This window comes from Misgurnus anguillicaudatus, chromosome 2 (assembly GCF_027580225.2).
Source record: "Misgurnus anguillicaudatus chromosome 2, ASM2758022v2, whole genome shotgun sequence".
Classification (NCBI taxonomy): domain Eukaryota; kingdom Metazoa; phylum Chordata; class Actinopteri; order Cypriniformes; family Cobitidae; genus Misgurnus; species Misgurnus anguillicaudatus.
Genome location: NC_073338.2, coordinates 25,890,352 through 25,948,452, shown reverse-complemented (window position 1 = coordinate 25,948,452; position 58,101 = coordinate 25,890,352). Strand labels below are relative to the sequence as shown.

Genomic DNA, 58,101 nt, shown 5'->3' with positions numbered 1-58,101 from the left:
GGACGCGGTTTCATTCATAATAGAAGTATTCGCATAGCCATCTACGTCGAGGTGCTACTACACAAAAAATTGTTTACATTTGTGCAGAGGTGCACTTCAGGATATACACAGCCTACAGCGTAGAAAGTACACTGGACCATAAATTGGGCTTTAATCCTAAGATGTTATTCCTCAGAGATCCATTGATCAAAACATCAGTATGTACAAAAGGCTCTAAACAAAATTAGCTTCTGGCATGATTGGGTATACAGCTTTATTGTTTGAATCTGTCAAAGTGCTCTCTCGAGATAATAAGCCTTTGGATTTGAGCAGTGCCTTCATAAATCTGTGGAAACCAAAACATAAGACAGTCAAATTTTAGCATTTTTACCAGTGAAACAAAAAAGGTATAAAATTTGGGAGTACGGTCCTGACCTGGTAAATCTTGGCATCTCTCATCAGCTTCTCCACAGGATATTCACTATTAAACCCGTTTCCACCGAAGATCTGGACGGCATCAGCAGCACACTGGTTTGCGATGTCTCCGGCAAAGGCCTTAGCAATGGAAGCATAGTACGTGTTCCTACGGCCCAGATCCACTTCCCAAGCTGATCTCTGATAGGCCATCCTTGCAAGCTCCACTTTCATGGCCATTTCAGCAAGAATGAATGACACTGCCTGATGCTCTGGGTCAATAGACAAAAACGTCCCATATATATACTTACTTTAGGTTGTCAAACATACATTCAAATACTGTACCTACCTCTGCAATGAGCTTGCCAAAAGTCTTTCTTTCCAAAGCATACTTTGTGGCCTCATCGAGTGCTCTCTGTGCAAGACCAGTGGCACCTGCAGCCACCTGAAAGTGTATAAAACATCAAGATGTAATGTAATATAATATAATAGTTGTTATTGATGAATATCCAAGACATACTAACTGGTGGTCTGGTCTTGTCAAATGCACCCATGGCAATCTTAAAGCCAGCTCCTTCTCCAATCAAAACATTCTCCTTTGGAACTACAACATCTTCAAACGTGATGCCCCTTGTATCCGAGCATCTTTGGCCCATGTTCATTTCCTGTTACCAAAGGACACATGCAATTCAATAAAACAATAAAAATAAAGTTGCCAGTATTATTAAAACACAATTTCAAGAATAGGACGCTATAAAAACTTACCTTTCTGCCAGGCTGGACTCCTGGGGTGTCAGCATCAACAATAAAGCCTGTGAAAGCCTTGCTAGCAGGGCATTTAGGATCAGAATTTGTACGGGCCAGCAGGAAATACCTAGATATCCAAAATGATACATTTTACAAAGAACAAACAGTAACACCAAAGAGGTGTGAATTATTTAGCCTAAATTGGTTTACATACCAGTTTGCTTTTCCACCATTGGTGATCCACATTTTCTGACCATTGATCACGTAGTCATCTCCCTTCTTAACAGCCTGGGTCTTTACTCCAGCCACGTCAGACCCTGCACCCGGCTCAGTCACACAGTATGCCTGTCAGCACACGCTTGGTTATCATCAACATACTGATTACTGCCTTGGAAAAGCTTTATTACTTATTATAAATACACAGACTTACACACATTAGTGGCTCCTCTGTCAATCTACCCAAATATTTCTTCTTCTGAGCATCATTACCAGCAATAATGACTGGCATTTGCTGATTTGCAAAAAAAAAAAAACACCAGAGAGCATTTGGCATTTTACACAGCAATTCCATGATACAGTTTTTAAAAAGCCTCACTGTAAAACTAAAATGAGTTCTCATTTGCATATTTTGTAGAAATTAGACTTTAAATAAAACATTTATTTAATCACACTCCAAAATGAAATCAAGACTTAACAAAACAGCAAAGACTTACTCCAAGAGAGTTTGCCTCAATAGCTGTCTGTACTCCTGTGCAGCCATAGGCCAGCTCCTCAGTGATGAGGCATGCTTCAAATATGCCAAGACCCATTCCACCTGTAATAGTGTTGGAAACATCACAAATCCATACAAATTAAAATCACTGATCCTTAAGATGCTCAATGAAGATCAAGTACCCACCACAATCCTCTGGAATATGTCCATTCATTAGACCCAACTCCCATGCTTTTTTAATCAGAGGAACTGGATACTGTCAAAAAGACACCAGAACTTTGACATTTCAAATCAGAAGGTATAAGGGATTTTATCCAAAAATTATAACTTGTTTTTTATTCACCCTCGTGTGGTTTTTTCCGTTGAACACAAAATTTATTTGGATAAATTATGGTAGCCACAGTTGATGGTAGCCATTGAAAGCAAATACTATAAAAGTCAATGGGTATGGTTAACTGTGCGCTTACCATCATTTATCAAAATATCTTCTGTGTTCAACAATAAAAAAAAACTCATACAGGTCGAGAACAACATGAGGGTGAGTAGATGACAGAATTTTCTTTTTTTGGTTGAACTCCCTTTAATACATGTAGCAATCATGGCTTAAACAACTCACTTCACCACTTTTATCATATCCTGGGGCAGCGGGGATAATCTCCTCCCGTGCAAACTTTCTTGCCAACACCTGAAACTCTTTCTGCTGGTCAGTTAACTCTGTTGAAGTATGAAATATTATTCATTTGTTTTTCGAGAACCCATTAGGCAGACATTATACTCAAGTCAAGACATACTTAATCTTCAGGCCCATTATAAACATAATTTAGTCTATTTTTAGGTTTCTAAAGATTGTATTAGACTTTTACATCCAGTCGTTCCCAATCATACTCAACACGGTTTTATTAAATGTGTTTAATATCGCGCCTGGTGATTTGATTAGTGATGTCACAACTGAATTGGACATGGTACAGAGACAATAAAAAGGAGAGAAATTAACAAAATGTTTGGTGAATACGCACATAACATGACTGAATATGTAAGGATCTGGGTGGATTAATAGTGTTACGTATATTAGGGCTGTGATGGAATTTCCCTTTAAGTTAATTTGTGTGGGTCAAAAACACATCATGAGTAAAACTGCCTTTATCCTGATTTTCATACGAAATAAAGTAGCTATATTGTTGTTGGGACATCATTATGTGCATGTATACTGTAGTTATAATTTAGTTTAAAATTGAGCCAATATTTGTGCAATTGCACCGTGCAATAAAAAGGACGCTGTATTTTAAGAAAGGGTATTTTTCAGTATACTAATTTCCTAAATATTTATATGTATATATATTTAAATGAAGTTTGCATTTTTTATGATTTACATTGTCACAATTTCAGAACAAGCTTATTAGGCTATATCCCCAACAAGCTTACATTATATCCATTATTTCTTAGTCAAATTTTTAACATTTAAGTACAGTACAATTTATATTTAACTTTTTCGGTACCTTAAAAGTTTCAAACTATGCAATTACAATGTTTAAAAAGGTTAAAATAATCAATATTCTTACTATGGTGGTGTAATGTGGCCTAATAGCTAGAGAACTGAACTTGTAACCTGAAGGTTGCAAGTTCAAATCTCACTGTCTGTGGGTTGTGACCTTTCCCCCAATTCTTCCCTGGGCTCTGATGAGATAGCTGCCCACTGCTCAGTGTGCGTGTTCACAACTTGCAGTGTGTGACAGTACGTGTTTACCATTCAATGGGATGGGTTAAATGCAGAGGTCACATTTTGAGTGAATAAATACTTGACAATCAATTCACTTTCACTTAGAGAGACAAATATTTTATAACATAGTTGACTCCGATGTTAGGTTTTTTACGGTCAAAGATTAAAACCTGTTTCAGTCGTAAGAGTGTTTCAAAGTGTCAGGTCTCGTTTTAGGTAGTCATCAAGCATGTCTCAGGCTAGAGAATATTAAGAAAAACAAACCAAAACAGAATCCTCCATGAGCTGATGTGGAGGTGGCAGCAGCAACTCTGACACCAGGTTGAGCACTAGTGCTCTGAAACCGTAGCCCAGCCTGAACACCTGCCCTCAAAACCTGTAAGACAATTATTACAGGTATATTTATATTATTCATAGTGTATATACTAAAGTCTCATAAATCTAAAAATAAGTTTAAGAGCATCAAAGTTTGATTTCACAAGAAGGAAACGTTTGTAGTAATATGTATATTCATATATAGATATTTTCGCACGTACGGAGGGTAACAAAGGCTAGAAAGTGAACCTACTACGTGCTCTACAAAAATTAAACAGATTAACCTCATTAGATAATAGATTAACACATTTTTGTATGATAATAATACATACAATAGCTTTCTCACTAACTGCGCAGTTAGGAATGTTCACTTCCATGGCTAAGTATCTCACGATCTTATCAGCTTTTATATTTACCATGCATTTACTAGAATAGCAACTGTTTGTAAAGAAACCAACAGAAATACGTCTTTACCTTATTCAAAAGCATGGCTTTTTCTTAACGAAAATGACACTTGAAAGTCGTGTAAGATCTTCACCCTCCTCCGAGCAAGAACGAAGTACACGCCAATGACCGTCACCTGTTTGATCACGTGCTTATGTACCTTTGCCCCAGTTAATTTGGCCAAATACATAATAAATACATAGATCGCGCACTGAGCGCTTTGGTCCGTAGCTGTGATTCGTCAACAGCGCCGCCATATTGGTCCTGGCAAAATAAACTAGTCAAACACAAGTGAACGTGGGGGCTTTGTCTGGGTAAAAATCACAATTACTCTACTGATTTGAATGATATCTACGTGTTGTATCTAGTTATTTAAAATATAGATAGCTAGACTTGGAAAATGTATCACAAAATTATCAGTAAATGGTAGCACTTTAAAGAAATTGTAAAAATTAATAATCCAAAGGTAACTTTGTACAGGAGCCCTCATGTTGTTGCATTCTTAAGAGCGTCTGAATTGTCTGGGAAGTAAAGTGCAAGTGTGAAATTGTCTGCTATATTTTTTAAATAAGTACAAAAGCATACAGAAACTACGAAACAGACATTTACAAAGATAAAAGAGCTTGTTATATGGCTGTATATCGTTCTTTTCATGAGTATTTTATTTTATGCATGTTACTATTTATTTTATGTTTTATGAACTTTAATTTTGGTGTGTTGATGGGAAGAGAAGAGGGGAAACCTTCATCAATCGTTCTTATTGGGAAGGATTAGCATTTATACCCCACGCCTTAGAGTATGCTACACAAATCAATGTATCTATGTATGTACATCTATGTGTGTAACAGACAGTAGGTGTGTTCGACTTCATGCGGCGCCGCAAGAACCGACAGCCGGATGGCGACGAAGTACCGCGAGAGCGAGACGAAATTAGACTTCGTATGATTTCTCTAATTGTTCTCGCGGTACTTTGACGTAATCCGGCTGTCGGTTCTTACGCCGCCGCATAAAGTCGAACAAGCCTAGTTTCTCCAGTAGGGAGAGTGATGCGAACACGCATGTGCGGAAGATGGCAAAGAGACTCATCATAGCTAGCTGCCTTGACATATGCCTGTTAGTCTGAAGAAATATCTGATGGCAGTGAAATGCCTACTTCTGTCTAGATTTCAAAAGATGTAAGATCTCGGTTAACGACTGCAAAAAAGGATAACATATGTAAATGTAATCGCTGACGGACAAACTACTACTTGTTGACACATCCTCAGTTAAGTTAGCTGTCCGGTTAGCGCACTAAAACTTGAGATATGTCTCCGGGCGACAACCCTCACACTCTCCTAGGGAGGATCCGATTTTTAAACAAATGCATTGAGTGCTTCCGAAAGAGTGAACAGCTACCGGAGTCTTTATGTTATGTGCCGAAAGAGGTTTGTTACAAAATTTGTAAAGATTCATCATCGAGCTCCACTTCCGCGTCGTCGTCAACAGCTGGTAACTCAGGTGGAAAGAGTCTGGTGCCGGTGTGGGAGAGCCCACATCAGGCCCCGCACAAAAAAACAAGCAAGTGTAACATTGAGCCGAAGAAAGGGACGTGCATACGAACAACAGGGGAGGAATACTGCAACAGCCATGGCCTGTGGGTCAAAATAAACAAGGTAATATACGCTAATAATCTGAAAATTGCAATATATTTGCTATTGCTGTCCATATGTCACTTTTAACATAAGGCATGACTTCAGGATCAGTGACGTCATGTCACTGCGTGTAATGTATGTTGATGTATCGCTGTCAGAATTGTCCACTCGGCAGTTCAGTGGCTGTTGTGGTGAATTAGGCATTCAAATGCCATTCATTTAGTCTGTTTTGTTTGTCAAACTCCCAGGAGCAGCTGGAGGAGTATCGTCCTGGTCTGGATATTGAGGAAGGCTGGATTCTGCTGTGTAAACATACAGAGGGTGGAGACAGGCTTGTGCCAGTGGAGTCTCCTGACACAATTAGTCGGCAACAGCAGCTGTTTGGCTATGACCACAAGCCTTGTAACAGGTGAACACGTGCTATTATCTTCTGTATTTACATGCAAACTTGAAAGCAAAACATATGAGGCATCTGTGTTTCTGTAGCTTGGTTGTCAGAGCTTTGCACTACCAGAGCAAAGTTCATGGGTTCGATTCACAGGGAGCATGTTTACAGATAGTATGTATTGCTTAAATGCATTGTAAGTTGCTTTGGATAGGAGTTTAAAAATCCAATGTGTAAATGTACAGTAATTAAATTAATATAATGTACGCAGATCGGATGTCTTCAGTTTAGGTACAACTCTTAATTCTGATGTTTTGCTGAATATAAAGTGCCATCATACGTGTGGATAAAAAAATCATTTTTGTAATGTTTGTGTTCTTGGTGTAGGTGGGAACAGGTGGTGGATGTGGAACACTCTTTACATTTGGGTGCCAAACCCAAAGTGGCAGAGGCAGATGAGGCTGCTGTTCAGAAGCTGAGGTGAGTGGCAGAGCAAAAATATACAATAGCCATCATCCAGATTCTGAAACCCACAAGCAAGAGGTTTTTAATAGGTTTAAGGCAGCCCTGTAAGTTACTATGCTTGCATTCTGTCTCCCAGGTATGTACCTCCAACATGGACATTTGAATGCGACGAGGACCTTGTTCACTACTTTTATGACCATATTGGGAAGGAAGATGAAAATCTTGGGAGCGTGAAGCAATGCGTGACCAGCATTGATGTTTCCTCAAGTTCGGTGTGTAAATGCTAAGAATCATGCTACTCTAGCAAATTCATCATGCGAGTACGCAAACACAGTTTTCAAAGCTTGGCCAATGCATTTGAAGTATGCAGTCGTGTTAAACATACTCACGGTGCAATATGTCGTTCTGGTAGCAACAAACCTCTTCAACTTTAAAAAAGTAGTTAAACACAAAAAAGAAAATTGAAAGTAGTAAAGCTGCCCACCACAACTTATGTATGTTGAAAAATGTACCTTGTGAAGCTTGACGTACCTTTTTTTATGTACTTGAGGATATGTACTACTTTTGTATACATGGGATATGTTTAAAACAATAAAGAGCAGAGAGATTTCAGTGTATCATATATTGTAAGTAAACTAGTGATTTTATATGGTTAAAGGAGGACCCCAGTGGTAGTGCAAGCTGCTTGACAGATGGAGACACTGAGACGTACTGGGAGAGTGATGGGATGCAGGGGCAGCACTGGATCCGTCTACATATGAAGAGAGGCACTGTGGTTAAGTAAGGGCAACTTGTCTGCTACTTTCTATTTCACTAAAAGGTGCAGTGTGTAAATTTTAGCGGCATCTAGTGGTAAGGTTGTGAATTGCAACCAATGGCTTACTCCACTGCTCACCCCTTGGTTTTGAAACACATAGAGAAGCTATGGTAGCTGCCACCGAACAAACATGTCATTGTCGGAGACAACAAAAAATTGTCCGTTAAGGGCTTCTGTAGAAAAATGGCGGCACAAAATGGCGACTTCCATGTAAGGGGACCCTCGGTGTATGTAGATAAAAAGGTCTCGTTCTAAGGTAATAAACATCATTATGAAAGGTCTTTGTACACCCTGATAATATAGTTTTGTATATTATTTTCCATTTCTGTCAAGAGATCCTTCTAAAAATTACACACTGCACCTTTAATGTATTATGTTTGTTTATATGCCACACACAAGGCTCTACCTCTGCACCTATTATACATTTTCTCTTAGCTATTTATTAATTTGCATTACTTTACTCGAGTCAAGAGAAGCTTTATATAGCAGTGCACAACATGAATGAGATGAGACAATGTTTCTCTACATACAGACACTGAGCTGCATAAAACAACATAGAGATAAAGACTATAAAAGTAGATTTTTAGCCTAGCCACATAAAGTGCTTTTGTGCAACCCACCAGTGAAATATGGCTCTGATTACAGAAGAGAGATTGTAAATATCACTACACATATTTTATCAGCAGTAGCCTAAGTATTAGATGAAGGGTAGTGTGCAAATGACAGCAATGAAATGTGATGCGCAAGGAAATGCATAAAAGCAGCACTTAAATGTACTTGACATAAAAACAATGTTGAGTGCAAGACTGTGTGTGCGGATGTGAATGTATTTCTGCATTCTAAAGACGATATTCTTCTTTCAATGTTTGTTTTCATCTCCTTTAACAAACTAATATTAACAGTGGACTCAACCGACGATAACTACATGCCTAAAAGAGTGACAGTGTATGGCGGAGAAGGAGATAACCTTAAGAAGTACAGCGATGTATCAATAGATGAGTAAGTCACATAATATGGAGACACGGTGATCCAGAAAAGTATTTTGACACTTGCACTTGAAAGTATGAATTTTATTGCATTAGAATAATCAACAAAATGATCTGCATACAAAAAGTATACATTTGCTAAACCTTTTATTTTTCAGAATTAACTATTACTGTTTTTTTAACAGCAATTTGATTGGAGAAGTCTGTGTTCTGGAAGATATGACATCACACTTGCCTGTTATAGAGATTAGGATTGAGGAATGCAGAGGTAGAATTTATTAAAAATAACAATCTCATCTAAAGAGAGAAAGGTAGACTTGTGTGTCTACATATAATCTTAATGTTTTAATGGTATTGTGCTTCTCTTTAGATGAGGGAATTGATGTACGGATCAGAGGATTAAAGATCAAATCGTCTTGTGAACGAGACCTGGGCCTGAATGCAGAAGTGTTCCAGTCTCCCAACTTAGTGCGTTACCCAAGACTCGAGGGCACGCCTCCTGATGTCCTCTATCGACGTGCATTGGTCATTCAGAGGTAAGGCACTTAATATGTTTGCTTTACAAACAAAGTATGTAAGATGCTGTAGATAGCAGATTGTCTATAATCATTAGTTTAGGTAGAAACTATGTGACCCTCTCTGTGAAATCCAGGCTAAGGTCTCATAACCTAACTCAGTTGATATTACAAATGTCAAAGTTATTTTTCACGTCATGGTCTTTTAATTCTGTAGGTTTATCACACTTCTGGACAATCTGTTGCCTCACATGGTTCCTGCATGGGACTACAGCCTTGGAACATTCAGCCAGATCAAAGTGAGTATTGTTGTTTAAGACAAGTTTGTCAAATGTCTTCATAATTCTTGTCATATTACTATAACCATTTCTGTATTTGGACACTTAAAGGGCACCTATTATGCCCTTTTTACAAAATGTTATATAAGTCTCAGGGGTGCCCAGAATGTGTCTGTAAAGTTTCAGCTTAAAATACCCCACAGATCATTTTATAGCATTTGAGTAAGAGCAAAAATGCACCTTTTTATGTCTGTACCTTTAAATGCAAATGAGTTACTGTTGCTCACTCCCTTATGTTACGTTTACAGGGGGCGTTAACGCTTCCCATTAACTTTTAATGGGTGACGTCAAGCGTTGCCAAACTAAATTGTGGATCCATCACGCCGCAAACATTTCTCAACTTTTCAAGCTGCAACGCATGCGTCAGCCAATCAGATCACCTTATGCAAATAACCTAAGCAGAGCCAGACAATTATGTTTATGGAAGACCGGAGCATGTGTTGCGGCCACTGTGATTGGCAGTTGGTCAAGCATTAACGCTTTCGCCCTGTGTGAATGTACCGTTACCAAGAGAGACAGTGAGCGCTTGAAGTTAAAATAGATCTGATTCCTGTAAAATACAGTCGGAGACAGTAGTATCTCACTATTGAGATATGGTGGACAGCGTACAACTCACTAAAGGCAGAAACTATGGTAATGCAGGACTGTTAGTCAGTGGCCATGGTGTGGTGTAATGTCACATTAACAAGAGAATCAAAACAGCATGTCTAATGAGACTGCTTTGGTTTAATGGGTCTAAAAAAAAGTGGGTGGATTGTAAAATGTCAGAAAACAGCATGTGCTAAGCTCTAAATGTGTTTTTCTTTCCTCAAACTCTACCCTGCCCTTTTAGAGCATAAAACAGTTCCTGTTATTGTCAAAGCGCCGCTCTGCCCTCATCACCCAGTGCCTGAAAGACTCGGAGAGCAGTAAGCCTAACTTCATGCCACGTCTTTACATAAACCGTCGCCTGGCTATGGAGCATCGTGACAACCCCACTTTAGAGCCCACATGTAAAAACGCTGTCTTCACTCAGGTACTCTCCACGACAAAACATGTAAAAAAAGTTTTACGCTTTTATTTCAGGTAATAAAATGCATAATACTTGTTTTTGATCATATTGTGTAGGTGTATGAGGGTTTGAAGCCATCTGACAAATACGAAAAAACTTTGGATTACAGGTAGTCACTCTCATTTAATTATTACTTTATTATATAATACAGACATTTATTGAAATCGTTACAATCTTTTTGAATCTTTTCTTGGATTCAGGTGGCCAGCACGATATGACCAGTGGTGGGAATGTAAATTTATTGCAGAAGGCATCATTGATCAAGGTTAAATAGCGATAGACTTCTCTTCCCCTATGTAATTCTAACACAGTATCCAGTCCTCACATGTTTTGTCCCTGTCCCATAGGGGGTGGATTTCGAGACAGCCTGGCAGACATGTCTGAAGAGCTGTGTCCCAGTTCATCAGAATGCCCCATGCCTCTTCCATTCTTCACTCGAACCTCTAACCAGGTAACGCTTATCATACTGTTCTGCTGGCTTCCTGTGTAGCCTAATATTCTGACTTGTAAATAGTTATGTAGTAGCTATGAATGTGTTTTGTATAATGATAACTGTTTTTTTATTGATGTATTGTTATTAGGGAGCTGGAGAAGCTAGAGACTTTTACGTGCCGAATCCTTCATGCAGAGAATTCAACAAGTTTGAGTGGATTGGGCAACTTATGGGAGCAGCCCTTCGCGGGAAAGACTTTCTGGTCAGTAGCATAATTGCAGTGGTGCTCTTAGATTAATTTAATGTTAATATTAAATTAAATTATCTTCATCCTTTAGGTTCTGGCTCTTCCAGGGCTTGTGTGGAAGCAGCTAATCGGAGAGGTTGTTAGCTGGAGTAAAGACTTTCCTGCTGTTGATTCCGTGTTGGTGAGAAACTTCAATATCTCAACATGCGTTCGTTTCTTTCCAGCTTTGCTCCATGTTCAGTGCTGACTGGTTTCTTATCCAACATGGAATTAATAGATCTCTCACAGCGTGTGATGTTTGATCTGATTCATTAGGTGAAGTTGTTGGAGGCTATGGAGCATATGGACAAGGAGACGTTTGACTTTAAGTTTGGTCAGGAACTTGTATACACCACACCCCTGAGTGATGGGCGACTGGCGGAGCTAATTCCAGGAGGCAGTGGAGTAGTGGTCCAATATGAAGATCGCATGGAGTTCATACGCCTTGTAAAGAAAGCAAGAATTGAAGAGAGCAGAGAACAGGTATTTGCTACATGGAGTCTTGCTAGGTCAGTTTTGTCATAAAAACACCTATTGTGTCGGGAATTTGCAGGACAACAGCGTGCTAATAGCAACACTTTTAAGATTAACTCTGTTAGTGTTTTTTTTTTCTAGTTTCTAATCAAGTTTGTGTTTCTGCATTGCAGATAGCAGCCATGCAGGCTGGACTAATGAAGGTGGTGCCACAGGCTGTGCTTGATCTCCTAACATGGCAGGAAGTAGAGAAGAAAGTGTGTGGAGACCCAGAGATCACAGTGGAGGCCCTTAAACGCCTCAGTGAGTGATACACCTGCTGACACAAACATTATAACTGATGATATCTTACCTCAGCATAAATCTTGTAGGCACTGCACTGAAAGCAGTGGAGCATGCAAATGTTTTTAGCTTTAAGACCTAGATTGTATTCATAAATTCCAAAAGTATTTATTGTAAAATAGGGATGCTCCGATCAATGCCGATCTCCACTAATAATACGTGGCCGATCACTATTCTGAATCGGGACAGCCGATCTTATTACAGCTATTTCATGTACTGCGGCTTTTGATTAGTAAGTCCTTATCGATCTAAAATCACTGTTAGTTTGAGTCGTTTATAACATGCATTTGAAAAAGCAACACTCGTCAAACATAATTATTAAACATATTCTTTATTATCATGAAAATACCTGAAAAGGTTTGAAGAACAGCAATATAAATATATCCTTCAGCCATTTCATGGAGCTGCGTGTGTTAGTGATGGTCGTTTTCGAAGCACTGCTTCATGAGGCTTCGAAACATTTACGAATCTTTTGTTTCGAATCAGTGGTTCGGAGCTTGTTGCAAACTGGCCCAAGTCACGTGATTTTAGCAAACGAGGCTTCATTACGTCACAACTGTTTTGAAACGTTTTGAAAATCCGATGGTTCACCGATTGATCACATGACCTGTGCCAAATATGTTTAGGTGAACTCGGGTCAGTTTTATTATGAAAGTTCATAAAACATTTATACTTCTGACTAATAACACTGCCATTTTGTCTACTTTTTGTTTATAGACAATTTTAATGACAAAAATGTGCATAATTAAAAGGGTAGTTCGTTTTAATTATTTGTTTGCCCTAAATAAAACTAAAAACACACAATATACTTTTAACTACGTCTTAACTAAGTTAAATAATTTTTTTTAACATATTTTAATACAAATCTTGCTATTATTTTGTTAAAAAAAGTGTAAAATGTTTGGACATATCTGCTTTTACACTATTTTGACCAGCAGGGGTCGCCAGCGTGTGTGGTATTTCGAACTGCTTCGAAAAACTGAATCAATTTTCGAAGCAATTGGTTCAATTGATTCGAAGCTTCGAAAATCTTAATTTCTCCCATCACTAGTGTATTGTTCTTCGTCTACAGCGCATTTTGAGTTTCTGCACGAGAGCGCCCCCTGGCTTTTGGATGTGGCGGCATTTCACCGTAATTCATTGAGAAACATAGCAAGCATTATCGGCCGATCGATCGGAGCATGCCTATTGTAAAACATTGAATTGTATTTACATTATCACGAACTCGCATGACATTATGAAATTGACGAATTTACATTACATTAATCTATAGTACTGTGATGACTTAAAATGTGTTTTCCTTCCTATCAGCACGTTTTGAGGACTTGGAACAAACAGATGTCAGAGTGCAATATTTATGGGAAGCCCTCATGAACTTCACTAATGGTTAGTCAGGTTTCTTGTTGTGCATGAAAACATTTTTATAGTAATTTTTACATTGGAAGTGTTTTTTGCTAATGTTGATATATTTTTATTGTTACCAGAGGATCGTAGCAGGTTTTTAAGATTTGTGACTGGCAGAAGTCGCCTTCCTGCCCCGATCTACATCTTTCCAGACAAACAAGGGTAAGTAAATAAAGTACCAATAGCAAATAATATATGAAAGTCTTTAAACGTGGCCACAATAAACAGTAAACAAATCCATGTATGTTTTTCTCTAGGTCTGAAATCACGGATGCACTTCCTCAATCTTCCACATGTTCTAGCACCCTTTATCTACCCAAATACCCAAGGTTTGTATTTGTAAGAAAATTGTACTTGAGTGGTATAGCCTCTGATTAAGATATCACATTGTTTGACTGTATTGTATATAATTCATCTCATTCCACAGTGCTAAAGTTTGTGAAGAGAAGCTTCGCTATGCTGCATATAACTGTGTGGCCATCGACACAGACATGAGTCCCTGGGAGGAGTAACTTGATATTGCCATGTTTACAAATTTTACTTTGGAATCTTTTGCATCAATTATCTGTAGCTTTCAGCAGCATCGTACACATAACCATGTCCACTCTATTGCCAACCTTGTATGTACAGAATAAATAAAAATGTTATAAATGAACAGTTTTTTTATTCTTGCAGTTTGAAATTGGAAGAGATAGGGAAGACATAAAGTGGATTTTAGGAGTCTGACAGTACTAAATGAATTTTTTTAAAGTTTTTTAAATGAATTGTTTTTTTATTACAAACTATAATTAAAAATTATCATGTGTGACACTGTCTGTATAATCCAGCCTACTAATTTAATTATGAGATTCGGAGCATCTAAATTTGATTTCACACTGATTTCAATATTTGGCATGACTTTATTCAATATTACAATTATCAAGGTTATATTTTTACTGGATGATCTTTACATTACGTCAGATGATTATATGTAGAAAAAAGTAAATCGCCGAAAATACTAGTTTTCACAGACTGGTGAAATTTTTAGAATTTAATACTATCCTAACCTTTTAGCTGTCAGACCAGAGATCCAACCATCACAATACACATTTATGGTTCAGTGATAAAGAGATGATAATGCCACAAAAAAATACACTAAAGTGTTGCCAAATAATTTATCACAGCAAGTATGTGATCAGATTTCATGATTGGGCGGAATATGTAGAGGAGATCCTGAGGAAGCTGTTTCCCAGCCAAATAACCCAACAGGGCTTTGTAATATTAGGTTAGATGTTTCTTAATGCTCAGTGAGACAGGTAATATTAAACTAGTCAATGAAAAGTGTGTTTTCAAAAATATAGAATATGAATAATAGTCTTCCTCACTCACACATGAATTTTTTGGCCCTTTTAATGTCTCTTTTTTTTAACAGCAGATTAGTGGGACTAAAATGTATTTTACAATGAATATCACTCAATTTCAAGGCCCCCATTGTCCACAACAATATTTAAAGGCCCTCACACTCACAATTTCTACATAATAAAGTAACTAAAAACTGATGTTTTAAAAAAGTCTAAAACTAAAAGGTTGTTTTATTACTTATTGTAATGCTAGTTTATTATATGTTAAATAATAAGATAAGATTACCAAACAACATGAGGCTGGTTTGATTTGTGCAATAAAGTACTAACACGTGGTGTCAGTCAAGAGTTTTTCCGCTCGGCCACCAACAGATGAATTTCAGTGAAGAACTTCTCTCGCAGTTTCTCGCGATAAGTTGTTGCTTAAAACCCGCTCACAAGCCCTCGCGATTCCTCTTTCTAGCCGGTGCATGAGAAGAATGGGTAAGTGTTTTCAATCACAATCCGACATTATCTTCAGTAAGTTATCTGATGATAACTTTAATTGAAGTTATTTATTGGTTTATCGCAAAAGTAGACTTCAAACGATAGAGTTGTAAATTAACGTTACTACAGCCATTGTGTTTTTAAATCACTTTTGGGTGAGGAGTTGCAAAATCACTGGAGATTGGCGCTCATTGGGTGCAGTGATCTCAAACAATGTTAAGTGTAAACATTGTACGTTAGTTCAGATGACCACATGACAAAACTGATGCGCTTTTACTGTTCGCAAAAGAAGTTGAAGTTTAAAAAAATGCCTTGGCGAGACATACTAAACGTGCAGGACGCATGTGTCAGCCACTAGTAACATTATACTGCTAGGTAATACCAGTTTCTTTTGGATTTGGTTAATTTAAGTTTAACAAAACACCATTTGTTCCGTAGCGTTATTTCTCTATAGGCGGCGTTTGCGTAAAAAGATTTATTAAGAAATGTGTTACTGGGTGCGTCTTTGAAGTCTACGAGCTAATGTTAGCATGTTGCCAAAGCACCTAATCTCCGCAAAACTAGTTTGAGCTACACAAACTGAACTTATTCTTGAGTGTATATGATGAATCAAAATAGCGGAATCCGATGTAAAAATGCGGATACACCTTGGAGAACTGAACACTCAAGTTTAATGGAAAGAATGCTTTGTGCCTTCTCATACCTGTTTCTAACACATGTTGATCTCAATCTCTGTAACTACTGCAGGTATGTCAATGGACAACTGGCACAAACGCCGTAAGACCGGTGGCAAGCTCGTCTACAAGAAAAGGAAATGTGAACTCTGGTCCTCCTGCAAACATCAAGGTACCAGTATGAGCACGTGGAGTTAGTTATTGGCGATGTGGATGATGTAAACACGTCCTTAGGCTGGTCATTTTTGGCCGTTTTGGTCAAAATTATTTGACCTTCCAATGTTAGGATTAGTCATAGTTACACTGACACGTGGTCAAAGGCACAGTTTATCTCAATGCATCTGTGTATGTGTTATGTAAGCGTTACATTTTGTGTCTCTTTGTAGTTTGGACCTCGTATCCACACATCTTAGGATCTGTGGTGCCCTGAGGCTTGATGTGGGCAACTTCTCATGGGAATCAGAATGTAAGTGTTTTGTGTATATGTGCATCTATATACATGTTAGTCTTTCAATGATGATAATATGTCCAGTTCTGCTACTGATTGTATTTGATGGATTAACTGTTCCAACGCTGAGAAAGGCATGTTAATGCTGAGTTTGTGCACTTTGTACACTTTTGGCTGCTATTACAAACATATTGTCAATTATTGTAGGCTGCACGTGCAAGACCAGGATCATTGATGTGGTCTACAATGCCTCTAACAATGAGCTGGTGAGAACCAAGACCTTGGTGAAGAACTGTGTGGTTCTTGTCCCACTTCGCCATCCCTCTTGGAAGGAAGAAGGATGCCATGTTGGTAAGTTTAGGGATTGAGTTCAGTTTGAGATGAGGTGCTTTTTATTTGTCTTTCTTTGATGATAACTTTGTCCAGTTCTGCTACTGAATAAAAGTGATGCAGTTTAAGACTCTGAGGGAGACTTACTTAAAAGTCAAGTTTACTTTAACAAACTATCCACACAAACATTTAGCATAACTGCAATTTTTTTATTTGTTAACCCAGACACCTGATGAAAAGGAGATTCTGAACCAAGAGGTCCAAAAGACATTTGATGTGTGCAGAAAGACCAGCAAGATCCGTACACTATTGGAGGAGCTTGGTAAGTCTTGTTTACAGGGTCTTAATGATATTATTGTGTAATGATGAAAATTTTAACCAGTTCTGCTACTGAGACCACAGTGCTGATTTATACCATTTCTGATACACACACAGATGTTACCAGCACCAACATTTGTTTCAATTTAAAATTAATTATTTCCTTTTTGTTTCTCCACAGCCTGCATTGCCTCCTGACTGGGATAGTGTGGTAGGGCTGATGGCTGTACCTGGGAGGAGTAACCTGATATTGCAATGTTAACGAATTTTAATTCGGAGTCTTTTGCATAAATTATCTGTAGATTTCTGCAGCATTGTGCACATAACCATGTCTATTCTATTTCCAACCATGTATGTACAAAATAAAAATGTTATAAATGAAGAGTTTATTCTTGCAGTTTGAAGTTGTGTGGAAGAGATGGGGAAGACATACAGTGGATATTAAGAGTCGGAGTACCTAATGAATGTGTTTTTTATACAGAAAAATTTATTACAAACTAATTGGCATATGTGACTGTCTGTGAAATCCAGACTAAAGTCTCCAAATCTAATTGATTTTACATTGATTTCGATCTTAGACATGACTTTTAGGTCAATATTAAAGTGGTCATTTCACAAGACTTCTATAAGATGTCCCCAGATTACGTATGTGAAGTATTTGCTCAAAATTATGATATTTTATGTTAAAATGCCAATTTGTAGGTGTGAGCAAAAAATGAGTAATTTTGGGTGTGTCCTGTTAAATGCAAATGAGCTGATCTCTGCACTTAATGGCAGTGTTGTGGTTGGATAGTGCAGATTAAGGGGTGGTATCCCCTTCTGACATCACAAAGGCAGCCAAATTTCAATTTGCTATTTTTTCACCAAAAGCTAAGTTACTGGGTTGTTTTCTTTCACATTATTTTAGGCAGATAGAACCACTGGGAGTCAGATTTTCATGATATGTTCCCTTTAAAGATTTCAAGTTTATATTTCTACTGAATGTTCTTTAAATTACGTCAGATGATTTTATAAGGAAAACAGTAAATCACAGAAAAATAAGTTTTTACAGACACACATTTTAGAATTGAATACTATCCAAACTTTTCAGCTATCAGACTACAGAGATCCATCCATCACAATACACATTTATGGTTCAGTGTAAAAATATGATAATGCCACAAACATTTTTATATTAAAGAGTTGCCAAATAATTATCACAGCAAGTATGTGATCAGTTTTTATAATTGAGTGGAATATGTGAAAAGAGATCCATTGTGGTATTACTGGGGGTCCCCCAAATATTATTTGAGTTCAATAAAAAAAATGAAATTAGACATTAATGAAAATACATTAATAAACTAATAACACAAATGATAAAAAAAAACTTGATTGAAATGAATGTTCCCATATATATAATATAATACTTTACTAAAATAAAGGTTCTAATATGTAGTTATTTAAAATGTAATTTTAAATGCAAATTTAAAAGTATGTTCACAGTATGTGTCTATGTATACAAAAAATAATTTTATATATTTGTAATGTAACCATCTTTAAAAAAAAAAAAAAATCCAGTTTTTATTTGATACATGTATAAGGGGTCCTTGGTCCTCCTCTTCATCCAATAAGGGGTCCTTGGACTGAAAAAGGTTGAAGACCTTTGGTCTAGTACAATGGATCTCACTTAACTTCAATCTCAACAATTTTGAAGGTCCTCCCACTCACAATTTCTACCTAATAAAGTTACTTTGTTGTTTAAAAAAGTCTGAAAAACTAAAACGTTGCCTTAACTTATTTTAATGCTTGTTTTTTTATGTTAAACAATTTTAGAACCGAAAACCACTGAGAAACAATAGTGTGGTGCTAGAGGTCTTCAAGGAGCGAGCAAGATTACCAAACAACATGAGGCTGGAATCAATTGTGCAATAAAGTACTAACACGTGGTGTCAGTCAAGAGTTTTTCCGTTCGACAACCAACAGATGAATTTCAGTGAAGAACTCTTCTCGCAAATTCTCGCGATATGTTGTTGCTTGAAACCCGCCCATGAGCCTTTGCGATTCCTCTTTCTAGCCGGCGCCTGAGAATGGGTACGTGTTTTCAGAATTCAATCGCTGGGACAATCCGTCATCATCTTCAGAATCTGATGATAGCTTTGATTAAACTCGTTTATATGTGTATCGCAAAGGTAGATTACAAACGATATAGTTGTAAATTACACAATCCAGTGTGTTTTTAAATCACTTTTGGGTGAGGAGTTGCAAAATTGCTGGAGACATGTCTCAAGATGGCGGCGCTCATTGGGTACAGTGTTCTCAAACAACGTTAAAGTGTAGATTTTTGTAGTTCAGATGACCACAGGACAAAACGAGTGCGCTTTTTGTATAGTTGTTAACAAATAGAGTGTCTGTTTGGAAAAGTTTAAAGAAATGCGTTAGCGAGACATGCTAAGCGTGCAGGACACGCATGTGTCAGCCACTAGTAGACTACGAGTTAATAACCGTTTCGTTTGGAATTGGTTAATTTCAAGTTAAACCAAACACCCGTTGTTTCGCATTTATCCACAGACAGCGTTTATGTAAAATAGCTTGTATTGAAATGTGTTGCTGGGTGCGTCTTTGCAGTCTGCGAGCTAATGTTAGCATGTTGCTAAAGCACCTTAACGGTTTAGATTCTGCAAAACTAGTTTGAAGCAACTTATTCTTGAGTGTATATGATGAATCCAAATTGCGGAATCCGATGTAAAAATGCGGATACACCTTGGAGAACTGAACACTCAAGTATAATGGACATGAATGCTTCGTGCCCTATCATACCTGTTTCTCACGCGTGTCTTTTTCAATCTCTACTACAGGTATCTCAAGGGACAACTGGCACAAACGCCGTAAGACCGGTGGCAAACGTAAGCCCGTTCACAAGAAAAGGAAATATGAACTCGGGCGTCCTCCTGCAAACACCAAGGTACCAGTATGAGCACGTGGAGCTAGTCACTTTTTGCCGATGTGGATGATGTAAACACGTCCTTAGGTTGGTCATTTTTGGCCGTTTTGGTCAAAATTCTTTGACCTTCCGATGTTAGGATTCGTCATAGTTACACTGACACATGACCATAGTCACAATTTATCTCAATGGGTCTGCGTATGTGTTACATTTTGTGTGTCTCTGTAGATTGGACCTCGTCGTATCCACACAATAAGGGTCCGTGGTGGCAACAAGAAATATCGTGCCCTGAGGCTTGATGTGGGCAACTTCTCATGGGGATCAGAATGTAAGTTTTTTGTGTATGTGCATCTATATACATGTTAGTCTTTCAATGATGATAATATGTCCAGTTCTGCTACTGATTGTATTTGATGGATTAACTGTTCCAACGCTGAGAAAGGCATGTTAATGCTGAGTTTGTTGAATGTGCGATTTTGGCTGCTTATACAGATGTTTTGTTAATTATTGTAGGCTGCACACGCAAGACCAGGATCATTGATGTGGTCTACAATGCCTCTAACAATGAGCTGGTGAGAACCAAGACCCTGGTGAAGAACTGTGTGGTCCTTGTAGACAGCACTCCTTTCAGACAGTGGTATGAGTCTCACTACGCCATCCCTCTTGGAAGGAAGAAGGGTGCCAAGCTGGTAAGTTTAGGGATTGAGTTAAAGGGATACTTCACCGCTTTAGCATTCAGCTTTGTATCTGTAGAAACCCGGCAGTATTACTGAATGACCATGTTTCCCTCCATCATTTCCCCCTGAGAGGAGAGATATCTGCATTTTGGTTCTGCAAAAAAGTCCTCCGATGATGTAATATGACGATTTTTGCATCATCGGAGGACTTTTTTGCAGAACCAAAATGCAGATATCTCTCCTCTCAGGGGGAAATGATGGAGGGAAACATGGTCATTCAGTAATACTGCCGGGTTTCTACAGATACAAAGCTGAATGCTAAATCGGTGAAGTATCCCTTTAAGTTTGAGACGAGGTGCTTTTATTTGTCTTTCTTTGATGATAACTTTGTCCAGTTCTGCTACTGAATAAAAGTGATGCAGTTTAAGACTCTGAGGGAGACTTGCTTTAAAGTAAAGTTTGCTTGCACAAATTATCCACACAAACATTTGGCATAATTGCAATTTGTTGTATTTGTTAACCCAGACCCCTGAGGAAGAGGAGATTCTGAACAAGAAGAGGTCCAAAAAGGTCCAAAAGAAATTTGATGTGCGCAGAAAGACCAGCAAGATCAGCACACTATTGGAGGAGCAGTTCCAGCAGGGAAAACTGCTTGGTAAGTCTTGTTACAAGGTCTTATTGATATTATTGTGTAATGATGAAAATCTTAACCAGTTCTGCTACTGAGACCACAGTGCTGATTTATACCATTTCTGATACACACAAAGATGTTACCAGCACCAACATTTGTTTCGAATTAAATGTTAAATCATTTCCCTTTTGTTTTTCCACAGCTTGCATTGCCTCCAGACCGGGACAGTGTGGTAGGGCTGATGGCTACGTCCTCGAGGGCAAAGAACTTGAGTTCTACTTGAGGAAAATTAAGGCCAAGAAAGGCAAATAAATGTACAGCTCTTTGATATGACCATTAAAGAAAACGACCCAATTTGGCATGTTACACTTGTCCTTATTTCATATGATGAAAGTCTTTTAAAAAAAACTTAGTTGACTAAAAAGTGGTATTCAGCATGTAAAATAGGGGGTGTTTTACTTCATGTTGTGCTAGACAATAGTTCAAAATAAATGGAGGACTGAGAAAGTTAAGCAGAATGTTTTAGTGCTGCATTAACTGGTTATAACCTCCTATAAAAAGTTACAGGTTTTGTGGTACATTGTGATTTCTTTATCAGTGTTACTGCAATACTTGCATACATTTACAAAATAATACCATTGAATTTATAGAAATATGTAATGCACAGGCTTCATGTGATCATAAATAAGCTTGAGCATACAAATACTGCAATTGTAAAATTTAATTCTGGTCATGAACAAGTCATGTTACCTTAAAATATTTTTAATGCAACTTAAAAATCAAAGATTTATGACTGGTTTAAAATCTTTAATTGGTACATTGAATCAGAGTTAAAACTGCAACTTAACAATTATGGGCTGATTTCCTAAATTAATCAAGGAATAGGCCTTACACAAAAACAATACTGGTGTGCATCTTTAAACAAAACTAAACAATGGCACTGATATATGTTAAGATACGTCGGTGTGCGATGTTTTTAAATTAAGGAAGCTCAAACGTGCATTTTAGTCTGGGACCAGGGGCCTATACCATGAAGCTGGTTTAGTTGGTTAGCCAGCTTTGTTTAGGATTAGTTTGTGCAAATCCTGGGTTTTGGGTACCATGAAAATAGCTTTTACCAACAAGGCCTGCACATTGGCTTGGTTTTGTCAACCTGAAACTAATCCTGTAACCCCGAGTTTGTTTAACCATTTTCATGGTACGGGCCCCAGGGTAAGCCCTGTTCTGGAAACTGCCCCTATGTGGATTAAAGTAAGGATAGTGAAAGTTAAACTGCAGTATACAATTTATTTAAGGGTCTTGGCTTGCTGTTTCTATATCTTCAAGAAAGGATTCATCATGATTGCCATGTTGCATTGACATGTCTTGTATTTGAGGTTGTGACAGCATGCTACTCTTTAAAGGAATTTCAAGTGCTCTCACAGAAGTCTTGTCTTTGCATTTTGCTTTGCAGCAAAGACACAGATTTTGTAGGCTTTTGCTCCGTTGTTTATTTACATGGTATGAAGTTGGCCACACGTTGACGGCAAACATTGCTGCTGTTTTGGAGATTGGTACAGATTCTTCATTTTCATCCTCTAGTATCCTAACAAACAGTCAAGAATGAAAAAGATTTAAAAGTGGATCTTATCAAAGTATAGATAATGCATGGATACAACACTAAGATGTTTGGCCTTTAAAGGGACACTCCACTTTTTTTTTTTTTGAAAATAGGCTCATTTTCCGGCTCCCCTGGAGGTGAACATTTGACTTTTGCAGTTTTGGAGTCCATTCGGCCAATCTCCGGTTTTGCCGGTGCCGCTTTTGGCATAGCTTAGTACGATCCATTGGATCTGATTGGACCATTATCATCTCTCTCAAAAATGACCAAAGAGTTTCAATATTTTCCTATTTTAAACTTAAACGCCCGAAAATAGTCCCCTTAGTAACTTTCAATAGCAGAGGACTATTTTCGGGCAATGCGTCTGCTGCAGCCATGTTACAGCAGCAAAGTCCTTGATTATTACGGCCATGTCGGCCTAGAAAATCTCAATTTTAAATTGTCCATCGGCCTTAGTACACAATGTAACTACATAAGTGTTAATTGTATATTGTAAATGTTGAAACTCTCTGTTTTTTTTGTGTGTGATGCTAATGGTCTAAATAGATTCAATGGATTATGCTAAGCTATGCTAAAAGTGTTACCGCCAGACCGATCGGCTAAATGGATTCCAAAACGGCAAAAATCCGATGTTTAACTCCAGGGCACCTGGAAAATCAGCCCACTTTAAAAAAAGTGGAGTGTCTCTTTAAAGTCAATATTGATCAACTGACACATTTACTTTTGTAAATAATTGTAGAACCATCTGAATTCAGATGAATATGTATTTATTTTTGGCAATTACTGGTGGTGTTAAAGTGCCTTTGAGAAACATTTGTATCTTTAAGTTCCCTTATATACTTAGTGCTTGTTATAAATATATTATAAATGATTATTGCAGCAAACTTTTACCTCATGTCATGTGTAGATCCCATAAAGACATGCTTTTTTGTGGTAGAAGGATAAGAGGGACCCTTATCCACCCAGTATTTATCCTTTTCAAGAGGAGGAAGATTTTGATACATGTCATCTACTGCTAACATAGAGACCTATACAAAATGGCAGAACAGTAGCTATTAGCATTAAGATAAGTTAATTTAAGATAATTTGTGGCAGGATATTTAACGATTTACCGACCTGAATGTTCCGATCAATGAGTTGGATGGTTTCAAAATCATCATCATCTTCACCAAATGGGTTGATGATGAGTTCCCCTACCTTCAAAACACATGCATGTCAATATCTATAAAAAATACACCAGTTTAAAATAAAATATGTTACATGTTATACCTTTAACCAGCCAGCATAAAAGAAGAATTCCAGTAGAGTGAAAACTGGCACGTACAGGTCCAGATGAACATCGTCAGGATTCTCAGATTTGATAAACTGTCGTCCAATTAGACTTGAGGTAAAGAATGAATACACAGCCAATGTTACGACCTGCAAACAGACACAAGTGAGTTGACACCCATGTTAATTTCTGTAAAGTTATGTGTTTTTTTATTAGTTCACCTGTGTGTACACCAGAGGAATGCTGATCCAGTCATAGTGGAAAAGCATACTGCATTTTGACCTGTAGTTATTCAGCTCCTAAAAACAGAAAATTATTATTATTGCACATATGTGTCATCTTGACATATGTTTAAACACACTTACGTCCATGAGCAGTCTCAAGGCTATATCATCTTTGACACGGCCCTCTCTTCTTGCCTTTGACGCCAGGTTTGCAAACCATGTAAGTGGCATCCAGTATTTGTTGAAGTCAGAATATACATGGTTCAGTTTCTTGAGCTCCTCTACGGTCATGAATCCTGTTTTTAAAATGTACAAAATCAACCATTTTCTTTATAATGATCTTAAATACAATTGTGATAAATTAGCTTTTTTTGAAAAATGTGACCCTTTTTGTGATTTTCACATGGGTTACATACAGTACAAAATTCTAAGGCCACCACCACCACCAGATTTGTTGTTTTAGCAAAGTTTTAATTTCCATCCATATACATTTTTTACTCTTTTTTTAGTAAAACACAAAAAGAAAATACAGGAAATATGTAAACAAAATTAATCTTGAGCTTTTTTGAGGAGACTGAAGTCATTCGATTAGAATTAGAAATAAGGATTTAATTTGATTTAGGTTTAAGAGATCCTGCAGCTGCCTGCTATTGCTCAAGTGGAAGAGGAGTTTACCCTTAAAACTTGACACTTCAGCTTATACTCTTATACAGTTTTTAATACTACATACACATTTCCTGTATTTTCTGGTTGTATTCTAATAAAGAGACTAAGAAATAATTATATATGATCACTATACAATTGTAAAAACAAGAAATCTAATGGTTGCCTAAGACTTTTACACAGTACTTTATACAATGCTCTAACCCCAAGGGCTCTTTATCTATTATATAAAAGATTCATTTTGTCCTCAGGTCTCCCAGTAATTCTCATGTGTATTAAAACATTAAGATCGTACCTGCTTCCACGATGTCCTCTAGAGTTGGAAATCTCTTGCGTACTCTCGTGCTGATGGACCGCAAGATAAGAACAGATGAGAGATTTGCGTACCTCATCAGAGTGCGTCTCAGGAGACGCCCTCCTTCATCTGTGCCATGAACATTTCCAGATACAACCATCATGAGATTATCTGGAAGTGGAAAGCTTGTATATTGACCCCACCAGCGCTGAAATGCCTGCGTGACATAGAAGCCTAAAACAAACCACATTAGCAGTACAAGGAATACTTGAGTAAAGATTATCAAAGTTAGTTCATGTTCTTATAAACTATATGCTTACCGAGAACAAAGGACATAGGAATGAGTTTAGCAAACTTGTTGCAGTATCGTGCCAGTCGTTCAAACTGTTCCTGTTGGTTTTCGTTGAGGATGCACCTGTAAGATGCAACATGTTAATGGAACCAAATGCACCATATATAATGCAAATCATTTATACTTAAAGGTTGGGCCTTTCCATCTAGATCTTTACCTCCCAACCTTTAGTTACTTTACTGAATTAAACCTGTGGTCTGGAAGTAGACCATCAGAAAAAAATACCTTACTGGGGTGATACCCCAAGGTTAAAGTACCCTTTTTGGGTACATTACTGTACCTTAAGGACCTTTAAAGGTACAGTTAACTGTTTTGTACCCCTTAAATTTAACTGGTGCAGAATTGTTTCTTAAAGGTGCAATGTGTAATTTTTAGAAGGATCTCTTGACAGAAATACAAAATAATATACAAAACTATATTATCAGGTGTGTATAAAGACCTTTCATAATGAACCGTTATGTGTTTATTACCTTAGAATGAGACCTTTTATCTACATACACGAGGGTCCCCTTACATGGAAGTCGCCATTTTGTGCTGCCATTTTTCTACAGAAGCCCTTAACGGACATTTTTTTTTACTAAGTTGTCTCCAATGATGACATGTTTGTCCGGTGCCGGCTACCATAGCTGTGTTTCAAAAGTGAGGGGTGAGCAGTGGATTAAGCCGTTGGTTGCAATTTGCGACCTCACCAATAGATGTCGCTAAAATTTACACACTGCACCTTTAAGGTACAATAGGATATTGTATCTGAAAAGGTACAACATTTCAATGTGATTGAGCAAAAATGAATGACCATCCCAAGATGGCATTTTCATATCCTAACCCTCTATAATAATACACCAACACTTTAAAGATTAAACACTTGACCAGAAAAATCTGCTTTACTTCCTCAACATGTACGTGCATCTGTCCGTTACCTCTGAATGATTTCTTGCAGCGTTTTTAACATTGACTCCTCATATGTTAAATGTGTTGTGGACTATTGCATGTCATTGCTTTAAATAAAAATGTCTGCAAAAGAAATTTGTAAATTGTAAACTACAGTTATTGACTTAAAATGTAATGGTACCTGTATAGAACACTGAAGAAGCCATACAGTACGCAGAAGACCAGGAATTCTCTGTATAAAAGCTTGTAAATGCTTCCTCTCCATCTGAAGAGCAACTTTGAAAAGCCTCCAAATCGAGCATTAGCCACCTTGAGGGTGTAGGACACGGTCATGGTGCAATACAAAGGACAACACAAAGAATTTGATTTCTACTCTCACTTTTGACTTTGGGCTTTCGTTCCTTCAGTGTTTCAAGCCTGTATACCTTTACAGAGAAATGTCGCCTCTTTTTTCCCTTTATATACCTCTTTTAAATCCAAACCTATCAGTCCATTCTGTGATTTATGGTTTGGGAATCCAGTTTAAGGAACATGTCTAGATACACAGACTATGATCCTATCGATTTCACACTGTTCTCATCATTATGAAGGATTAGTATTACACGCACACACAGTACATTATGAATTTATGACTGGGAATTTATTACTCTCTATGCATTTGTCAAATTACCTTTTACAAGTTTTGCTTTTTGTTTAAAAACAAGGAAGTTATGTACCAAAGGACATACTTAATTTTTCAACAGCCTTTGAGCAAACCATTGTATGTAGCACTGTTTAACAAAATAATTCATGGGTACAGGCTCAGCATATGCAATAAAACTTTAATTGCCTCAATGGCTATAGTAAATATTAAGGAACGTAGATGCCATATACAAAAATACCTACATAACTCTTATAAATTCAATGTCATGTCACTGTAGTAAATCTATTCTCGTGTGAACGCTCCTGAACAAATACGCATGATCACAGTGTTTTTAAAGCTAGTAATGCTTTTTTCTGAATTTTCTCAGTTGTTAAAAAAGGGAGATGTTCATTATCCTGAGAAATGCCAGAGACAAAGTTTAGTTTGTTTATATTCATTGCTATTATATCATAATTAGGCTATATCATATAAAAACTTTCTCTTGGTGAGATTTTTTCACTAATACTTATACACTAATACAAATAACAGTGATATATGTTAAGGTATGAAGGTGTTTTAAATAAAGGCAGCTTAAACATGCATTTTTGTCTGGGACTAGGATAAGCCTTTTCTGGGAAACCACCCCAATGGGTTTAAATGGTTCAGGGGAAAGATTAAACTTAAATTGGACTAACCTGGTTCTCAAACTAAATCTTTATATTTTGATGGAAAAAGCATATTTTTGCAGATTTTGCACAATTTGCTTTGCAAGTCACTTGTTTCGAACTACACTTGAAGTGGATCAAAAACATTCATCAAAGTTGTCCTAAGACAAGAACGGGTAATGGGTATTGGTTTTAAGACAAGTTTTAGGAAAGGTTTTGATCCACTTCAAATGTATATTTCAATGAACAATCTTCATGAATTCTTAGACTCTTGCAGTAGGGGGCGCTAGTTGCTAAGCACTCCAAGTGTAGTTCAGCCACTGCATTGCTGACATTAGTATGCTGATTGCTGAATACAGATTAAACACATATTTACATTGAAATATTGTTTACTCTTTTCTTGCTCATTTTATTAAAGAGAAAAGGAAGCATGGAGATCTATTGTATAGCTGCATTTAAAAAGCATTGTTTGTTGACTGAACACTCAGGATACACATCCAGTGTCTTATTAAACTTTATTCATAACTGAATAAATAAAAGCAATCATCTCAAATTGAGAATACATGTGCACTAAAAGGGAACATATTTAAAGTGATACTTTTACTCTTAAGACATTTATGGGAGTGTGATTTTATTACAATCCCAATGTCATAGCAGGAATAAATGTGTGAATCATAACATCACTGTTCCAATGGATCTGTGCTGTAATCATAGACATTAATTGGGATATGTTAGGTTCTAGTCGTTGTTGATACACAGTTATATTTGTGAATATTTCTGATGGCCCTGAAAGTGAATTTTGTAAACTGGATTTCCATAAACTGGAATATCAAGATTTAGAAAGAAGACTGAAACATTTTTCGCATTTTTGTTGTTTTGTTTTTAAACTGAATGTAGTGTGTCTAAAGAAACTGATTTTTTTGTCTGCTGCACGCACCAAACCATACACTGTAAAAAATTATTTGCTGCCTTAATTTTTTTGTTGAATCAACTTAGATTTACAAGTCATTCCAACATACCATTACCCATCCCGATACAGATGAGTTGTTATAACCTATAAAATATAGTCGAAAAAGTCAACTTCATTTTATAAGTTGTAGCAACTCATCTCTTGTCAAAATAAATAATAGTAAGTTGACATGACTTGTGTCAGGATCCTGTCAGAATCTTGTCTTGGTATTTATCTGGTCTTGTGACAGGGTTCTGGCAGTATGGTTTTTGTGGGAGATGCGTGGTTGTAGTATTGATTTATTCTGACCACGCATTTCCCGGGTCTCGCCACTTTTTCACCGATCCCTTACTTATGATTTGTTTCAGGTGTCTGTAATTTATTTTGTCCCTATTTAAGGTCCTTGTGTTTGATGTTCTTTACTCGTGTGTTTGTCCTACTTCTTGTAAGTCTTGTCATCATCTATGCCTAGTCTAGTTTAATGTCAAGTCTAGTTAGTCGTCTGTATTGAAGTTTTGTTTCATGTTGTTTGCCCCATCGTGGGTTTTGTTTTCTGTTTTGTATTAAATAAATGTATTATTTTTGTACCTTCCGTGTCCGCGTTTGGGTTCTCGTTTTGGTCATTCCTGACAACTTGTAAATCTGAGTTGATTCAACAAAAAATATTTAAGGCAGCAAAGAGTTTTTACAGTGTAGAAATGTACAACTTTTAGAAACATTAAATAAAGTTAGGTTTAATAAAGCAACCGAGGAATTTTTTTTCTTTACTTTTGTAGAATAAGCAATTATGACATCTATCAGATGTACTACGGCGGAGAAGTTTCTGTATTTAGCAATGGCACGTTTATTTCTGTCAAACAGTCACCTATTTTGCGTAACTTACTTTGAGGTTTTTGGTAAAAAATAACCTTTGGTAAACCATAAATTACATTTCTTTTCTCATGCAAAACTATGTGATTATGCTCAGAACCTATTGAGTTGTATTTTGGATATATCACAATTGCAGTGTTGTCTGATTCAGCTTCTAAATGATAGACCAGTACATTATAAAGCTTTAATCTTGTGTGTGTTAGGGCAGGATGGTAAAAAAGAGATTCACAACTCTGACTCTCCTCAAGAAAAGCAGGTAAAGATGCTTGTGAGTCCATTACATTGTTCCTAGTTTTACAGTGACTGAGTAACCCAATGCTATAATTACAAACTCCCCCACAGGAGGAAATCAGAGCTAGGTTTTTATTACTGTTGACTGATTTCAGCCACTAATGAATAGGCTGGGTCATTATAGGGACACAGAAGTAGATAATGGTGTCTTGTAAATGCCAGTGTGAGATTCTGAAAGTGGTATATTTAGTTCAGATTTAGTCCTTTAGGTCAGATGTGTCCAATAACAATGAACATTTTTTTCCACTGTCAGTTTTACCTAAACAACTGATGACAAGAGCACCCTAATACTTAAAAACAACAGTCCAACAAATCTAAATAATCTGTGTATTTTTTATTATTTGCAGCTGTTATTATTTAGACTATGGTTTTCTTGTAAGACATTAAAAGTGCAGTGTGTAGATTTTAGTGGCATCTAGCAGTGAGATTGTGAATTGCAACCACTGAACTATATAAATGACCGGATTGCGCATAGAACGCTTATCGTAACAGCGTGAGGTGAAGCCAGCGCAGAGTTCAAGCCGCCATCTTGGTATACCCAACCGGCAGACGGCGTCATTGACTTCCATTCAAAATCATGTTGTAAATTCACCCCCTTTACAGCGTATCAGTCACGCAAGATTATTTTTAGGATATGTGTACGTAAATAAACTGTTCTGTTAATGAAATGGGTATAAATAAAGTTTGTTTTAACATTCAGCTACACGGTCAGCGTTATTTCTCTAAATAAGTTTAGGCAACTTGTAAGTTTAGATAACATAAAACCAGCAAATTATTGCATGCACATACGGTACAAAGTGTGATTATTTATTTAGATTTCAGAATGAGCACGTTTGTCATTAATACTAAATATGTTGCGGTCTGTCTGCTGATCTGATACTGTAATGAAGATGAATGTAATAACTGATTAAAAACTAAAATGTACAACTTTCAGTAAATAACTATGTACATACTTGGGACGTTTTTGTTGTAATAATGTACAGGGTAACTTCAGATATAAAAACGAAGACTAGTAAAGTGATGTTTTATCATTAAAATCTGATCGCGTCCATTGATTTAATAGAATGTTTGGGTATACCAACATGGCGGCGCGGTGGCTTCACAGTTGTGACGTCATGCGCAATCCAGTCATTTATATGTTCACCGTTCACCGAAAAGCACAGAGAAGCTACGTTAGCAGCCACACGACAAACATGTTGTTGCTTAAGACAAAATACATTAGTGCCAAAATGCAGTTTGTCTGTTTAGGGCTACCGTAAAAACATGGCGGCACAAAATGGCGACTTCCATGTAAGGGGACCTGCGGTGTATGTAGATAAAATGTCTCATTATTAAGTAATAAACACATAACAGTTCATAATGTAAGGTCTTTATACACCGCTGATAATATAGTTATGTAGATTATATTGCATTTCGGTCAAGAGATCCTTATAAATGTTACACACTGTCCCTTTAAATTCAATATTTAATTAATTTATAAATAACTATTCATTATTTATTTACTATTAAATTCATACATAAACTAATCTTCAATGTGCACCGTTTGGAAATCAGTCTTTAAAATGTGTAGTAATTAATCTAATTATATAACTGTAAAACATGAAAGCCGCATTACCTTTAAAAATGACTTCAGATAGTAACGCCTAAAAAATATTTTAAACTTAAAGGAACAGTATGTAGGATTGTGGCCAAAACTGGTATTGCAATCACAAACTTGTGGCTAAAACTGGTACTGCAATCACACAACTGGTGGCCAATACCCAACATGACAACATAAACATCAGTTGAGGGCTGCAACTCCACTTTTTAAATGACAATATCCTGGCCAGACCACTGTTGTCAGTGATATAAATATTTGAAATGAAAATGATTTTTTAATGTCTAGTGATATATCAGGGCCATTTTATGATTAATTGATATACATTTCTTACATACTGTTCCTTTAAATAAACATTTTTAAACTAAAAAAGGCTAATTTGTAAAAAATTGTATCAACTTAAATTTCTTATAAAACTTATAAAACTTAAATATTTTAAGTGTAATCAACTAAAGTAATTTTTTTAAGTAGATGCAACTTTCATTTTCTTAGGATATGCATACACCCACAATTAGACAGTAAAGCTTATGATATGTGTTTGTACAGATAAAATATAGTTGCATATTTTATTAGATTGCAAATTCAGCTTGTTTTTATTAGTGACAACTTAAAGTGTGGACAAGTTAACATGTGGACAAATTTTAAAAGAGCAAGTAAATAACTTGCATATCCAATTTGATTCAACTTAAAAACTTTAGGCAGCCATCAGAAAAGCACTTTCAATTTGAAAGAGACATTTTTGAGTATTTTTAACAAACTAAGTGTACATAAATGATTAACAAGGTTAAGTGTTATGTCCAGCAGTCAAAGATCCTACAATCAAATGATATAGTGCTACATAAACAGTAACCCTTCATCATTTGCTATATGGACGAGAAATTATATCAATCAAAAGTGAATGGTAGCTCTCGGTTAACATTTGGTGATTTATCTACTCATGATAAGGACCACAGGTCAGGCTATAGTTCTGTTTAATAATCTCTTGCTCTAGATTTTTTCCTCGAATGCAAATAAAGCTGATTTATGTTCATCTTCATAAATGTGATATAAATTATCATAATATATAACACTAAATACAGACAATGTAAATATATCGGAAATACAACGTAATATATTATAACAATAAAACATTCAAATTAACATAACATGACAAAAACAGAATGAACAAAGATAAACAAATGCAGATACAATGTATAAAGGCAATAGCTATATAATAGCTTAAGTTGGCAACAGACTTATTGTGTCTGACACATGATCATAGCTGTACAGTAATTCATTCATGTTGTATGGAAATGTTATGGTTTTGCACTGGTTCAGCAACTTCCTTTTGGTTCAGTTGTTCATTGTACTCTCCAACACGCCATGACCGATGACCCCTTTCGACAGCATGGCACAAAACTCCAATATACCTGATAGGATCTCAACCAGTCACACAATAAAGGCATCTTCTCAAATGTTCATCTGATGTCACGAGAGATCAACATTCTCATATTCTCCATGATCTGAGTCTTCAATCTCAATCCCAGGAACCAAGCTGTAGTATTCAGTAGACTGGGTCATGTAAGCTTTCTCCCGATCCGCCGAGTCCTTCAAAACCTCGGTTACACTTTCTGTGTCCAGGTCCTGCTTGCCTGCATTTTCTACTATGGAGCAGGTGGTCAGCGGAGGCGCCAGCGAGTCTACCGAGCCCAGTTTGATCTCCACCTCTTCATAGATGTCCCGAGTGCTGCCCAGCAAGTTGGATGAGGGCTGAAGCACCAGTTGGTTCTTCAGTATGCTCTCCTTTCTGTTGTCTACCGACAAAGCTGACTCCCCAGTGGGCAGTTTGGTGTGTGGCCACCGTCCATTGCACTGTGAGTGGTTGGACCTTTTTCGAGCTGGGCTGAATGACAGGGTCTCTTTTCTCTTCTTCTTCCTGCCACAGCACCAGCACAGGACCAAACTGAGGAGGAGGAGGAGAGGAAGCAGGATGAAGAGAGGGGTCAGGTTGGCCAAGCGGCACACATCACTGCTCTGCAAAGACCACACTGTTCGTCCTGCTAGACTTTTTGGAGATTCACAGGTCAGATTACCCACAAGGCCGTGTATGCTAGTGGAGTTGTCATGGAGCATCTCCCACAGTGAGCATGTGCAATCCCAGGGGTTCCCAGAGAGCTCCAGTTGTTGTAGCGACGGCTTGAAGATCGAACTTGGTAGAAAACTCAGCTGGTTCCATCCAAGGATCAGCACCCGCAACTGTTCAGAGTTCTGCAGAAATCGATCTGGCAGGTCCGTCAGATCATTCATTCCCAAGTCAAGCACCTCCAAACTATGGGCTTGAGCGAGGAAGTGAGCTGGAATAGATGTAAGTCTGTTTTGACCAAGATACAGATATCGCAATGAAATGGAGGCATTTCCCACTTCACTGTGATCGATATGACTGATATTACAATTAGTCAGGTCCAAACGCTCCAGGTGATTCTTTAACATGAAAGTAGCCCAGTGCACCTTGTTGAATGTGGACCCAGAGTAGTTCAAGCAACAATTGTTGTTGGGTATAAATGATGGAAAGCGAGTCAATATGGTAGCCGCTGGACACTCACATCCCCCTGTGCTTCCTACAGTCACGCACAGCATTTGGAAAATGTTTAATGCACATAACAAAACAAGACCTGCAAGAAAGAAACATAGGAATTAGATAACTTTCCTTTATATTTAAAGGTGCAGTGTGTAAATTTTAGCAGCATCTAGTGGTGAGGTTGTGAATTGCAACCAACGGCTCAGTCCACTGCTAACCCCTTACTTTTGAAACGCATAGAGAAGCTACAGTAGCCGCCACCGGAAAAACATGTCATCGTCGGAGACAACTTAGTACAAAAGTTTGTCCGTTAAGGGATACTGTAGAAACATGGCGGCACAAAATGCCGACTTCCACATAAGGGGACCCTCCGTGTATGTAGATAAAAACTTCTCATTCTAAGGTAATAAAACCATAACGGTCTTTATACACCACTGATAATATAGTTTTGTATACTATTTTGCATTTCTGTCAAGAGATCCTTCTAAAAATTACACACTGCACCTTTAAGTGACAGTTCACCAAAAAATGAAACATCTGTCATCATTTATGTGGCTTTCTTCAATGAAACATTAAAAACATCTTAAAGGGACATTCCACTATTTTTGAAAATATGCTTATTTTCCAGCTCCCCTAGAGTTAAACATTTGATTCTTACCGTTTTGGAATCCATTCAGCTGATCTCCGGGTCTGGTGCTAGCACTTTTAGCATAGCTTAGCACAATCCATTGAATCTGATTAGACCACCAGCATCGTGCTAAAAACTATCAAAGAGTTTCGACATTCCTACTGTTTAACTTAACTGTCGCCGTCCCGTATACGGGACACCTGTATTTACTTCAATATTGTTGAGGTAAATGTTAATCTATCACTACAAACTATATATTGTTGGAAAGGTCTAAGCCTCTAGAATACTTATTTCAGCAGTGTTTTATAAAATAAATTATGAAGGGAGAGTAATTGATTCATTTATGAAGAGAGTGCGCCTCAAAACATTTATATCCTGCTAAATGTCACTGTACCGCCAGTGGGACGCCTACGTTTACTTCAGGGTTTTGCATTTAAATTTTAATCTAATCATGACAATCTATATATCATTGGAAAGCTATAAGAGTGTAGTTTCCATTTATCCTCACCATTTTGGGAGAATTATGACGTAGTGAGACTCAGTTTCTAAAATGTCACGGGCCAACATGTAGGCCCAATTTGATTTTACATATTTATAACACTAAACCCCTACTCTAAACCTAAAAAATCTTGATAAACTATATATCTGGAAAGCTCTCAGAATGTAGTTTTCATATTTCTAGGTCATCTGATGATAGAAATAATGTAGTGACAGTTTTAGTTACATGACCCCACCCCCCATAGGAATGCAAATTAATTTTATATATTCATAATTCTAATATCATATTATAAATCTTCAAAAATGTTGACAAACTATATATCATTGGAAAGCTCCAAGACTGTAGTTTTCATATTTCAAAACATTTTAGCAGAAATAATAATGCAGTGACAGTTATTTAATAATTTGCAGCAAGAGTATGCAGCAAACCGTTGACACCTAGTGGCCTTTGTTGGTAAAACGACAAAAAAGTCACACAAACCTCATTTTTTGTGATTTTACCTTGAAAATTGAATCACAACAACTTGAGACTTATGGCTTCATTTTTGCATTATTTCTTTTTTGAAATATTTAAATTTTTATAGTTTTATTTATAAAATTAATATGTTATGGAACTATTTTTATTTATTAAAAGAAATTTAAACTGCTATAACATTTTTTCTGTTTAATATTATCATATCCAGACACTTCAGTGAAAAACCTTAAAATGTCTTCTTTAAAACAAGACCAAGATTAGGCTTCTAGACAAAAAAATGCCAGAGTTATATTAATTTAAAGGTGCACATCAAATTCCCCCCACACACTTAAAAGGGTTGGGTGACAGCAAAGGGGTTAAAACTTGACTCTTCTGTTGTTACATCATGTACTAAGACCGACGGAAAATTAAAAGTTGTGATTTTCTAGGCAGATATATACTCTCAAACTGGCGTAATAATCAAGGACTTTGCGGATGTAACATGGCTGCAGCAGGCGTAGTGATATTACGCACTGCCTGAAAATAGTCCCCTTGGTATTTTCAATAGCAGGGGGACTACTTTCGGGCAGTGCGTAATATCATTACGCCTGTTGCAGTCGTGTAACAGCAGCAAAGTCATTGATTATTACGCCAGTTTGAGAGTATATATCTGCCTAGAAAATCACAACTTTTAATTTTCCGTCGGTCTTAGTACATGATGTAACTACAGAAGAGTCAAGTTTCAAATAGGAAAAATATTGAAACTCCTTGTCTTTTTCTAGTTGTGATGCCAATGGTCCAACCAGATTCAATGGATTGTGCTAAGCTATGCTAAAAGTGCTAGCGCCAGACCCGGAGATCAGCTGAATGGATTCCAAAACGGTAAGAATCAACGGGAGCTGGAAAATGAGCCTATTTAAAAAAAATTGGAGTGTCCCTTTAAACATAACTAAGTCACCATTAATTTTAACTGTATGGAAAACATGACACCAGTATTTGATAAAATTGATAGTCACATGGATTCATAATTTCATATTTGCATAACATTTGCATAATCTGCAAATGATTGAATTGATAGTAATTTCCTTTTAAGCTGTTTAGTAAGTGAGTGAGTTCATGGCTTGGGATCAAAAAGAATGGCAAAAACATTACTGTAAAAATTCATTTCCCAAGTTTCTTAAACACGCCACAAATGATCTGCCTCATTAAACAGGTAATTTCCAAACAAGACCACATGTTGACAGCCATTGGTTGACAATTCACATTGCTTAAGCAAACAGAACAAACAATGTTCAGCAAGCACAAGGCACTACATATACTGTATTATGAAGAGTTAAGCACTTTGCATGCCTGTTGTATTCCCTCTCGTTCTATTGTGTTCTCGGTTGGCCCTTAAGGGATCTGCTTGCTTATTTTAGGTTGAGCAGTGAGGTAAAGATCTCGTGTGCATAGCAACATTGCCATGGCTTCTGCACTGTTGTCAGTTGTGTGAGAGTCGGCATGGTGATGCGGGGAGTCAGGGATCAGAAGTCCACGCTTCATGAAGAAACATCTTATCTGGCAACCAGTGGTTGGGAACTGAACAAATATGTAACACAGGCATCCTTTGTTTGCTGGGGTACAAGACATTACATCTTCAGGAAATGCTGTTCTGGTCATGTATAGTAAACAAAAGTGTTTTAATTCTTAAGGAAATAAAACTTTGACATTTTTTAATAGTAAAATGTGCTAATTTATAACTTGTTTAGTATAAATTGTCTTGAAAAGATCTTCACCCTAACACTTTTATCCCTACTGTGAGGACTACTTGCTTTTCTCCCACCAGTATAACATCAGACTTTCCTGATATACACAATGGCAGTGGAATGTGCAAAGCCCTGACAACGCTGAGTTTGAACACCAGGAACGAGACGCGAGGAACCGAGCCAACTGACCCAGCCCACAACCCTACATGCAGAACTGCTGAAGCACTCATTTCAGTAAAGATATCATCAACAGGTGTTTGTTTATCCAACACGCTTTTTTCATTTGGGCTATTCCATAGGTACAAGTGAAGAACATCCATCCAGATAGGTATACACACAGTTAGGTAACATTTAACAGAGTAAAAAAACGTAATCTAATAATGTCCAAGACCACACTGAAGTTTTCATAAAAATCTCTAAATGCTTTATTTAATAGTGCTATTTGTACAAATAGCAATACCAGTTATCTTAGCCTAAGTTACCTTTTGGCATTGACGCAACAAGAAACCCTAACAAATCAAGAGCCAAAATCTTGAGCTGAGGACATAAGTGCTGTTCCCTTTTGCAAACCTCTTAGCTATGGTAAACTTTTATGGCATTTTCTACTAGCTAGATAAAATATACATTCAATAAACTGAAAATGACTTCATTATAGAGAGAAATACATATTTACAACTGTAGTACAACTAGACGTTTTCATTATTTGACACAAAAATATCTTAAGTGTCAAAATCCTTACAATGATTGAATTATCTATTTATTGTGCAATGGGGATCAATGCAGTGAGGTTAAAGTGTGTTTGGAGCACTAAATGTACTTTGTTACATTCATGTTAATTTAAAGTTATATTTCTAATGTTTGAGCGAATGCATTAAGGTATATTTAAACTTATCCTACGTGATCTCATGGCAGAACAATGAGCACTGTTACACCCAGTCCACCAGTTTCCTCTCACAACAGAGCGGACCTTTTATTTCATCCATGCATGTCTTCACAATAATTCTGCTTAACGCAGATAAAACAGTGAAGAAATACATGAAAAAAGTAATGCAATTATAATTACCATGCATTGAAGGTCAACAATAACGGTTTTTAATTCATAAATTAACTTATAAGCCTAACAAATGCTGCATATAATTTAGCTAGGAGATTTTTCAAGATAACTTATGTTATGTATACTTGTGTAAGTTCTAAAGATATGACGCTTACCTTTGTGTGGCATCATTGTGTGAGCTGTTGCTCTGTACTTTGTCCTGTAAAGTAGCTGTCAGTCAAACCACTGGCATACACAGCTCGCTCACTCTACTGTAGCCTACGGTGTGCGCGCGCTGGGCGCGTCCTTCTCAATACAACACACAGTGCAATGTAGAAGGCCTACAGCTTCCTGTGCGCGCGCGTGTGCTTGTTACAACATACTTTGGGGACTCACTATAAAAAAGTAATATTTTAGTATTTACTTTTAATTGTTTTAATAGTAAATACTTTTTTATTAATTGTTGTAGTATACTGTTGAAAAAGTATAATGGAGCAATGTGCACGCTCTTGTGGTTAAAAGCGTGCGCACAGGTTGTTGCGGTGCAACACAGTCCTTCTGATTAGGCTAAATAATTAAATGTGTAAAATTGTACATTAATTGTAAAATGACAATGTTGCACGAGCAATGGACAACTAAATTTTCGAAAAAGATACTGACCAATGCTTCTTAACAAACCTTTGAAAAAAAAAATTTTTTTAGAGGTAAATGTAACCACTAGATAGCAGCATTTTATTAGTAATAGTCCATGGTTTCACAAATTCAGTACGCAGTATTTTGAGATAAAATACCATACCCACTTTTAAGACCTCTGCAATGTGGTAACTCTTACGAAAATGAACCATGGTTTTATTGTGGTAAAAGTGTAGTAACCATGCTTTTGGTGTATTGATTACTATCAGCAAAACTATGATTTTCCTACACTAACCATGGGTGTCAAAACCATAGTTATTTTGTGGTTACCATGGTTTTACTACATTTTTTGTTTTAACTGTAGTAAAACCATGGTTAATTTTCGTAAGGGAAATACAAAATGTAAGGTACTCTTTAATAACGGTTGCAATTAGTTTAAAACTAGTACCAGAACATGCCTTAGCGTTAACCAATGATAAATAACAGAATGAACTAACCACACTCTAAAAGTTGCTGGTGTATTTCAACTTATGGTTGAGTCAAATATGGACAAACGCATCTGTTAAGTTTAAAGTTAACAATAGCATTTGATTTTTCTAGGTTAAAGCAACCCAACGCTTGGTTTGTCCATCCCCATTCATTGAAACAACCCAGCATTTTTAGAGTGCAGGAACCAATAAAGTAAAGTAACTTTACCTAAGACTGGAGTCATATAGTAATAACTGAAAAAATGTGCTAAAAACAGTTCAACTTAATGACAGCTGTTAATAATAAATCTCATATTAAAATCCATGTTCAACAACAGCATGCTCTGTTGTTTTATTTATTCGAGAATGACCAAAGGGAGTCGCCATATGATCTGATACTGCCATCACGTTCTCGCTGATCCCATTTTTCAAACTTTAGTTAGTGTGTAATGTTGCTGTTAGAGCATAAATAATACCTGTAAAATGATGAAGCTCAAAATTCACTGCCAGACGATATATTTTCTTTAACAGAAGTCCCCCTTCCAAGCCTACAGCGAACGGCCAGTTTGGACTACAGCCCTCTACTTTCCTGGTTGAATGACATCAGTAGAACAATTTTTGACGAAACTCCGCCCCCTCCGTCGGCTTGCTAAGCTAAGCTGCTGAATCACAACACAATCTACACAAGGAAGACATCAGCCTGATTTAGGACAGTGGAAACAGCGGTATACTGTACAGATAAGTAAATTGTGTGAAAAATACCGCGTTTTTTACACGTGAAACATTAACGTGTTATATTGCGCATTGTAAACACAATCAAAGCTTCAAAAACACAGAAAGAACGAGACCTTTAATGTTTAAAAAAGAACCAAAGTTATATAAAGACTCAGTGTAAATTAAACATAGAAAATTACAGTGTCCATTTAGAAGCATAATAAGTGCCGAAGCAGGAAAATTTCAGCACCGTAGTCATGTAAAGAGACAGTCTTATCTCTGACGCACTACTTGAGGAATTTCAAAGAGGATGTGGATTCAGCACACAGTTCTGTTAAGGGAATTTTCTCAAGAAAAAAATTGTCATCATGACTCCATCACTGTTGCTTCCAGGTGCGGTGGATCAAAGCTGTGGCTCACTTCTCAGGCTACAGAGAGCAGATCTGACCGAGAAAGTGGTCATACATGCCAACTGGAACAGGGCAAGAGAGGGAGGTGATTTCCACTTGCTGCCGGGGTGTCCTGGATTGGACCGTATCCTGCAACAGAGAGAAATGTTGCAGAATTGGATCAGTGATAGAGATAAGGAGCTGACGGGAGGTGAGTGACACTTACCAGATGAGTTTACGCAAGTGAAAGGAAATCCATTTTGGTCAAAAGTGTGCAGGTCGTCTCCTCCGTTGCTGGAAATATGCTCAATTCGATTACAAGAGGCCTGAAAAACTAGGCAAAGTCAGAGTCAGAATTAGCTATACACACTTATATACAATGTCTGTTTTCAGTTTTATTTGAGCAATGCTTATTAGCACATTTTATTATTCATCTGTGGCTGCAAAACCAAATGTATGCATTATTTTCCCAAACATCTTTTATAGATTTATTCACATCAATATTTAATTTAAGGATTTCTGGACCATCCTAAAATTCTCATTGTGTTTATAGAAGGATCTAAACATCTCATTTCCAGCCTAGTTCTGGTTAACATGCACATGGATCTGATTAAATGATCTAATTTAGTGGTTTTCGAGCTGTTGTTGAACACTGATTTAAAAGAGCCCGATTTAAATCATTACCACTTGTTATTATAATTTAACTACACAGACAATGGAAATGAGCAAATGCGATCATAAATCTTTAACAGCCATAATGGCTTACTTCATGAAACACTCTCTATGTTCTCGTGGGAGAAATCCTTCCTGAAATATGCCGTAAAATCTGCTAAAGGAGGTATTTGTCCCATACTTTGCCGACTAACTCTACCTTGTTGTATAAAGTTAATGCATATTCCAACACTAGTGCCAACTTGTTGGTTCGCGGAAATAAATTTGGAAATGCCTAAAAAAAATTTTAATTTAATGAATTGAATACAGAATAACTTTACATACCTTGGTGATTTATTGGTATTTCATTAAACATCTGGTTGATTTTTTGATGTGGGTTTACATGTTTGTCGGAGACAGACTGTACTTCATTTGTACCGCTGACCAGGTTGAATCCAAAAACTAATTCAGAAAGCCTGAAAGAACAAAGCAGTTCACTTAAAAATGGGAATAAATTATATTTGTAATCATAAACCCTTAATGTCTCTTAAATAAATTTTTGGTTGTGGGATGCTGGAGGAATAGTCACAAGAGTGAACTTAATGCTCTTGGGACCCGTATACTGAAAAAAACTGTCACAGCACAATCCCACACAAAAGAATAATACAATTCACATGCATGTGGACTTTTCTACATTACTCCAGCTATGTAGAAATCAGTAAGCAATGCATTGCACATTTATTCCTTCGGATCTTTCCCAAAACGTTCAATATAGGAATGTGGCAATACTCAGAGGAGAGCCACACAACACTCATAGCTCGAGTGACTCGAGAGTCTTCATGATGATGCACTTCATGTGGGGTGCAACACTTGATGACATGGTCTCTTACAAAGTGACCTGAGGGAGTTTGGCCTTAATGTCTTTACTGTTACTCATAAACAAGAGATGCTCTTGTCAACATAGCTCACATCTGTTCAGATGAAGCTGAACCACAGGGCCAACCAAACAGCAACACAACCCTATTTTGAGGACAATGTATTCTTTACTTGATCACCCTAATGTAGAAATAATATTGAGTTTGGAAGGCATCTCTTAGAAACTGTCAGAAAAAATGGTCAGAAAATGGACTGTCACTGGGGCAATACCAGGTCCTATTATGTATCATTAAGGTACCATTTAGATACAGATATACATTTGGTATCAATATGTACCTTTGAAAGGCTACCGCCCCAGCTAGTGAGCAATTTTTGATCATTTTTTCCAAATGTGTTTATATTGTATTTATTTGTTGGTCCTCATGCTGTAAAATGTTTATTTTTTACATCATAATTTTCTCTAAAATTATTATATTAAGTGCTGTTGTTTTAAAGTAAATGATGTTGTTTTCACTTGGTAACACATTACAATAAGGTTGTATTTGTTAAAGGCAGGGTGCATGATTTTTGAAAAACACTTTGGAAAAGGGAGTTGGGCCTAGTACCAAAACACACTTGTTGCCAATCAGCATGGGGTGTGTCTGTTAACCAAAATTGTTGCCTGGGTTGCGTATGTATGGGGCGGGTCTGTCAAAAGAAGGTCCAGATTCTATTGAGATAGTGGGCGTGTTTGTTTAGGTGATTTTAAATGTCAACATTGGCTTTCAGAGATCATGCACCCCGCCTTTAACAACAATTAGTTAATGCATTAACATGAACTAACAATGAAAAATACTTCTCCAGCATTCATTAATCTTAGTTCATGTTCATTTCAGCATTTACTAATACATTTATAAAATCAAGCGTTGTAACTGTCATGAATTAAAGCAGGCATGGATTAACGCACGGGCCTACTGGGCACTTGCCCAGGGCACTGGGCCAGCAGGGGGCCCTGTCAAATTTACTGTGTCTATTCTTTTCAAATAAATATTTTCATTTAAATTTTATTTTCAGTAAAATTGTGTTAAATATTGAGGAAGAATGTGATTTTTTGCAGTTGCAAAGTATTAACTAGTAAATAAATCAAATAAATGATATTAATGCATTGCTGCGCTGTTGAGAGGGACATCTAGAGGCGAGTGAAAAGCTTTGCGTAACATAAAAATCATGCATAGAAGACAGTTACTCAAAAACCAAAACGAAAATGAGTTTAAAATCACAACCAAGTGGATCAATGATAAGAAAGCACAAAAAGGACAGCTTTTCCTCACCCTGCCAGTCAGCAACTGTAAAGGAGAACGTTCATTTTCTCTAATGGCAAGAGTAAAAAACAAGCAGCAAAAGAAGCAAAATGTGTCAAGGACATCTAAATTCACTGTCTTTAATGGCCATTGAATGCGATCTTCTGAGGGAACTGGATATTGATGATGTTGTGGAAGCATTTTCTCTGAGGAAATCGAGAAAGATACCCCTCAGCTGAGATAAATTTAAACCAACTTTTTTGTTCTAAGCTAAGGGGCTGGACACACAAAGCTTTTACGCCCGCGCCCGGCGCATGTTTTCAATTGATTCCAATTGAAACTCAGCGTTTTTCAAATAAGCAAGCAGCTAGCGGATTTTTTCCGCGCTGAAAACCGGCGCTCTGGGTTTTTTCGCGCTCAGCGACGAGAGTTAAAAAATATTCAACTTTGAGTGAAAAGCTCCGCTCGTCAATGTCAGTTCTCACACGGCCCTCCAATTACAGTGGAGGAGGGGCGGGACATTACCACAGCAACCGACCAGCTCACAGCTAAAGTATCACAGCTACCAAAGCGCTCGGCTGAAAAACAGCTGGCATTCGGCATCCTCAAGGTGTTTTTAGCTGCGTTTAAAAGTTTTGGTGTGTCCAGGCCCTAAATGCCTGTGGTGAACGATAGTTACACATGAAATGTAATGAACTGTCTGCTAAATGTAGAAATGTTAAATATTTATGGAATTTTCTCCTGTGATATGATTTGGAGAGGTCAGAATATTTTTGATTGAGTATGTTGTACAGTATGTTGTATGTTGACAGATACTGGTGAGATAAAAATAAACCAATTTGTGGTGTGAAAGTTCAGAATACTATGTGCATTCTCTCCCAGCGTATTAGTGCCATTTTTTATCCTGTAAAATGGGGCATACAGGCAGAGGCGAACCAACACTTGAGCCCTGTGCATACATGTGTAACGCTATTGCCCAAAAAATTGATAAAGGGGGCCTTTGAGACATCCGTGCCCAGGGCACATCATCGGCATAATCCGCCCCTGAATTAAAGGTGCAGTGTGTAAATTCTAGCGGCATCTAGTGGTGAGGTTCTGAATTACAACCAATGTCTCAGTCCACGGCTCACTCCTCGCTTTTGAAAAACATGGAGAAGCTACGGTGGCAACCACAGGACAAACATGTCATCGTCGGAGACAACTTAGTAAAAAAAGTTTGTGATTTGAATTTGTCCATCGAGATCTGATTGGATCGTTTGAAGTTGGGTCGTGTTGCTTATTGCTAATTGCTGCGATCTTCCACTGGACGCCGCCCACCTGCCATACCATATGACCGGAAGTGAAGAGAGATCGTTTTGAGGAGGGGAGGAGATTTGCATTTTTGATTAAAGATTATGAGCACCCACAAATTTTTTTAAATAATGAAGCTCACAGATAAGTCATTTATGAATAATACCACAATATAAAAAAAATATATATAGTTTTTCATTTCAATTTCATTGCGACTGTTTTGACATTAACTAACACTAACGAGAATTAATACATGTTGGAAAAACTATGTTCATTGTTTGTTCATGTAATGCATTTACTAGTGTTTACTAATACAGTCTTATTGTAAAGTGTTTACTATCACTTTTAAAAATGACTTTGACATTACTGATTTTGTTTTATACGTTTGAACAGCACCACATGTCCAGGACAAATTACTTATCTGGACAATTAAGTTTAAACAGATCTCAATTCAATTTACTATTTATACAAACCCAAACAAAAGCATTCTCTGGATATATTTGACCAATTTTTATGTAAATTCAAATATGTTCAGCTTAAAATGATGTATAAAATGTAAAAATTAGGTGAAGAATTATGTGAAGTAAAGAGAAAATATAAGATATCCAGTCATCATGTGCCTGGTCTATGATTTTGTGTCCCATCACTGGGCTTCTCAGGATGAGAAGCAGCTACGTCCCGTAGAGCGTCTGTCAGCACAAAACTCCCAAAACAGCTCTACTTTTCATATTTTTACAGCTAGCCTCTCTATACGCACTAATTCCAGCCAGCTGCCAGCAAAGTCCTCAGGTAGGAATGAGAGCAATCTTTCATTCATCACACTGATTCTCTGAACTCGCTGGAATGAAGAACTTGTTTAAGGTTGGTTAAGGTATCCTGTCATGTTTTGGGAATCCCATTAAATAATGAATCGAATGTCTCAAATTTAAAGGGCAGGACAACTTTTACTTTGTAAAACATTTTCTTGAACCAATGGTCCTCTGTTATGCTTCCATCAAACACATATGCATGGGTAAATATAATGTGATATTTAAAAAGCAACATGATCTCACGGAAAGTTGTGTTATAGTCATAAAAAATTTGATTAATTTGTTCGTGTCCATGGCATTCAGCACAAATATCTCTATATAGTTTTTCGTGTCCGTGGCACGACTTTCTTTTGCGTGTCATTTTATGGATTGTTTTCTCATTTCCCCCCTACTTTTAAATTATTGTCGCTTTGGGTTGGGGTTAGATTTGGGGTTTGGGTTAGGATTTATATTTGGGTGATTCTCACGAAAACTTGGTTTTAAAAATGTCAAGCATGAAAATGTAAAAATTGCTTAAATTTACTTTTTTTCCCAACAGACATTGAAAAACAAAGTCTGGAGTAAATGGGAACATTAATTTAAAAACTTTTCCTTATCATTTAACACTTTTTGTAACATAATTTAAAAAATTAGTCCTAAAAAATCTCATTACCGCAACAGTCAGAAAACATCAACACTGACATATTTTCAAAATGACATGACAAACCTGAAAGAACATAATTTGGAGATTCTGCACATGCATTTAAAATCAAAGTATTATGCTTCTATTAATTAAATTAACATTTAATAAGCATCTGTTGCGGTAATGATAATCAAAATGTTGTGTAAGCATTCTGACAAGACAATATTTCAAATTAACTGTAAAAAAATGATCTTACCTGGTAGCCATCTTGAAGTAACTGGTCCATGTGCTTGGTCACTCAAAATCAAACTTTATTAAAATTCTGTATGTGTGCTTAAACTGTTCTCAAAAAGTGTTGCGGAGGATGAGAACATCAGGCATGGACACATCATTTTCCTAATTTTTCTTCATTATTATTATACATGAATATTCAGTAAATATTTTTTCTGTCATCTAAAGTAGTCTAGCAAAACATCCATTTATTTTTTTTCTTAATATTTTTGTGTTAATTTGATTAAATTACAACATAACGCATGTTCAAACACAGCCGGACACATTGCGGTAATGAGAATTTCAGCAGAAAATCAGATAAAATTTCCAATTATAAATTCTTATGTTGAAATCACACATTGTGCAAGGTAGAACACAGTATTGTGTTAATTCTGATGCTTTTTAATGTTACTATATTACACATTTTTAAGCTAAAATCATTAGTGCCGTGGTGTTTCAATGGTTTCGTGAGAATCACCCATTTATGCATTGGTCTCTACTTGTTTTTCTTCTGCTTTTAAAACTATTCTCGCCTGGAGTTGGGGTTAGGATGTCTAAAAATGTAACACAAAGTGATTCTAACCCCAAGCGACAATGGTCAATGATGCCAGATGCCAGAAAATAAGAAAAAACAACAAGAAAACAACACATAAAATGAAACGAAAAAGAGGGTTATGCCACGGACACGAGAAACTATAAAATTTGTGCGAGTGACACGAAAAATACATTCATGCTCAAGGCATGTCAAAAGCTGAATTTCATGCCATGGAAACGAATAAATTAATCAAATTTTTCAAGACAATAACGCGACTTTCCATGAGACCAGTCTGTTTAAAAGGTATTTGTATTAAGGGACCAAGAAATAGCCTACGTTAAATCAATTTAAAAATGCTTATTTATTCTTAATCTATAAAATGAGCTTTGCACAGGCATGATAAATGTCCAGCAAAACAACTGACAAAACTCTTACAGACTGTGCAACATTTTTCAAGGCAAATTTAAAAGCACTTCAATTTGTCAAGTCATTGTTCCTCTTTTAAAATAAATACACAATTAGAGTTCAGTTCAATTCGTTTAGCAAATTCCTCTAAATGCATCTTTTTAGTCAGAATCTTATGTTTAGGTTCATTTATTTCAGTTTAATGACAATAAAAAGGTTATTAGTCAGTACACTGTAAAATGTAATAAGTTGAGTTTACTTAAAAAAGTGAGGAAACTGATTGCCTCATAATTTTAAGTAAGTTAGTGTATTGCTTTTAAGTTGGCAAAACTTTATATTATTTGTAGCCTAAACTTATTCAACAAGTAAGGTAGAGTATTGATTTTAAGTTGTCAAAACTTAACAGTACAAGTAGACTAAACTTATTAATCAAGTAAAGTTAAGTACTCTTTACTTAAAATCATTAGTTGAGATAACTTCTTTTTATTGTTCACTTTACTTGTAAATATAAGGAAACTGGTTGCCTTACATTTGTAAGTAAGCTGAACTAACAAAAATGAGTAAAGCCAAAAAGCAACAAAATGAGGTTAAAACATTTATTTTAAACATGTTAACAGTGTACAAAGTAAAACATTTTTGTTGCACACACACACACACACACACACACACACACACACACACACACACACACACACACACACACACACACACACACACACAAGAAAGGGGTTTGTGTTCAGTCACCCATCAATCTGGATACCCAAAATGCAACAATAGACCTAAGACAGTCTTGTTTCTGTTATTACAAACACAATGAACACACCTTGACAAACAAATTCAAAACTAGTTTTTTTTTAGTGACTGCAGTTTTGGTTTTGTATCCAGGTTGTCATGTGACTGATAAAAAATCACAAATTGCATCAACAGACCTACAGTAACAATCTTGTTTCTGCCATCAGAAACACGCAAAATACAGCTTAACTAAAACATCAAAGTTTTGCAGCAATTAAAGTTGAGTTTTTCTGGAACTTGTATCCAGGTTGACGAAAAATAAAAACCCCAAAATGCAACAGATCTACAGTAACACGGACTTGTTTCACACAAAACACACTACTTCACATTAGTATGTTTTGTAGTGATGGCAGTTTTGACTTTAGTGATTTGTGTCCCAGGGAAAGAAAAACCCTGTGAATCAACTCAAAATAAGCTGTGAAGAGGTACTCCATATTTAAAACAACGATCAGTCCAAAAACTAAACACATGGCATGTGATACTTTCTCAAGTCCATCCATGGCTGTGACACCCTACCAAATAATTGCTGTAAACCATGTGGAGAAATGTGTCTGTCCTCCGGCACCAGACTGAGAATTCCTATTGATAGTTGAGGTGGGTCACCATCACAGTCCTAATATTATTGAAACACAATATTAATATACATTCTCATAATACAAATGCAAAGTGGATGTGTCATTTAAAAATTTAAACTGTTCAAGGTGATGTTACTAGTTTTTGAAGTGACACTTAAATTTGTAACAGTGCTTCGGTTGGAATTGCCAATAATAATTTGGACCTTTAAGCAGAAGCTTCTTTCCTGGTGGTGCAAAAACATCCTTGGAACATATTTAATTAATAATATCTTGTTAGAAAACTCTTCTATATGTAAGGTATATTGTATAGGCAGCAGGTTGTTTTTCCAGAAATAATCCCCAACAGTTTGATCAGGACTCTGTGTCAAGCAGAGGGTCTTGTATCAAACTGGAGGGGCTTATTTCATGATAACAACCTGCTGTCTGTGCATTATCCCACTTATTATGTGGCTATTTTACTCATAAGGTAAGCAACATTAAATATTTATTTTAACTATTTTATTAGCTTATTTTTAACAAATACAGGAAAACCTGTTTATTTTCAGTTTTAAGACAAGACGTTCTAATGTCACAAACACACTATTTGGTTTAATCATTTGTAACTATAACATCATATGTTATTAAAAGACAATTTATTTAATTTTGTTTATTATTAAACTGTACCTGTCAAATTTATTTCCAGCATACGGGTTACAGCATGTTTAAGCGGTTCTAATCTGTTTTGAATACATCTGAATGTAGTCGAAAGTGGACAGCTCAAAACGGTTTACACACTGTTAACACCTCTATTAAGCTTTGTTCACTCATAATGCGATAAACTAAAACCCATAGTGTCATGTTGATGTATTTCGCTACTGTCAGGTATACATCTCAGACTGATCTTTGAATATTTGATGTTTTGCTTTCTTTATAATGAATTTGAATTGGTCATGTAATTGGCATAAAACCTTTACCTGGCAAATAAATTATGTTTTCATTCATTCACAGCATTTATCAGAAGTTATTGATTCTCTTAATTGACGGAATAACACAATGGCGGGGAAAGAGTTCAAAACTACAATACAAATTTCTCGCTAGAAATGCAACCAAAAGTGAAAATATTACTTTATTTACACTAAATGTGTGCTCAGTTGCTTTGTTGCCCACCATTTTATTTTATCGAACTCAACCAGGCTCAACCAATCCTGAGCATGCTCACGCATAGAATTGTGGGACAAAAGGATGTGCCTTGGTGCCTTTAATTATCTTCTATTTACACATTATTTCTTTAATAATGCTAATTAAATGCTAACACAAAAATTAGGACATCTCATATTGATTAAACGAGAAGAATACTAACCATGTTTGTTTTCAGGAAGTCTGTAGTGTCTTCCGCAAGAAGGATAGCAAGACCACAGAGAACTACCGTCCACCGAGCACTGACATCAGTGATGTTCTGACAAATAATACATAAAACATTGAGATCAACAGTGAGAACAGATTACTTAAAAGTTAGCAAATGGACTTAAACTATTTAAAACAAACAAACAAAAATACTTATTAGATACTCAAGAGAGCTTTTAAACTTTTCTTTCATTCAAAATCTTCAAAAACCATGTTTAGCAAGGGATGAGAACAATTCTTGCTTGAGGTTTTTGCTTGCGACTTGGTTGTACTCCACAGTAACGTTACTATATGAAAGAAGGATAACAAAAGAAACAACATATCAAGATTTAAAAAGTTTTGACATGCCCTAAATAAAATGTGTGTTAATTACCTGACTTTCCATGAAGGGTATGCGCTCTCTTCAAAGAAACAAGCTCCTGCTAAATAATAATAATATACAATTAACATAGTATATTGATTGATAGATACTAAAAAGCAATTGTAAAAACAACATTTTTAGCATTCGCTCTATAAACTTAAAACTTTTTATGCAGCACATCTCTTATTTACATAACTTGGCATTTTAAGGTATGAAATTATTAATGTTTTTTCTCCAGAGGTGGGTAGAAACATGCTTACTGCATTACATTGACTTGAGTAACAATTTTGAAAGCACCTACTTTAAATGTGCTATTTTACCTTTTATAAGCAGTTCTAAGCATTTTTATGTAGTTTATTATTATAAACCACACCAACACGAATTATAAACTCACTACTTAAAGGCGGAGTCCACGATGTTTGAAAAACGCGTTGGAAAAGGAGACGGGCCGACTACCAAAACACACTTATAGCCAATCAAATCAAATCAAATGCCGGTTTGCGTATGTGTGGGGTGGGTCTATCAACAGAAGGTCCAGATTCTATTGGGCTAGGGGCGTGATTGTTTAGGTGATTTCAAATATCAACATTGGCTTTCAAACATCATGGACTCCGCCTTTAAGCAGTTTTTCCATTGCATACTTTTACTTTTACTCAAGCAGTTATTACTATAAGGCTTAACTTTAACTAACTTTTTATATAATTAAATTTTTACTCAATCTACCTCTGCATATTAGTTACTTATGTCTGTTGAACGAAAATGTTTATCTTTAAACATACATGATTAGCAGTTGTTGGATTGCTAATTGTGATCAAATAGCATGCATCAGTTTTATTATTACCGACAAAATATTACTGTTTACAAACTGTGATTGTAATATTGCAATAAAAATGTAGCAATTAAAAAATAAAAATGATATATAAGCACAAACTTACCTCCTCATGCTCTCATCCGACCATGTGCTGTTGTCGTCTTCTTCAGTTAACCACTCAGTTAAGCCACCACTTACTCCTTGGGAGCATTACTGCCACCTACTGTGCAGTCATCCTTTTTGAAAATACTTGAAATTTTAAGTTGAGCTAAATTAATCTGTTAAGTTTAATCAAGTTGACTTGAGTTTGCATAGAAAAAAGTTGGGATTACTTAGTTAAACTAAGTAAGGTTAAAAAACTTAATTAAATAAGTTAAGTTTACTTAATCTTTTTAGTAAGCTCAGCTATTACATTTTACAGTGTAATTTAAATGCCTTATTTGCACAAATGTCACTGCTTCATCTGTATTTAACAATTGTGACTGTTTTACACTGCAAAACCCTTAAAGTGCATGCATGCTTTATTGGCAAAACCTTCCCTTTTAAATAAAATTCACATCTTTTGACAATACATAGGAAGCAGTTGCAAAATCTAGAAACATTGCCAATAATTATAGGCCTACTGCCAATAAAGCTAATGTTTTAAATGGCCTGAGGTGGGGATTAAGCGGATTTGAAGAAAAAGTATTTGATGAATACATGCTGAGAGCATTCGATCAATATACTTATCTCATTTTTGATGAGGGTGGCGTTTAGCGGCTTTTGCATTTGAGTTCCTCAATTATTATTTTTTTTCACCTTTTGACTTTACCAGTACATTTAAAAAACGGATTTTTCAAGACTATGTTAAACCTCTAAAAATCCTTGTCTCTTTTTGTATTGTTAGGTTATAAAACTGCACTTATTTTAGTTAGAAAACATTTAGCCAAAGCCTGTCTAAAACAGTTTTAGATCGAGTCTGTTGTAAAATTTAAAACTGCAGGACATGTCTGTATTCATGTATAAAAGTTATTGTACTATACTGTACTGTAAAACGTAAACCATCATGAATGTTTGATTTGAGGAACTCCAAAAAAATATATATCTTTTTGCCATATTATTTCAAAAGAAAATCCATCAGCATATTTACACACACTCAGACAAATAATGAAACATAATTCACATAGTCATTCAAAATCTCATTTTACATAATAAGGGTTTGAAATAACAATGAAACCGAGTAATCAAATTATCTTAAATGGTACATTTTTGCCAAAAGAAACACATTTTGCAATTGGTCAGATTCTGACAGTAGGGTTTATCAAGATAATTTAGTTAGAAAGTGTATAATATCTTTCAGAATCCATTTGGGAGAAATGAGCTTTCCCACATGTTAACTTTGTTTTGGCACCACAAACCCTTTCAGTGATTCTGTCAATATTAGGATGAAAACTGGCCGTTTGTTGGAGTGTTAAGTCAGATTTTTTGATATGTTGTTATTTGAAAAAACACATTTGCAGTTTCTGACACAGTTTTTATTACATAGTGTTTATGTGTGATTGTGATTATTGTTTACATTAAGCCATCACATACTGTGGGGTCCAAAAGTCTGAAATTACATTGAAACTATGAGATTATAAGATAAAGTGTAACAGAGAAAATCAATTACACAATCTATTACATTGCAAGATAAATGTATACGTTTCTTTACTCTTTATAGATCAATCGTCAAATAAGTAGTGACACTAGACATGTAACTCTATTGTACAAATGTTGAGATTTTCTTTCCACTGAATGAACCTGCAGTTATGCTGGAATAGCACAGATCATCAGGTTTGGCATAGACAACTTAAAAAAAAAACAAGACGGGAAAATACAAAATGCTATAAATCTTTTCAAGTTTCTTTTCATTCATTGGCGCACTTTACAATCTGCTTTAATCTGTTAACACTAGTCAACACAAACTAACAATAAACAATATTTATAAAGGCTTTATTAATCTTAGTTAATGATACTTTTAACATTTATCAATACATTTTTTAAATCGAAAGTTGTATCTGTTATTGTTATCGAAGTAATGCACAACAAACACATGTAAACAAACAATGAACTGTGTGTTTTTTAAATATTGCTGTACAAATATATTGATCATTGTTAGTTCATTTTAACTAATAAATTAAGTAAGGAATAATTGCCAACGGGCCATTTGAATTATAAGAAAATAATGCACACCCAAGATTCGCGTTGTGCCGTTACATCGCGGGTGTGCATTATTTTCGAATTATCCAAAGGACCAGAGTCAATTATTTTGCTTAATTATTTTACCACGGTTACCAAAAATATTGCTCTGGTGCCTATTTTTAAGATCTTTTAAAGGTTAGGTGTGCGGTTATGGAAAAATAATCAACACCCATGGAACATTTCTCAGCCAATCAGAATAAAGCATTTAACAGCCCCGTATAACTGATGTTAATCCCTGAGACATCTGTAATGTATTACCAGTTCTTTTTTTACTAAAATGATTATTCAAATAATTGAATTTAAAATGAGAAAAGTTGCATTTAGCATGTTCACTAGTGGCCTCAGACTCACACTTTTGGACCTCTGTACATTGTTTTTCTGTGTACCTCTGGATTAGCAGAAGTTTAAATAAATAGCCTAACCCTGTAATAAACCCTGTATGTGTGAGTGACAGTGCTGATTTAACAACAATAAATGTAAATTAAATGAGAAATATTACAGCCATTTCCTACATTTTACAGAAAGAAGGTGAAATTATGCTAAATTACAACTATGACAAATATAACATATGGCATAAGATTGTATAAACCACTATGCATGAAAACATCTGGAACTGCTTGCACAACAGTTGAACAGTAATAGCAAATAATCCTGCCGACTGTGAAAACAATCAGTCACATCACGTCTTGTTTCTCAGGGCAGAGAAGATTTGCTTCAATCACACTGGCCTTGTTATTTTAATAGGTACATGATAGCCACAAGTGCTCCCGGGCACATATGTGAAGTGCAGATGGACTTTGCCAGTGACAAATAGGCAAATTAGCAAAATGTAAAATTGCTCCCATATGAGTCAAAACAGAATTTTCCCAGATTCAGTCACAACAATTAAACTTATATGTCCTGCCAGTGATTTACATTGCATTGTCACATTTAATGTGTCTAATGACAAATGTGCTGATACTGACCTTGGCTGACTGAGCTGGTTATTGGGCAAATTGTTGTGATGATTCATATTGCAGTGTCTGTTTAACTGGCCCAGACTCATACTGGTGGCTCCGGCTAAGGTTCTGGTACAGGATTCGTCTTCCTCTGAATATACAGTAAACCCAGCACAAATCACACATGAGATCTCTTTTAATAAAGTTAAATCTAAGTTGTGCCTTTTAGTTTGTCTATTGGGCTCCCTACATAGTTGTGTACTCCTAAAGATTAACAGTTACCACTTAGAAGATATACACATTTAAAATTTCCATAGAAAAGGTTTAAAAATACTGATGACAAACTATACATTCACATGCTTTACACATTTTTCCCAATGAAATGCACTTTAAAATAAGAATGCATTTATTTATTTTTTAATTCTCCTTAAAATTGTATAGACTAATAACATACTGCAATGTCCTGAAGGAGCAAGCTTACAAAAATCTAGCTCTGGGCAAGCACGTCCCATGCAGAGCTTTATAATATACATAAAATAATAACATGACCACATGATGTGTTGCAAGGTACATTTTGTGCAAAAACAACCTTGATTTCTTTAATACTGCCTAAGTAAGGTCATGTCGGAGATTAATGACTAAAGTTTAATTTTCATGCATAATTACATTATGATGCTTTACTGTATTTCACAGACAAGGTCAGAATTTCTTCTATTCCTTCTGATTCTTATCAGGTCAGACATGAGTAATACAGTGCTGCAAGATGAAGTTGATCTTTCAGTCATTTTTAACATTGAAACATTAAGCTAAGTTTGTTACTAAATTTGTTCCTTATTTCGCAGGATCAAACTACTGAAATATATGTGGCTTCTGTCTGCCTGCCACATCTCTTGGTACAGCGAGCTGTCTAAGACCATTAGCCCTGACATCACTCCTGGATTTTCACCCCAGGTGTGGGTTAGTTGACTTGTGCTGTCTGACAGCTTCTTGACTCAGTCACAAGCATTCGAAGGAAAATTGGCTGGAATGGAAAGAGTGTGGAGAGTCTGAGGGACATGCGTGGAGTGGCTGCTTGCCCACGGTAGGTACCCAGTGACTGGACAAACACTGGGCTTTTCAGCGAGACGGAGCAGCTGATGTCAGAAATAGTACGTAGTGTAAATGATGTTGTGTTAATTTTTTTTTTTTTTTTTTTTTTTTTTTTTTTTTTTTTTTTTTTGCCCAACCACCACCCCCCCGACTTCGGAGGACAACTTTATTTTTATTCATATGAAGGTTTGACAAACACATATATTGATTTAATAAAAAATAAAAAAAAACAGGTGAAAAAAAAGAAACCAACTCCGAATGTCATATACATATAGATACAAGAGGAGCGAAAAATATGAATTTGGGGGGTACACACCAACTAGGTACACATTTACAGACAGACAGACAGACATAAACAGACATAGATAGACAGACAGACAGAGACAGACAGACAGACAGGCAGAGAGAGGCAGAGATAGACAAACATACAGAGACAGACTTACAGAAACATACAGACAAACAGGCGAGGATTTATGCATGTAGGATTGGTATAACTGCGTGTGTCTATTAGGTGTTGTTGGGGAATAAATATAGAGGTGGTTAGAGTGAAGGGTGGGATGGGGGTTGATGGGAATGTACTTGGTTCACATTAACTGATGAATTTGTAGAAAAGCTATGAACGGTTTCCAGGTTTCTTTAAAGGCAGATATATTATTATTTTTATGCGCTATGGTTTCTTCAGTCAAAATGAGTTCTGTGATTAGGTTAGTCCAATGGTTGATATGACAAGATGATTTAGATTTCCAGTTTTGAAAGACTATTTTCTTAGCGACAGTTAGAGAGACAAGGACTGGGGTTTTATATTTGGGAGGGATGGGTGTATCAGAAATAACTCCTAGAAGACAGAGTGTAGGAGACAGTGGGACTCTGCAGTCCAGAATTGAAGACAGTGTGTTGGTTACTGTAGTCCAGAAGGAGTGAACAGGCTGGCAGAACCAGATGGCATGGAGGTAGGTGTCTGTGTTGCCAGAGCTACATTGTGAGCAGGTATCTGTGTCAGATAGTCTCATTTTAAATAGTTTGCTCTGAGTGATGTGGGTTCTGTGGATGGTTTTATATTGTATGAGTTGTAGATTGGTGTTGGTGGTCATGTTGAAGATGTTTCCACAGATCTGTGTCCATAAATCCGGGTCTGAAGGTAGCGTGAGGTCATTATTCCATTTTTCCTTAGGCAGGCTAATTGTGGGATTAGATGAAGTGATTAGTCTGTAAAGTTTAGATATGAGTTTTCTTGGGTGGTTGGCTATTTCCATTAACTGTTCACTAGTTCTAGATGGCTGTAAAGTATTAGTTAAGGTTATTTTGCTTTTGAGTAAAGATTTAAGCTGTTGGTAATGGAGAAATTGGTCTGTCTCGATCTCGAATTTCTGGATAATTGAGGTGAATGGCATAAATTTGTGGTTTTCAAATATGTGGTGAAGATGGGTGATGCCCTTTTGCTGCCATTTAGGAAAGTGGATCGGTTCATTGTGAAGACGGAAGTCAGGGTTGTGCCAAATTGGGGTGTATCTACATGGTGCTAATAGTGATTTTGTAATTTTATTGGTTTTCCACCACGCTGCCAGAGTTGTTGATATTGTAATGTTATTATAAAGCTCTAGTTTTTTGATTGACTGTGGTAAGAAGGGGAGGTCTGCGATTGAGTTCGGGGAGCACAGATGTTGCTCAAGATCCAGCCATGCGTTGGAGTATGTATGTGGTTGAGTCCATTTGTATAAGTACTGTAGTTGGTTTGCCAGGAAGTAGTGCAAGAAATTTGGTGCTTCAAGTCCGCCTAACTGTTTTGAGTTTTGGAGTGTTGTAAGTGCTATCCTCGGTTTTTTATCTTTCCAATAGAATTGAGTGGTGAGAGAGTCTAGTTTTTTGAACCAATGATCTGTTGGAGTAGTCGGAATCATTGAGAATAGATAATTAATTTGTGGGAGAGTCTTCATTTTTACTGTTGCGATACGGCCTATGAGTGTAAGTGGGAGCCTGTTCCATCGTTTATAATCATCTTCTATTCTCTTGAGTAGTGGTGCATAATTGAGGTTGTATAATTCTGTCATCTTGGGTGAGATTGAGATACCTAAGTACTTAATGTTGCCTATATTGAGGGGGAGGGAAGGATCATGAGTTGCTGAGTCCACACCATCTCCTGATAGCGGAAGTATAGTTGATTTGTTCCAATTGATTGTATAATGAGAGACTTTGGAGAATTTATTAATAACATTGAATGTTTCGCTGAGTGATTGGGATGGAGTTTGTAAGTATAACAATAAATCATCTGCATATAGACTAATTTTGTGTTGAGATTTATGGACTTGGATTCCTTTAATTTTTTTATTTTGGCGTATTGCTACTGCAAGTGGTTCTATGAATAGGGCAAAAAGAGATGGAGAGAGTGGACATCCTTGTCTAGTTCCTTGGTGCAAGGTGAAGCTTGGTGAAGTGATCCCATTTGTGATGACTGTAGCCTTAGGGGAAGTGTATAGGGTAGTAATCCATTGTATAAATGACTTTCCAAAACCA

The 58,101-nt window shown here is 36.5% G+C and overlaps 5 protein-coding genes, 2 long non-coding RNA genes, 6 other non-coding genes and 1 pseudogene across 13 annotated transcripts; 9 read left to right on the top strand and 5 right to left on the bottom strand.

Annotated features, from left to right (window-relative positions):
* Positions 1 to 228: 228 nt before the first annotated feature.
* acadm (acyl-CoA dehydrogenase medium chain) lies at positions 229 to 4,512 on the bottom strand. Its single transcript, XM_055202139.2, has 12 exons — positions 4,359 to 4,512; positions 3,834 to 3,945; positions 2,469 to 2,566; positions 2,039 to 2,108; positions 1,854 to 1,954; positions 1,571 to 1,651; positions 1,355 to 1,485; positions 1,159 to 1,267; positions 918 to 1,058; positions 743 to 838; positions 415 to 663; positions 229 to 325 (listed from the first exon to the last, which is right to left on the bottom strand). The coding sequence occupies exons 1-12, from the start codon at positions 4,371 to 4,373 to the stop codon at positions 254 to 256; spliced, it is 1,275 nt and encodes a 424-aa protein (XP_055058114.2). The 5' UTR covers positions 4,374 to 4,512; the 3' UTR covers positions 229 to 253.
* An 867-nt stretch (positions 4,513 to 5,379) lies between these two features.
* Positions 5,380 to 14,110, top strand: hectd3 (HECT domain containing 3). Its single transcript, XM_055202138.2, has 21 exons — positions 5,380 to 5,980; positions 6,208 to 6,368; positions 6,732 to 6,824; positions 6,946 to 7,081; positions 7,468 to 7,589; positions 8,512 to 8,625; positions 8,798 to 8,880; positions 8,983 to 9,148; positions 9,345 to 9,426; positions 10,298 to 10,480; positions 10,573 to 10,625; positions 10,717 to 10,781; positions 10,864 to 10,967; positions 11,098 to 11,211; positions 11,288 to 11,377; positions 11,512 to 11,718; positions 11,883 to 12,012; positions 13,363 to 13,437; positions 13,536 to 13,617; positions 13,713 to 13,784; positions 13,883 to 14,110. The coding sequence occupies exons 1-21, from the start codon at positions 5,633 to 5,635 to the stop codon at positions 13,965 to 13,967; spliced, it is 2,565 nt and encodes an 854-aa protein (XP_055058113.1). The 5' UTR covers positions 5,380 to 5,632; the 3' UTR covers positions 13,968 to 14,110.
* A 1,164-nt stretch (positions 14,111 to 15,274) lies between these two features.
* On the top strand, positions 15,275 to 17,438 carry LOC129443391 (small ribosomal subunit protein eS8-like; annotated as a pseudogene).
* On the top strand, positions 16,162 to 16,268 carry LOC129443527 (small nucleolar RNA SNORD46). The gene has a single exon (XR_008644190.2). It is a non-coding gene; the product is annotated as a small nucleolar RNA SNORD46 (small nucleolar RNA).
* On the top strand, positions 16,805 to 16,874 carry LOC129443524 (small nucleolar RNA SNORD38). Its single transcript, XR_008644188.1, has one exon. It is a non-coding gene; the product is annotated as a small nucleolar RNA SNORD38 (small nucleolar RNA).
* LOC129443526 (small nucleolar RNA SNORD38) lies at positions 17,091 to 17,162 on the top strand. The gene has a single exon (XR_008644189.1). It is a non-coding gene; the product is annotated as a small nucleolar RNA SNORD38 (small nucleolar RNA).
* Positions 17,439 to 18,996: 1,558 nt separating the features above from the next.
* On the top strand, positions 18,997 to 21,633 carry LOC129442220 (small ribosomal subunit protein eS8). The gene is made up of 6 exons (XM_055202136.2): positions 18,997 to 19,121; positions 19,886 to 19,992; positions 20,200 to 20,299; positions 20,485 to 20,660; positions 21,174 to 21,303; positions 21,482 to 21,633. Exons 1-6 carry the CDS (start codon positions 19,118 to 19,120, stop codon positions 21,589 to 21,591), a joined length of 627 nt encoding a protein of 208 aa, XP_055058111.1. The 5' UTR covers positions 18,997 to 19,117; the 3' UTR covers positions 21,592 to 21,633.
* Positions 20,031 to 20,137, top strand: LOC129443528 (small nucleolar RNA SNORD46). Its single transcript, XR_008644191.1, has one exon. It is a non-coding gene; the product is annotated as a small nucleolar RNA SNORD46 (small nucleolar RNA).
* LOC129443523 (small nucleolar RNA SNORD38) lies at positions 21,019 to 21,088 on the top strand. Its single transcript, XR_008644187.1, has one exon. It is a non-coding gene; the product is annotated as a small nucleolar RNA SNORD38 (small nucleolar RNA).
* A 113-nt stretch (positions 21,634 to 21,746) lies between the features above and the next one.
* On the bottom strand, positions 21,747 to 27,023 carry best4 (bestrophin 4). Its single transcript, XM_055202135.2, has 9 exons — positions 26,753 to 27,023; positions 25,652 to 25,746; positions 25,332 to 25,565; positions 24,515 to 24,669; positions 24,371 to 24,448; positions 24,149 to 24,298; positions 23,996 to 24,076; positions 23,771 to 23,907; positions 21,747 to 22,864 (listed from the first exon to the last, which is right to left on the bottom strand). Exons 1-9 carry the CDS (start codon positions 26,902 to 26,904, stop codon positions 22,570 to 22,572), a joined length of 1,377 nt encoding a protein of 458 aa, XP_055058110.2. The 5' UTR covers positions 26,905 to 27,023; the 3' UTR covers positions 21,747 to 22,569.
* Positions 21,772 to 21,904, top strand: LOC129443537 (small nucleolar RNA SNORA47). The gene has a single exon (XR_008644199.2). It is a non-coding gene; the product is annotated as a small nucleolar RNA SNORA47 (small nucleolar RNA).
* Positions 27,024 to 30,287: 3,264 nt separating the features above from the next.
* LOC129442216 (uncharacterized) lies at positions 30,288 to 38,889 on the bottom strand. The gene is made up of 2 exons (XM_055202134.2): positions 38,657 to 38,889; positions 30,288 to 34,216 (listed from the first exon to the last, which is right to left on the bottom strand). The coding sequence occupies exons 1-2, from the start codon at positions 38,670 to 38,672 to the stop codon at positions 33,033 to 33,035; spliced, it is 1,200 nt and encodes a 399-aa protein (XP_055058109.1). The 5' UTR covers positions 38,673 to 38,889; the 3' UTR covers positions 30,288 to 33,032.
* Positions 38,890 to 48,003: 9,114 nt separating this feature from the next.
* On the bottom strand, positions 48,004 to 50,228 carry LOC141369314 (uncharacterized). Its single transcript, XR_012372954.1, has 2 exons — positions 50,128 to 50,228; positions 48,004 to 48,826 (listed from the first exon to the last, which is right to left on the bottom strand). It is a non-coding gene; the product is annotated as an uncharacterized lncRNA (long non-coding RNA).
* A 97-nt stretch (positions 50,229 to 50,325) lies between these two features.
* Positions 50,326 to 51,763, bottom strand: LOC141369315 (uncharacterized). Its single transcript, XR_012372955.1, has 3 exons — positions 51,468 to 51,763; positions 50,545 to 50,593; positions 50,326 to 50,458 (listed from the first exon to the last, which is right to left on the bottom strand). It is a non-coding gene; the product is annotated as an uncharacterized lncRNA (long non-coding RNA).
* Between the last annotated feature and the right edge of the window lie 6,338 nt (positions 51,764 to 58,101).

Bases quoted from the DNA above. Each gene is read 5' to 3' on its own strand.
- LOC129442220 (XM_055202136.2), top strand. The intron at 20,300-20,484 runs GTAAGTTTTTTG...TAATTATTGTAG, and splicing joins CTTCTCATGGGGATCAGAAT to GCTGCACACGCAAGACCAGG. The intron at 21,304-21,481 runs GTAAGTCTTGTT...GTTTTTCCACAG, and splicing joins CCAGCAGGGAAAACTGCTTG to CTTGCATTGCCTCCAGACCG.
- acadm (XM_055202139.2), bottom strand. The intron at 1,486-1,570 runs GTAAGTCTGTGT...GTGTGCTGACAG, and splicing joins CAGAGGAGCCACTAATGTGT to GCATACTGTGTGACTGAGCC. The intron at 326-414 runs GTCAGGACCGTA...TGGTTTCCACAG, and splicing joins GAGATGCCAAGATTTACCAG to ATTTATGAAGGCACTGCTCA.
- best4 (XM_055202135.2), bottom strand. From the start codon at position 26,904: ATGACCGTGTCCTACACCCTCAAGGTGGCTAATGCTCGATTTGGAGGC. The intron at 25,747-26,752 runs GTACCATTACAT...TGCATCTTACAG, and splicing joins TTCTTCAGTGTTCTATACAG to GTGCATCCTCAACGAAAACC. The intron at 22,865-23,770 runs GTAAAAGTTTGC...ACTGTTTGTTAG, and splicing joins GGATCTACACATGACATGAG to GATACTAGAGGATGAAAATG.
- hectd3 (XM_055202138.2), top strand. From the start codon at position 5,633: ATGTCTCCGGGCGACAACCCTCACACTCTCCTAGGGAGGATCCGATTT. The intron at 10,782-10,863 runs GTTAAATAGCGA...CCTGTCCCATAG, and splicing joins AGAAGGCATCATTGATCAAG to GGGGTGGATTTCGAGACAGC. The intron at 13,785-13,882 runs GTTTGTATTTGT...CTCATTCCACAG, and splicing joins TATCTACCCAAATACCCAAG to TGCTAAAGTTTGTGAAGAGA.